The following is a 71816-nucleotide window of genomic DNA, read 5'->3' on the forward strand; positions in this document are numbered from 1 at the left end:
GGTTAAAATTGATATTTTACTCTCTGAGTCGAACGCTCACTCCTGTTCAATATTTTTCCAGGCCACAGGAGGATATTTTTGAGGTTAACCTGCTTTTCTCCCTCGCAGGTCATTTATTTATGTTTGTGTAATTCTATAAACTCCTAGAATTTTCGCATGTGTTAGAAATGTTTATTTGATTTGGGTCTGTAAACTAAATTATTATTGTGGACCTGTAAAATTATTATATGCATGTTTGATGGACTGGATGAGGGAGCTAAGCTCCCATTTATCATTATGATGATATGAGTATGTGGAGGGTGAGCTGAGCTCCCCAATGGATTGTTTATTGTGTTTACAGGTCGGGTGAGTCAAAAACTCCCCGTTGGTAGGTCCATTTTATGGCCGGACTCTGTCCGGTTGGTTTCTTGAAATTGGGCCCAAATGGGCCTTAGAGTTGGGTAAATGAATAGTTAAGGCTTACTACGGGCCTCGGGGGCTTTAGGCTGGCCCAGGTCCTAGTGCCGGTCCGGCCCATAGGTTGGGTCGTGACAAATGTGGTATCAGAGCTTAGGCTCCAGATTCTTAGGGAATGTTTGTCTAAAGTATTGGGAAGAGTCTAATAGGAGTCACATGCGGAAAAATAGGGTCCACATTCATCTTGCATTATCATCTTTGCTTCTAGTTTCTGCTCCATATATTATGTGTAAATATGAGTCTATAGAGCTGTGTAATGTGCAATTTTGAATTTTGTGGGCTAATGCTGCTGAATTTCAGGAAAATGCGTAGAAGCAGGAGAGCTGCCACTGCACTAGAAACAGATGTGCCTGACGAGGTGTCAGCACAGGATGAGGCGCCTGCCCCGAGGAGGCGGGGTAGGAGGCCTAGAGCTGCTCAAGTAGAAGAGCAGCTGCCCATAGTGCAGGAACAGTCTTTCATGGCACAGGGTCCCATGGACCCCATGGCAGCTACTCTAGCTGGATTGCAGAAAACCATCGACATGATGGCGCAGTATATGGTCCACCCTCCACAGCAGCAGCAGTCCACCGCACCAAGAGGGGAACCTTACAAACAGATAATCAATTTTAAGAAGTTGGTGCCTGGTACTTATGATGTGTCAGACGATGCATATCGGTTTTTGGATTCCTGCAGACAGGCAGGAACAGAATTGCAGTTGACTGATAGAAGACTTATAGAGTGTATGCAGCATGTCATGGGGCCTATGCCTAGACAATGGATGAATGACTACATATTACCTCGGATGGAGGGTTTGTCATAGACTCAGTTTGTGGAACTGTTCATCAATCGGTTTGTGCCAGAAAGCTTTAGGGATCAAAAGCAGTGGGCCTTTGAGGCCTTAAGACGTAATGGCGTGTCCAGAGATGAATATGCTACTGACTTCGAATTGAGCAGATATGCCCCTACAAAGTAGCTAAACTATGAATTTGAAAAGATTCCTAAAGGGGCTTGATAGGAGGTATGCAAACCTGGCCATGATGTCTGATCAGTCTTTTGATGTGGTAGTTGATCGAGCCAGACAGATAGAGATTAGCTATGCGGTGGATGACAGCGGAAGAGCAAAGAAAAACAAAGCAGAGGGTTCTTCAGGTGTTCCCCACATGGGTACTTCGGATAGTGGGGGCCAGACTAATTACAGAGGAAGAAGCAGGAATAAGAGAAGTGGTTTCAGACACAAATCCCGAGGGTTCAGACCAGGGTACGGATCCAGCAGTGGTCATAGTTCGTATAGCAGCCTGGTCCGATCAGATCCTCCTTGGCACCTTGTGCACAAGTGTGGAAGAGGACATTCAGACCTTGTCCGATGGGTTCAGAGTATGTTTCTGTGTGGCCAACCAGGTCACTTTGCTAGGGAATGCCCTGCTTTTGTGAGCCACGATGGGGTCACAGTGGTTCTCATGCAAATGTTCCTCGCCGATTGTATCCGGTGCTTCCAACATGGCGGGCACAACAGGCCGAGGATAAGGGGGACGTGGATTTGGAGGCGATCGAGAGGTAGAAGTCGAGATCGTGGTTCTGCCACTCAGGGTAGGGGTCAAGCTCGGGTTTTCACCCTGACCCACCAGGATGCTCAGGCTTCAAATGCAGTTGTGGCAGGTATTCTTCTGGTATGTTCTTATGAGGCTCGTGTTTTGATAGATCCAGGTGCTACGCACTCATTTGTCTCCCCTGTGTTTGCCATGAGGTTGGGTAGAAACCCTACAACTTTAGAATGCCCTTTGTCGGTAGCTACCCCACTTAATGACAACATAGATGTAGATATGGTTTTTCCGGGTAGCCCAGTGGTAGTGGATGGAAAGATCCTCCCAGCAGACTTAGTTCCTCTACCAGTAATGGATTTTGATGTAATTTTGGGGATGGATTGGTTGGCAACCCATTATGCCACTTTAGACTGCAGGAACAAAAAGGTGTATTTCCACATACCTGGTGTAGAAGAGTTTAGCTTTGATGGTGACAGAAGCGTGGCTCCATATAACTTGGTGTCATCAATTAGTGCTAGAAAAATGTTAAGGCGTGGATGCCAAGGGTATTTGGCATTGGTGAGAGATACATCTGTAGAAGGTGTCAGCATGGAAAATGTTCCTGTTGTCAGAGAATTCATGGATGTCTTCCCTGAGGAGCTTCCAGCTATATGCCAAATTTTTGAAATGTGAATTTTGGCTAGAAAGCATCTCATTCTTGGGACACGTGGTTTCTAGTGATGGCATTCAAGTGGATCCCAAGAAAATTGAAGCTGTGACTGATTGGCTTAGGCCTACAACAGTCACTGAGGTGCGAAGTTTTCTAGGTCTAGCTGGCTATTATAGGCATTTTGTGCAAGATTTTTCCAGGATAGCGGCTCCCTTAACTAAGTTAACTAGGAAGAATGTTCCATTCATTTGGACAGATGACTGTGAGGAGAGTTTCCAAAAGCTTAAGGAGTGTCTAACCACTGCCCCTGTGTTGACACTACCTATGAGTGGTGAAGGATACACTGTATCGTGGACGCCTGCAGTTAGCCTAGGGTGTGTTTTGATGCAGAATGGAAAAGTAGTGGCTTATGCTTCAAGGCAGCTGAAGAGGCATGAGCAGAACTATCCCACCCATGATTTGGAAATGGCGGCTGTAGTCTTTGCACTGAAAATCTGGAGACACTACCTGTATGGTGAAGTGTGCGAGATATACACTGACCATAAGAGTTTGAAGTACATCTTCCAATAGTGGGACTTGAACTTGAGACAGAGGAGATGGATGGAGCTTCTGAAAGACTATGATTGCACTATCCAGTACCACCCTGGGAAGGCCAATGTAGTGGCAGATGCTTTGAGCAGGAAGTCTTCCGCGCTTGGCACATTTCAACAGAGAAGAGACCATTGATTCAGGAGGTACATGAGTTGATGGATCAAGGTTTAATCCTAGATCTTTCAGATGAGGGGGTATTGTTGGCTCATTTTTCAGTGAGGCTAGACTTGCGGGACAGAGTTAGAGTTTCCCAGCACAGAGACCAACAATTGATGAAGGTCATAGAAAGAGTACAGCAAGGTGAAGGTGGTGAGTTTGCATTTGCCAATGATGGCGCCCTAGTGCAAGGTTCTAGGATATGTGTGCCCGATGTGGACAACCTCAGGAATGAAATCATGCGAGAGGCACACTATACACATGCAGATGTCCACCTGTGTTCCACCAAGATGTACCATGATGTGAAAGATAGCTACTGGTGGAATGGTATGAAGAGAGACATAGCAGACTTTGTGTCCAAGTGCTTGACTTGTCAGAAGGTGAAGTTTGAACACCAGAAACCGTCAGGGAAGCTGCAAGAGCTCCCTATCTCAGAGTGGAAGTGGGAAATGATCACTATGGATTTTGTGACTGGGTTGCCTCATACCACGCGAGGATATTATTCGATATGGGTAATTGTAGACCGTTTAACCAAATCAGCTCACTTCTTGCCTGTGAAGACTACATATTCTCAGAGTACAAGATGCCCGACTCTACATTCGAGAAATAGTCGATTGCATGGAGTTCCTGCCCATAATATCCGACAGAGGGCCCCATTCACTTCTCGGTTTTGGAGAAAGTTGCAGGAGGCACTTGGCACACGATTGAACTTCAAGACGGCTTTCCACCCTCGCATGCACGGACAAATGAAAGGACAATCCAAACACTGGAAGATATGCTTCGCATGAGTGTTTTGGATTTTGGAGGTCAATGGGATGATCAGCTAGCTTTGGTGGAGTTTGCCTACAACAACAGTTACCATTCCAGCATAGGGATGGCACCCTATGAGGCACTATATGGAAGAAAGTGTAGGTCTCCTCTGTGTTGGACAGAAATGGGGGAAGTGAAGGTGCATGATGTAGACCTAGTGCAGTACACTTCAGAGGTAGTTCCTTTAATTAGGTAACGACTGAAAACAGCTTTCAGTAGGCAGAAGAGTTATGCAGACCCCAGACGGAGGGATGTGGAGTTTGCAGTAGGCAACTATGTATTCCTGAAGGTTTCTCCAATGAAGGGAGTCATGAGATTTGGAAAGAAGGGCAAGTTGGCACCTCGGTATATCGGACCTTTTGAGGTTACGGACAGAGTTGGAGCAGTTGCCTACCGGTTGGAGCTACCACCCAACCTTTCTCACGTTCATCCCGTATTTCACATCTCTATGCTCAGGAAATACATTCCAGATCCTTCTCATGTACTACAGCCGGATGTAATAGAGCTAAAAGAGAACTTGACATTTGAGGAGCAACCTGTAGCCATAGTGGACTACCAAGTGAGACAGCTAAGATCCAAACAGATCCCTATGGTTAAGGTTTTGTGGAGGAGCCAGTCAGTGGAAGAGTGCACCTGGGAGTCAGAATGGGACATGCGTAGCAAGTACCCTTATTTGTTCAATGTATAATCATGTGCTTTTATTCTGCCTTGTGTAAAATTCGAGGACGAATTTTCTGTAAGGGGGGAAGAATGTAACACCCCAAGATTTTAAATTTTATTATTTATGAGTATTTTTGGTATTTTAATTTTATTTAAATTTTAAGAAATTATTTGAGATTTTTTGGATTTTTAAAAAATCGGGTTCGATTTTTCGAAAATATAAACTTTGATGATTTTTAAAAATTAATTTAAAGACCACGTGGCAAAACTAAAAATATATTTGGAGTCTACGTATTTTTCTGAGTTTTCTGGAATTTTTTCGAAATTTTTGGACCTCGTTTTCAGTCCCGAGGCAGAGTAAAAATTCAAAATTTTGTATCCTGAATCGGACTGGCCGAATCGAACCGGATCGGATCGGACCGGTCGAATCGGACCGGCCTTTTCTTTTTTCTTCCTTCTTCCTCCCGCGCGCGTCGACCTCTCTCCCTTCTCTCTCTCTTTTCTCTCTCCTCCCTCCTCCCCTTGCCACGCCGCCACCTCCCCTGCCTCCCCACCTCGCCGGCGCCCCACCTTGGCCCTCCCCCACGGCCGGCCGCCGCCTGGAACGCCAGAAAACGTCGTCCGAAGTTGAGCGATGCGCGCGCGCGGCTGTTGGTCTTCCCGGCCGAAATCCGACCGATCCGGCCACCAATCAAACCGGGTCTTATGTCTAAAATCATCTACTCGTCGAGAGCTTTCCATAGACACCAAGAACACCGAAATCCATCGAGCGGTTTGTCCGATTTTTGCCCGGGAAGTTTTTAGCCCATTTCGACTTTTGGGCTAGATTTCTCGCAAACCGTGAACCCCACGAGAAAACCGAGAGTACCAGAGCGCTCCACTCGTCGAGAGCTTCGCGGGGATATAAATTTCAAAATTTTTCGATACCGTTTTTCGATGGGTCCCACAGAACTTCGCAGTGTTTTTCCGATCATTAAATGAGCTTAGAAAATTCTGAAAATTTTATGTACTAACCCCCGTGTTGTGGGCTTCGTGTAGGTATCCTCAATTCGCGGAAATTCGACAGTTGATCAGGTCTGTGAATTTCCTACGAATGCACTGGAAAAGTCTCCGAATTGGACCGAGGTTTTGGCTACCCCCCCATTGTCAGACGTCCCGAGCGCGTCCCCGAAGTCGGAATAGGCAAAGGTAAACCCGAACCTTGTTTTTACGTAATTTTCTAGTGCTTAAATAGGATTAAAAATCCATAAAATATTCGTGGTAGCTTAGAAAATTATGATTCTTTTTGCAATCGCTTAGTAATATTGCTAAGGACCACGGGGCAAAGTTTTAGAATTTTTAGAGCTGATTTGGGCAGTTTTTGCAAAAATGGTCAATTATAAGGACTAAATTGAAATTTTACGTATTGTGATGGATGATTGATTTGATGGGCCCAGGAGGGGCTGTGTGATGGGATTGAGTTGTGGACATATGGATTGTGAATATAGAAGTGTGTTTTGAGCCCTTTTGCAGGTTGGGTAGGTCCTAGGTATAGGGGAGACTCTGCCGGATTTTCGGCACGACTTAGGACGTATTTGGTCTTTTCTTTGTTTGTATTGAGTCAAATTTATTAAATGATTGTAATAAAATTATCAGGTGAGCCGGGACAGCTTTCTTCCTCCGCCCAGCCGCCTCAGTGACCACCGTCAAGTCTGTGAGTAAAATATTAATTTTAATTGTAATTTCGATATTATTATATGTTCAAGCATGCCCATGCATCACTTATATGCATATATCTATGTAGATAAATTCTAGGCACGATTTATGTTGCATTCATAACTGTGAAAGTGCCATGGATGTTGTTGTGGTAATTTGGAGCAGTGTGCGTGCGTTGGCGTGCGTGTGATGTGGTGTGGATTATGGATAGGACGGGTAGACACGGCTTGAGATCTTCGCTGGGACCCGGTCCTTCGGGGTAGACACGGCTTGAGTTCTTCGCTGGGACCTCGATTTGGTTATTAAGTGGAAGTCCGAGCTGAGTTCTTCGCTGGCACCAGGTTGGATTTAAGAGAGCTGTATAGGGGATCAGCTCCCATATATTATGATTGATGTTACAGAGTGCGTGAGTGCTCTAAATTACCTTTTTGCTGTTATTATGTGAAAATATTGTTGCTGTTGCATTTCACTCCGCAGGTTGCATTAGTTCTAGATAGTTATAGAGATTATGGTTAAAATTGATATTTTACTCTCTGAGTCGAACGCTCACTCCTATTCAATATTTTTCCAGGCTACAGGAGGATATTTTTGAGGTTAACCTGTTTTTCTCCCTCGCAGGTCATTTATTTATGTTTGTGTAATTCTATAAACTCCTAGAATTTCCGCATGTGTTAGAAATGTTTATTTGATTTGGGTCTGTAAACTAAATTATTATTGTGGACCTGTAAAATTATTATATGCATGTTTGATGGACTGGATGAGGGAGCTGAGCTCCCATTTATCATTATGATGATATGAGTATGTGGAGGGTGAGCTGAGCTCCCAAATGGATTGTTTATTGTGTTTACAGGTCGGGTGAGTCAAAAACTCCCCGTTGGTAGGTCCATTTTATGGCCGGACTCTGTCCGGTTGATTTCTTGAAATTGGGCCCAAATGGGCCTTAGAGTTGGGTAAATGAATAGTTAAGGCTTACTACGGGCCTCGAGGGCTTTAGGCTAGCCCAGGTCCTAGTGCCGGTCCGGCCCATAAGTTGGGTCGTGACAATGACAATGGGTAGAGTACCTACGAAAATGACCTTATCTAAACCCAAACTCGATTAATATTCTTAAAATCGAAACTCGTCCTAAATCCGATTAAAATTTATTCTCAATTACCAAAATTCATTCCAAATCTAATTATTATTAATCGATAAATACTCGAAATCATTTAATTTTATATTTTTTAATTAATAATTTACATAAAAAATAATTTTTATTAATAATTTACATTTTAAAAATTTAATAATTTCATAAAATATTTTAATTTTATTTTATATAAAATAAAATATATAAATATTTATAAATATTATTATAAAATACATATATTTTATATTTAATTTTATATTTATATAAATAAATCTATATAATAAATATTCAATATCTAAAATTTAAATTTAATTTAAATTTATTATGAATATTAAATTTTAAATTTAAATTTAATTATATATTATTTAAATTTATACTATTAAAATTCGATAGAAACGTATACCTATAAAAAGTCGATATGATGTTATGCTATCGACGAGGATTTTTATATTAGACATATAATAATTGATGTACGGTCTCATACGATTGGTTGTTCCCTCTCAAGTCCCCTCTCAAGTCGCACGAAGGAGCTTAGCTTTGCTTAGGCAGGATGCCGTCATCACTTAACGTCACGTGTGACAATTTTTTTTTTTTTTTGTGGATGAATAGTAATTAGAAAATAACCCCATCTTAATTATTCTCTTTGAACATCATCCGCTTGTTTGCCTTGTCTACATCTCCCTCTCCTAAAGTGGGAGTGGACATAAAATCCTAATCACCCACACACCTTCTCATTACATTTTGACGGATGAGAAAAATATTTCTTAAAAAAAAAATAAATTTATGTTGATTTTTCATATTATTAATATAATTATTCAAAACACATTATATTAAAATAATAATATCTAAAGACAATGTCCATAAATTAATATTACAAAATTTTCCTTTTATTGACTTTTTTTCTTTATAATATAATAATTCAATAATTTCATCTCGTTAGTTTACACTAATTACTTTGACAAAAAAAAATTACACTAATTACATTTTTTTTAAACATCAAATTTAAATCATTATATTGAAATTGTCCCATAGTTTTAAATTTTAATTAAAATCAATAAAAATTAAAAAAATAATAATAAAATTATGCTAATATTCTAATTTAATATTTTAAGTCATGTTTAAAAAAATGAAAGAAAATGAGTGGTAATGAAGCATATATGTAACAGTAATCAATGAAGTCAAATATTTAAGTGTAAATTAAAATAAGAAGTAAAATGTATTATAGAAGTAAGGCAATTTTCACAAAGTCAGGATCAACTATAATTAATTAATAGGAATCTATTAATCTAATAATTATTATATTGAAATGAACATATAAAAATTTTAGAGTCAACATTCAGATGGTTCGATTCAAAATCGAATTGAATTGACCAAATTGAAATAATTAGATTATCAAAAATCATAGATCAAACTTAATTTAACTAAAATTATAAGAAAATCGAATTGAACAGTACAAGTTCAGTTCAATTCAAATATAAATGAAAAGAAATCAAATATAAATTAAAGCATTCAACCACAGTGAAACAAAAATAAATTAGAAAAAAAATAAAACACAAACAGCACAAGCAGCATAAAACTGCAAAAAAATTGAGGGAATAAAGAATGGAAGAAATCCTCAATTATTTAGTTACTTAGAAATGATGAATTCTTAAAATCTATTCTCATTTACTTAACAATCGCCAAATACACAAATCAAAGCAGAAAATAATGAGATTAGGGCATGCAAATGGCAACTTCAAATTCACAAATCAAAATAATTGAGCAAGTGCTAAACAAATAAAGATCTAGCATTTAATGTTGATGTTAGCCGAAGAGAAGGAGAATATGAGAAAGCAGACCTGAGTTTTCAACTTTCAAGGCAGACATTAATGTTCCACATTAGTTTAGAATAAAGATTTTATACTAAATATAAGACTGAGATAAATCTCCTCATCTCGAGCTAGTTTATTTGGGGTGGAATTAAATCTTGTCAATTTTATCAATATGATATCAAAGTCTACTCTATTTTTATATGTGTTATCCTACATTGATGTGGAGGGATAAAAAAGTAGGTGCAATGCAAGGAGATTGAAAAAGTGTGTAGAAAGTCTGACAATACTGAATATCTAACTCAAAAGCCCAAAATAGTATTAAAGCCTTGATTGCGAGAGAGAATGAAGGGCGTGTGAAAGGTCATACATTGCTTAAATATTTAATCGTACTAAATTTATATATCTTTTGAGTACTTTCAATTCATGAACTAAGTCTCAAGGCAGAAATGAGATAAAAAAAAAACAAAAAGAAATGAGCTGGTATGAAATACAATAAGAATGAATAAAAGAACTAAGAGTAAAATATTTATATTAGAATTAAATGAACATTAAATTATGTTATGTTATTTAATTTAATTCAATTTAATTTAATTATTTTTTATTTTTAAAATTAAATTAAATAAATTAAAACATTTAAAATCTAATATCGAATTACATTGATTTTCTAGAAAATCTAAAATAAAATTTTGAGTTAAATTAGTTCCATCGGATTTTTTAATTTAATCGATTTTTGCTTTCCCCTACAAAAATCCAAGTGGAATAGCTGCGTGGAGTAATGGGAGCCGTAAGGATTGTTGTACGGGAACGAGACAAGCCTTTCTGTAATTTGTAGGACACATCTCACATCTCAACCCAAACTTCATCTTTCGCCCTTCAAACTGTAGGTCACTCGTGGATTCATTATTCAATTGGATGTGAACCTTTTTTTTGTTTTTTTTTTTAAACGACCTTTTCGGGTGTTGATGTGAAATTTTTACATTAAATTTTGGAAAATTTATAATTTATTCTAAATTTTATTTTATATTATATTTTAATTTTTAAATTTTAAAAATTAATTATTTTATTTAAATTTTATATTATATTATATTTTAATATCTAAATTTTATATTATTTAATCTCTTTAATATTAATATATAAAATAATTCACTTGATATAATTTTAATTTATAATAATTTTATTTATTAATAGAAATATTAAATTATTATATATATTATAATTAATTTCTTAAAATTTAAAGATTAAAATATAATATATGATAAAATTTTAGAGACCAAATTATAAATTTTTCGTCAAATTTTTTTTTTTGCCCTACAAATTTTCAAGGAAAATTATTTAGTTTATTTTGGTGCATAAATTTATTATTTATATTTTAAATTATAATTTATAAGTATACATTATATTATTTTTATGAATATCAAAAATGTTATATTATTTTCTAATTTTTGAAAAAGCAATTTTTTAATATTTTATATATTTACTTTATTTTTAATTTATTATTCTCACTTTTAGGCTTGATGAGAGATTAAAATATCAATAATGTTAAACATTTATCAAATAATGTTTATAATTATAAAAATTTTTAATTTAAAAATAAAAGAGTTTATCATTAACAATCAAAATTGGTAAAAAAATAGATAAAAAAAAATACTAATATGAAGATTAAATTATTAATTATCGTTATAATATTGAAATAAAATAGTTTTTAAAAAAATTTTAATATAATTTTATGTTAAAAAGGTATAGCATGCGCGGCCGGAAAAAGTCAATTTGTCATCAAGAAATTTGAAAATGGCAAAATAATTTGGAATTTCGGAATTATAATAATAATAATAATAATAATAATAACATAAAAAGAAAGCCAAAAGAAGAGGCTAATCGTTAATCATACCAACAATTTCTTGAGCTTCCCAATCATTATCTCATATCTGAGATTTCAATTAATTTTGATCCATCCATCCTCAGCTCCTCGCTACCCCGTAGACTCACAGTCAGCAAACAGCAGGAAGAAAATGAAAATCTGGAAATAGACAAAGAAACAGCAGCAGCAACAAGTGAATCAGAGGCAAAGAAACAGCCACTACTCTCTGCCTTCTCTGCGTCTGCTTTTTCTCTGTCTTAGCTCCTTTCTACACGAACAACCGCTGAGCAGCTTAATCAACTGCCTGAGCAAATAAGAATAATTGAACCACTTTTCTCTGTAAAACAAGTTTAAGACGAGGAAAAGAATTATGGGCATTTTACCCGACGACGTGGTGATCATCAGGCAATCCGAGAAAGAAAGAGACCTCAGCGTCATCACCGTCAATTGCCCTGATAAGACTGGCCTTGGTTGTGATTTGTGTCGCATCATACTCTTCTTTGGCCTTAATATCGTTAAAGGAGGTAAGTTTAACATGGGGATGGATTTTTCTTCTAGCTGCTCTGTTTTGGTCTCTCGAACAGTACAGGAAATTAAAGAAATTGAGAGATTTATCAACTTTGTTGTTCCTAATTTTTGTTAGGCTTTCTGCCTTTTTTCACACTTTCACTTCCCAAATTTGTGAGGAATTGGTGGGTTTGTTGAAACAAAGGATGGGTATATGTACTTATGTTTCTTAAATATCATTTATGTATAAAGCTGTGGGATTGATGTCTCGCTTTGATTTTTTTTTTTTTTGGATTTTTGATATTGTGAAGATTTATCTACGGATGGCAAATGGTGTTACATAGTGTTTTGGGTTGCTGGAAATTCATCAACTAGATGGGGCCTTTTGAAGAAGAGATTATTAGGGGTATGCCCTTCTTGCTCTTCAGCTTCTGGGATTTTTTATTATTGTCCAGAACTACAGCAGCCTCCAAGGCCTCCTGATGTCTTTCTCTTGAAGTTATGCTGTCATGACCGAAGAGGGCTTTTACACAGTAATAATTCTCCCTGGAATCTTTGTCTTCGTTTTCAATTTATGTCTATTGAATCTTCCGTGTTTGTTGATTCGTCTTTCTGGATGCGCTTTCATGATTTTTTTGGGTTTCTGTTCATATGTGTACTTGTATTGCTGGCCTACTGGGTGATCTCGGGGTGGGTTCTGGGTTGTTGTATATGTTTTTTATTGCTTCTAATCCATAATTCGGCTCTGCATGACAATTGAGAGATCATGGGGGGAAAAAGAGAGATAAAATTGGAGCCTAATCTTATCACAGTCACTCATGGCCACAGTTTTTCTTGAGATTCCACGTTTTCTACATTTGTTTCTGTGAATTTGATAATCATATGGAGGGAATGACATAAAGTTGACTGATTCTCTCATTTCCCTTTTTGATGTGGATGTTTGAGTGGAGAATCAAATTTAGCACTTGAATATTTCATTAACTTTGAGTGACTGAGTTCTGGAGGGTTTATTTTGGCAGATGTGACTGAGGTGCTATGTGAGCTTGAACTCACAATAAAAAAAGTGAAGGTATCCACAACACCAGATGGGAGGGTGATAGACCTATTCTTCCTTACAGACGCCAGGTTTTGCATTCATTTTGTCTTCTCAGACATTTTACAATTTGTTTCACTGATTTTATTACTGTTTTAACTTTTAATGATATGTGGTACACTTTTTATGCTCATTAAGTGCCATTGACATGTTACTTTGAAGTGATTGTTAACATTCTAAATTCAAACAACATTAAGTTCAATTTTATAGTGCATTGAAAGGATTCTGGTTTTAACCTTTACTTTTATTTATAAAGCAGTATATGGTGCCTATTTCTAACTCAGATTGTCCAATCGGAGTAGTTGCATCCTGTAATAATGGGAATCCCTGAATTTATAGATGGAATTGCATCTTCTCTTGGAATCCACATTTGCTGACAACTTTTTAGGTCCTGTGAAATGTGAATTTACAGATGGATGTAAAGGCTTTCAAGTGATATTTTGTAGCCCCTTTTTGCATTTAGAAAACTTGTGCTTGGGATTATCTTTTCATCCAAAAGTAATGTTCCTTTAATGACTTGCCTTTGTCAGGGAGCTTCTGCATACAAATAAGAGAAAGGAGGATACATATAATCGCTTAAAAGCTGTTATGGGAGATGCCATGATAAGCTGTGACATAGAAATGGTTGGCCCTGAAATTACTGCATGTTCGCAGGAATCATCACTTCTTCCAACTAAAATCACAGATGACATGCTTCACTTGGAAATTCCTGATGAACTCCAAAATTTGCAGACTTGCTCTAGTGTTTCTGTTACAATGGACAATTCACTGAGTCCTGCTCATACACTTGTTCAAATTGCATGCCAAGATCATAAAGGTCTTCTTTACGACATACTGAGAACCCTCAAGGATTACAATATAAAGGTATATACATTAATAGCATAGGATTTTGCTGAATAACATTTCCACGTCATGTTCTCTAGTCTGGAAAGTCAAATATCTCATTCTTTTTATGGAGGAGATTGCTTCTATCATTATTCTCATGTTTTGAATGAAGTTAAGAACTTACTTTCTGCAAAGAAAACTAAGGGAAGCAATATTGAACTATGTTTCTTTATGCAATATTGAACTATGTTATGGCTTGTGTGATCAGACTTCATATGGGCGATTCACGATAAAACAGAGAAGAAACTGTGAGATTGACTTGTTTATTGTTCAAGCTGATGGGAAGAAGATAGTTGACCCTAACAAACAGAGAGCATTGTCTTGTCATCTGGAGATGGAATTACTGCGTCCTCTCAGAGTAGCTGTTGTTAGCCGTGGTCCTGACACAGAGCTACTAGTGGCAAATCCTGTTGAGTTATCTGGCAAAGGCAGGCCTCTTGTATTCCACGATATCACACTTGCTCTTAAGATGCTTAAGAGTTGCATTTTCTCGGTACTTATATTTTTACTGAATAAGCTTAGATAAATTTTTGGCTTGCTCGCTATTTTTGCTTTTCCTTTGCATCAAAGGACATTATAGTTTATCAAAACAAGATTATGTTGCTGCAATTATGAGGTTGACAATGCATTACTGGCTGAGATAATGTGAATATGTGCAATTATTATTCTTCTTCCTTCCAACAACAATTATGATTTATATTGTTTGTTTTTCCAGGCTGAGATTAGGAGGAACATGATTGGAGATCGTGAATTTGAAGTCTACAGAGTCTTACTTGACGAAGGGGAAAGTTTGCCCATCCCAAGAAGCAAAATTGAGGGAGCAGTTTGGAATATGCTAATGGGTTGGGACTGAGATACTTTTAGATATCATTCTTTTTATATTGCCATGGCCTCCTTTGCAGATTACTTCTCCCTCTCAAAATGCGTATGAGATGTAAATTATGGATTATATCTCCTTGAAAGGCAGAGCTGTTCCACTTCCACATCTATGCTTGTGACCCCTGTGAGGCTGACTTGTACCACAATGATGAGAAGTTGGTAGCAGGAGGTAAAAAAGAGTGTAGAGTTACATGGAGCCTTGTAATACATGTTTAGCATACATGAAATCTTTCTGGTAATGGATGCCTGTGAGGGCTCAGGTGATATCCTATCATGTAATCCGTTAATTCCTTTCTTCTTTCTTGTAAATAAGATCAGTATGTAGAGCATGCAATGTAAAGTGACGAGGGCTTTTGTAGTTCAAAGCTACCAGCTGTGCCAATAGAGGAACTGTACAAAACATCTGCATATTAAGCAAATAACGTAAAAATTTCATTGCATAGTCTTGTGTATTGTGTTTCTTATATATTTTCCGTTTTATTCAGCTGATCATTGATGAACATATGGTGAGCTCTTCTGGCAAAGTACCTTCATTTTCAACGCGTGTGTATATACAGTACCATCTTTTCTACCCTAGCCAAATAATAATGATCTATAGGAGATGTATCAATATATACCCTGATGTGCTTCTACTGAATACTTGTGTCTTAAAGTTGCCCAAAGGTAAACCATGGAAATGATAATTTTTCAGGGCATTTCAGTGTCAACCATGAAGGCTTCTGTTGGGTAAGATGCATCCTGTGGAGGTTGGTCCAGGATCGTTTCTGCTTTGTTTTGTGGAGACCCTCTTCCATGGTTGTCTTTTTAGTGCTATTATGCGAGTTTGTCCCCTACCTTGTTTCCTAGTCTGGACCTCGTTATCGAACATATATCAAAAACGTCTATAATCGAAATATCCATGATGTCCATATCATTTACAACAAGATTAATTCCTTTGGGATTTGTACTTATTTTTCCTTAATGACTGTTATTTTTAATAATATCTTTTTTAATAATTAAGTTTGAATTTTCTCCCTGAGAGGATCTTTATCTCTGCACTTAGTCAAAGTCCGTATATTTTTGATAGTTTAAATATCTTGCATTTTTGTTGGGTGTTGTCCATATCTTGTTTGATGGTTTAAAATATCTTGCATTTTTAGATTACTACGCCAATTGTCGCTTTCAGTATGAAGATATTCCCTCCCTGCTTGATTTTTATCTCCATCGCATACATAGGTCAAAATATATCATCGTCATCTTTGCTGATGATGGACAGAGCCCCTACGGTACACAATGCTCCAGGGAAACCCTACCCTGTGAGGAAGAAAAGGCAGAAGAGTCAACTGCAAACTCGCTTATATCCACACATAACATCAGGCCTGCCACTTTGAACGGTTTAAGTACTTTAGCCCTTGGTCTTATGTTTTATATTGAGCCGAAGAAGCTTCTTTCAATTATGGGCCGGAAAACTCCCCAAACCCAAAACACCGTCCCAACTCCCAAGCCCAACATTAGTAAACTCAACTATTTGGACCAAATCTAAGATCTCATCCAAACACTCAGAGCCTGTTTGATATTACTGTTGAAATTACTGTTGAGAAAATCATTTTTTTAAATATACTAGTTAGAGAGTGTTAAAAAATAATTAAAAATTAAATTTGATCAGTTTTAGTCATAAGAATACTAAAATAACAAAATAACTTTTTCCAAACTATTTTTCTCAACAACATCTAAATGATACTTTTATTCAGAAAAGTAGTTTCAAGTACTGAAACTCAATGCGAAATAGGGCTCCAGTAAAAATATGAGAAAAGACTATTCAACAACTCCTGCTTCTGGTGAAAAGAAATAGAAAGGATGAAGCTGCAAGCGACCCTTGCAAAAAAATTTGCACATAAGAGAATTTTGCCAAAAAGGTGAAGGTAGCCAGCCTAAAATGGCCCCATTGAGATAAATGAGACTTTTGTCTTGGAATTGTCAAGGTGTGGGGAACCCCCTAACAATTCATAACTTGAAGGGATTGTGCAGAACCCATTCTCCAAAAATGGGTTTCCTGTATGAAACAAAAAATAATTCTAATGTGGTTAAGAAGAAGTTATCAGTTGTGGGTACTCTAATATGTTTCTGGTTAACCCTAGAGGTATTGCAGGGGGCTTAATTTTTGCTTGGAAAGACTTTTGTAATGTTGCAATCATCAAGTCTGACAACTTTTATATCCATGCAAGGTTTTCGAATCAAACCTATGGGACTTGCTTTTATGCTACTTGAGTGCAGATGAGGAAGTCAGAGTTAATCAATTTGACCACTTGCTCAGCTACAAATCCATTTGTAAATTTGAATTGCTTATAGCAGGAGACTTTAATACCATCCTACATCCAAGGGAGAAACAAGGGGGCGAAAGGTGGACTGTTAGACAATCTATGGCTTTCCATACTTTTTTGAGTGCTTGGGGTTTGATTGACATGGGTTTCCAGGGGCCACTTTTCACCTGGAACAACAAACAGAGTGGTAGCCACCATATCAAAGAAAGGTTAGATAAGAGTTTAGCCATAGCCTCTCTCCTGTTCAATTATCCAAGTGCTAGAGTTTTTCATCTAGAGGATTTAGGGTCTGATCATAGACCCCTCTCAATTGACATGGAACCCAATTTTATTCATGCTAAGAGACAATTCATCTTTGATGACTGTTGGGCAAAAATTCTAGAAGTCTCCAACATCATATCAGCAACTTGGGAATCACAAACTGATAGAGAAGGTAGCAGTTTGGGAATCAAAAACTGATGGAGAAGTTATGTTGAGAATTTTCTCTGAACTAAAACATTATCGGCATGCTTTGTTTAATTAGAGTAGGGAACATAACTATAACTCCAGAACTTGTATCACTCAATTGCAATTTGAACTTGAGACAGCGAAGAATTCTTCTTTATGGGATGCTAAGCATATTCGAAGAATAGAATTTGATTTGATCTCTGAAATTAATGCCAAAGAGCAATATTGGGCCCAAAAGTCTAGACAGAATTGGCTTCAATTAGGGGACAAAAAAACCTCTTTCTTCCATGCCAAAGTTATTCAAAGGAGGAAGAGGAAGTTCATATATGGGATTAGAAACAATCAGGGGCAATGGAAATACTCTTATATAGAGATTCAAGCTATTACTATGGAGTATGTCACTAGTATCTATACCACTAGCTACCTGTCCAACTTTGATGATTTTACTTCAGATTTCCCTAAGAGAATCTCGAAAGAGATGAATCAAGAGCTTATTCAGCCAGTATCTCATGAAGAAATTTTAAGAGCCTTAGGCTCTATTCATCTTATAAAGGCCCCTAGTGATGATGGTTTGATTGTTCGATTCTTTCAGAAATACTGGAGTATTATTGGTGAGGATATTAAACAGGTTCAATCTATCAAGGACCTGTGCCCATTAGTCTCTGCACAGTACTGTACAAAATCATTGCTAAAATCCTCACTCATTGGCTTTAAACTATTATGAATCATATTATCGGGGAAGAACAAAGTGCCTTCACTAAAGGTAGGCTCATCTCAGATAACATCTTGATTAACCATGAATTAATGCATAACTTGAAGTTGTGGAAAAAAGGAAAGAACTATGGTATGGCACTTAAACTTGACATAAGTAAGGCTTATGAGTGCATAGAATGGGGTTATCTCCATCATATTATGGAGAACATGGGTTTTCAACACTAATGGATTCACTGGATCATGGAGTGTGTGTCCACAGTCTCTTACTCCATCCGTATTAATGGTTACAAATCTGACATGTTTACCCCACCTAGAGGGTTAAGACAAGGAGATCCTCTATCTCCCTACTTATTTTTGCTTTGTGCGGAGGGATTATCTTATAAGATTAAGCAGTCTTCTATCCAAGGGCTATCCATTTCTCGATATGGCCCATCTATTTCTCACTTGCTCTTTGCCGATGATACTGTCATCTATTCCAAAGCTACTACTCGAGAGGCTGAGTCCATCAAACAAATCCTCCAGCATTATGTGAGCAAGCAAACCATTAACTAAAGCAAATCAGCTTTGGCTTTCAGTCACAACACCCCAGTGGACGTAAGGAGGAGCATTGCTAGAGTTTTGAGCATTTCTAACTTAAATGGCCAAGATAAATTTCTAGGCTTACCTACAACTATCTCTCACTCTAAGAGACAAACCTTTGCTTGTATCACAGAATGTATTCAAATTAAAACGGCTGGGTGGAAAGAGCAACTTTTATCAAAGGGAGGTAAAGAGGTTTTAATCAAAGCAGTGGCTTCGACTTTACCTGTATACATTATGTCTTATTTCAAACTCCCTACCTTATTGTGCAAAGAAATTAATAGTCTCCTGGCTAAATTTTGGTGGGGCCAAAAGCACGAAGAGCAACGGATTCATTAGCTTTCATGGAAAAACAAGTGCATTCCAAAATCTAAAGGAGGGTTAGGTTTTCGCAAGTTTGAATGTTTCAACCAAGCTTTGCTAGCTAAGCAAGGATAGAGGATTGTTACTAACCCATCTTCCTTGTTTACTCGATTTTTTAAGGGAAAGTATTTTCCTTCTTCCTCCTTTTTTCAAGCAAAACAAGGGAGGAAACCCTCCTGGGAATGGCAGAGCATTATATGGGGGGAAACACTCCAATACTGGACTCGCTGGCAACTTAGGAATGGGGAAGCTCTTTTTTGTAAGGAAGATAAGTGGATTTCTAAATCTTTTCCCCGCACACCAACTGTTAAAGCATCGCATGATCCATTTGTTGTAAGGGTTTCTCAACTCATTAATGCTTCTTCTAAGAGCTAGGAAATGGATGTGTTTAAGAAGAAATTTTCATAAAGAAGAAGTGTGAAACATTACTTTTATGCCCCTTAGCCTGTTTCATGGGGAAGATCTGCTTGTATGGCATTATGATAGGAGAGGATCTTACTCAGTAAAATCAGGTTACTATATAGCTTGTCTCAGACCTCAGCTTCAAAGGAACTAGGCTCTCTCAAATGTTGGACCTAGTTCTACTCGAGGTACCTCAGCTTTTTGGAAGATATCCCTACCACAAAAAATATTGCTGTTTCTATGGACCATGCTTCAAGAACGTCTACCCACCAGTGAACTTCTTCATAAGAAAATTAATCATTTGCCTCCAAATTGCATCTTTTGTGGTGGGGTTGAGACAACAAAGCACCTTTTTTTAGAGTGTCTGAAGGTCATTGACATTTGGTTCCACTCTCCTTTTCGAATCTGTTCTTCATTAATCCAAGGCTCATCAATGATGGATTGCTAGACTTCTCTCCTAATGCCGCTAAAAGAGAATGATCAGCATAAACAATTTATTCCTTTGTTTTGTTTTCTTTTATGGCAAATATAGAAGAGTAGGAACTCAGGTATCTTCAAGAATCAGTTTGTCAATGCGTCAGAGGTCATATCAGTTGCCATGCACCAACAAGAGAAATTCTCATTATCACAGCCTCAATCTCTTTAGCAACCTGCATCGAACCAGCCCTTACATCAATTTTGGCAACCTCCACCTCTGCAAATGATTAAGATAAGTTTTGATGGTGCTACTTCAAAATGTCTCGATGCAGAAGCAACTGTAGCCATAGCAAGAAATCATCATGGAGAACCTTGTGATTGGTTGAGTACCAAATTTAATTTCATATCAGATCCTTTAACAGTAGAAGCATTAGCTTGTAGAAATGCTTTACTTTTAGCAAAGGAAAGAAAGTTTTAACAAATTCTGGTAGAAAGGGATCCCTTACAGTTATTCAGTGTCTCCACGAGTCTCTTCCTCCCCCTCCTCTTCCTGCCTTCAAAGATAAAAGTAATCATTGATGACATCTGTAATCTTGCTAATGGATTACAAAGAGTTAGTTTTGTCCATATCTATAGATTAGGCAATGATGTAGCTTATCATATAGCTACAAAAATTCTGCATGATCATTCTTTATATTGTAATCCCATGGCTCAAGCTGACTTTATTTGGGCGTGTTGTAATCATTTTCCTTCTTATCAATGAAATTTTATCTATTGACAAAAAAAAAAAGAAACGGGCAGAGCCCCGAGGGCCTCTCATAACTTTTCTTTGATAATTATAAAGTAAATTTTATTTTATTTTTAAATGAATTAATAAATTTTAATGTAATAGTGGAAAGAATAAAATAAAAATAAAAATAAAATACTTATAGAATGTATCATAATTCTTATATAATAGAAAAAATCTTCACATTATGAAATGAAATACAATGAAAATAATATATAAAAAAAATAAAAATAACCATAAAATGCCTTTCTTGTGTGTATGATAAAAACAAGTTGCAAATAAAGACCGCAATTACAAAATTGGCCTAAAGTAAGGTTGAATTAATTATTTCTTAATTTCTAAAAAAAAAAATTAAAGAGTGGACAGTGGATGCTAACTTCTGAATTAAACGACAATATTTTTTCCAGGTGTTTTTTTATTAGGCTATACTTTATTAATATATTTAATGGCAATTATTAATAAAGGAAAATTCATTTTATAAAAAATAAAATAGTAATAAAAAACTTTCAACAATTCATTTAATCATAATTATTAATAAACAATAATTTCTTAATAAGTTTAAAAAAATAAGTAAATTATAATAAAAACTCCCCCAAGTGTAAGCATTCTTAATTATCATTTAACACATAAAAAATAAAATAAAAAAATAAAAATCTAGATATTTTCACACTTTCTCTCTCATTTTAAGAATTTTGCCGAGTTTACTCTAATTGTATACGTAATCAATAATATTTTAAGAATTGACCTCAATTATAATTTTTTTTCGAAGGCCTTAATTATAAATTTAATCAATGATTTGAAATCTTTTGTATTATTAACCCTTTTTTTATTTATATAAATGCGGAATGGCTTACTTTTCAAAATAAATTTTAAAATTATTAATTATATACATATTATTTATTATTAATTAAAATTTAACTTGTAACAACTTGAAAAAAAATAATAATAATAATAATAATAAATTTTAAAATAATATTTTATTAATATTTTAATTTTATATAATAAATAATAATTTATAAATTTATTTTAATTAAATGTTTTTTTATCAATTAAAAAAATGAATTTAAAATTTTATTATTAAATATTATGGACACTTTTTTAAAATAAAATTAAAATTAAAGCTTTTATTTTAATAAATTAAATTTAATGACTAAAATAAAATAATCAATTAAGTTGCAGGCAGCCAATGCGATCTATCCGGTTTAGATTCCATAGACTCTTTTCCATTGTATTATACACTTCTGGCGATGGCCCATATGGGCTACGTGGAAGAGATCATCAGCTGATGAAAGGCTTCGGTGGGGCAGATAAAGATGTTCTTGGAATTGGACGCAACTCATAACCTTGGAGTATCAAGAAATGGAGGACACCTCAAAGAAAGGGTTAGAGGGGACTGGTCTGCAACTCCCAGTGAATCGCCATGGCAACCTGAAGAGTGCTTCCTCTGATCAAAAGCTCCTCGAATTTCTTCGTGATATTAGAGTTTCCAAGACACCTGTAACCATATGCTGCTTTCTTTTTTTCTTCTTCTTTCCTTAGGAGCTCGTTTTGTCCTTTCCTTTTCCTCTTTACCTGAGCTAGTTTTGTTGTTGATGCTTGCAGGCAGTTATCAACTATGGTGCCTCATGGTATAGTTCTTCCTTTCCAAACTCATGTTCTCATACATGATTTTCACTTGTTTTTTGGACTTGTAACGTGGGTTTCATATATGCGTACAAAGTGTTCGATGTATAGCTTGTTTGATAATTAGGAATGTTACTATGCATCCTTAGAATGTTTCCATGTGAAATCTCAGCTTGGAGGGGACTACCGATTTGGTTCAACACGAGAAGGGATTTAAGGATTGCAATTCTCAACGTCTATAACCTCCCCCACCGCCTCTTATCTCCCTCACCTAAGCTCTTAACAGGGTAGATGGCATTCTAGACTATATCGAGTTGCTTTCCAGCTAATAAAGCTAGGCTACTCGAACTCTGTTTCAAGAGTTCTTTATGACGAATCACTGCAATATTGACTTGAATTTTTTTCTCTACATTGCTTTAAGAACACTAGGCAGGTAAGTGGGCAAAGTGATTCCTATGACTTGTCAATCCTCTGCTTAAGGTGCATTTTGGGGTGAAGTTACGTCGGTTCATTTTATCAACAGTATCTTCCGGGTTAATCTTTGTAATTGATCGTCTTCTTGTTCCTGTCATTTTCAGGTGTGGGGTGTGCAGCCAAATCCTCCCTGCATTTTGCCAGCTAAGTAACAACTTCCCCAAGCAGTCCTTCATATATGCAGATATTGATGAATGCCCAGAAACAACACAGCATATTCGTTACACCCCTACATTTCATTTTTATCGTGATGGGGAAAGGGTTGATGAAATGTTTGGTGCTGGAGAAGAGCGACTGCATGATCGATTGTGGCTGCACTCCTGAAATCTTGTCCTAGGGTTTCTTATTTATTAACATGTAGATGCAGGGACTATCTGGTGGGAGAATGTACTCTGCAATTGTCAAATTGTGTGAAATACAGCACTGCTTTGTGCATTCCAGTTATGATTATCTGATTGTCAGATATTCCTGCTTCTTGATAGTAGTATGTATTGAAGGTATTAATCTTTGTGCAGAGAAATAAATTGTAGTTGCAAAATTGATCCGATCAAACAAATGGCATGATAGAATTCTCATTGACTAAAACCAACCAGAGTGGTTAACTTTTTCAAGGTTGAACCAAAAAATTGTAAAAGAAATATAGAGAAAAGACAGTGAACAATGTGGTTCCTAACTGAACAACTAGCTCGACTTGAAGCACACATCCAGAACGACACCTCACTTTGGGCATTGAAATTTTCATTGCAATATCAGATGCATGCGCTGAAGCTTCTTTATTCTTCCCCACCCAGCTGAATGTTGGCTGCGATAACAACCACCACCAAGATATATAAAGCTTAACCCAGAACTCTCAGGCCTTGGGTTTGAGGAGCTTGACAGTCTCCCAAGTGAAATCTGGGTCATCACGGCCAAAATGACCATAAGCAGCAGTTTTCTGGTACCTGAAGTTGCCTCCTTTCTTCAGGTCAAGATTGATGGCAATCATTCCAGGCCTGAAGTCAAAATTCTCCTTAATCAATGCCAAAATATCTTTGTCTGGAATCTTCCCAGTCTTGTAAGTGTCCACAAAGACTGACAATGGTTCTGGCACACCAATAGCATAAGAAACCTGCACAATACAGCGCCTGGCAAGCCCTGAGGCCACGACACTCTTTGCTGCCTGTCTAACAATATATGCACCACTTCTGTCCACTTTAGTGGGATCCTTCCCTGAGAAGGCACCTCCACCATGAGCTCCCCATCCACCATATGTGTCGATAATAATCTTTCGACCAGTAAGTCCTGCATCTCCATGGGGCCCTCCAATGACAAACCGACCTGAAGGGTTAAGGTGGAAGATAGTCTTGTCATCAAGATATTGAGCTGGGATTACGGGCTTAATCACATGCTCTTTCAAGTCTGCTGCAATCTGCTCATTGGTGACAGTCTCATCGTGTTGTGTTGAAATCAGAACAGTGTGAACCCTAACAGGAATCATGGCTCCACTTTCATTTTTATACTCCACAGTAACTTGGGTCTTACCATCAGGCCTCAACCACGGACATGTCTTGTTCTTTCTAACCTCAGTGAGCTTGGCACCAAGCTTGGTGGCCAGCACATGTGTTAGTGGCATAAGCTCAGGTGTTTCATCAGTGGCATAACCGAACATGTGGCCTTGATCACCAGCTCCAATTTCCTCTGGTTTCTTGGTGAGATGGCCATGAACTCCTTGGGCAATATCAGGGCTTTGTTGCTCAATGTTGACAAGGACCTTGCAGTTATCAGCATCAAGACCAACGTCAGCTGATGTAAACCCAATGCCTCTGCAAGTATCTCTAACGATTTTCTCGTAGTTTACTTTAGCCTTGGTCGTGATCTCACCGAAGACCATGACCATATTAGTCTTTGTACACGTCTCACAGGCAACCTTGCTCTCTGGGTCTTGTTCTAGGCAGGCATCAAGAATGGCATCTGAGACTTGGTCACATAGCTTATCAGGGTGTCCCTCGTTGACAGACTCAGAAGTGAAAAGGAAGGTCTCCATATCTCAACTGTACCGCATCAATTACCAAGAAACAATTAAAACTTATCAGCCTATTAAGTAAAACATAACAAAAAATACAAGAACATAGAAATCATAATTCCGATTGGAAATTCTGTAAAACCAGATTTGATTCGTTTTGAAAATAGTAATGAAATATAAATTTTAGAATAAGATTTCGTTTTCTTATTTGACATACAAGAAATCTAAGATCGAATATAAATGAAAATCTTTAAATCGGACCAAGAAACATGCAATTCTAATTGATTTGCTCTCCAAAACAATCCAATAATCTCATAAAAGTACCAATTAAACTAACCCCAGTTCATGAAAGATCATGATTAGTCTTAAACAAAATCTAAACAGAGAATTTATATTAAGATTATAACTAGAATTCTAACACATCTGCAATGTAAACAAAGATGAGAAATGCATACCTATGAGTAAAAAGAGAGAGCTTTAACAGAGGAAATGGAAGAGAAGGAGAAAGGATAGACAAGTGAGAGTGATATATAGTTGAAGAGAGACGCGGTGGTGTCCTATGACTCGCTCTCTCTCTCTCTCCCTTGTTTGCTTCCCCGCCCATTTCGCTTCGATATTTATAAGCTCCCGGGATTCTAATCTTGGGAAGTTTTGCTCAACCCTTCAATGTGTGGGACCCCGTGCTTTATGATATGCATGAACGGTTAAGGTAAGATGAGTAGTTTGGTATTGTTTGTGGCTGATACAAGTCTCTTCAACAGCCTATCTTTCTGTGGTTGGTGGGTGGGTCGGTAGGTGGGCCCATCACACCAACTTCTTAGGTGGATCCAGTAGCAGCTCCACTACCTTGATCGGATCTTACCATCTTTGGCACAGGAACCACATGGCGAAGCACTAGCAGTCATCCTCCTTTTAATTATATTTTTTTTCCTTTTGAGGCTATAGAATATTTAATGTTAACATTTACAATAAAATAGTAATATTTTATGCGTAACAGCACGAGGACTGCATAAATATAACCTCATTCTCGATTGCAAGAGATGGAAAGAGGCAAGAGCTCCTCCTCCTAGGAGCAGAAAATGCACTAGGGAAAGACTCAGGGAGTGGGATTGTAAAGAAGGGCGTAGAGTTAATTGGAAATGAAGAGGAAGGAACACGAAGAGGAGAAGAGTTTTTTATTAGAAATGTAGTTAATGAAGCGTTAACCATAGCCATTTCTTGTCTAACAGAGAACAGCGACTGGATAGTGAGTTACTGTGCTGTAAGCATCGAGCATAAGAGAGAAAATTGCGGAGATAAAGAGAATAGAAGAAGTAGGCAACGGGTAAGAAAGGCCAGTCTTTGGACACGCCTCTCTGCATTAATTTGAACGTTTCCACTTGGTCTCAACACGCTCTACTACGGAACCAAACCAACCGGACCAGTGTCCACCCTACTCCTACAGAACAGGAGTTACACTTACTGGAAACTTCTAAGTTAAATCAAGTTTTTTTTTTTTTCATGAAATTAAGCCTTATTTACCCAAAATTCAATGATATTGAAAACTGTCTCGATAAGTTAAAGACTTCAGTTGCAGTTGCAGAGATTAACAAATATTACAGGATAAGAGCTATGCAGGATTCTTCCATCAACTTTGCATACAAAAGCTTGATGCTCTATTGAATAAACATGTAGCAGAAGATTTATGAATGTAAAGATCAATAAAGATTCCAAATCTCTGCCAAAACGATTCTTACTAATTCAAAATTTACATAATCAATTTCAGATGCACATGACCAACTCTTCTGATTAAATTTCACTGCTTCTCAGAAACTCACCTAGTATCCAGTAACTATACCTAATTCAAACGTTTTAGCACTAGTAACACCAGCATAGTACGTAGCATGGTACATTGACATTACTCTCTCCATAGCAAGCCTTGGGCTTCTACCTGCGGCTAGCCAAGTTTTTGTCAATGGATGCACGGCTACCCTGATGAATACAAAATTTTATACGCTGCACAGAACGCAAAGACTCTTATTTGAAAGGTACACAGTTGCAGCATTAATCCAGAATCCACAAAATCTTGCTTGCTTAAATTTTTCTGTCGTCTGTACAATATCCAATTTATCAGTGTTCTGCACTGCAAAAAAGAAGCCAGGAGAAATAAGCACATGATACTTGCGCAATAGGAGCTAAAAATTCCTAAATCGATAGAAATTTTAATAGCTGGTACACAAGTGATACAACTTTTATAAATGACTGGAAAATACAAAGAATAACTGAGACACATCTTATCAGTGAACAGATAGATGGCGTGCATCATCTTATTGGTTCTGAGCCTTCAGAAATAGTGATGCACAGATCCTAATAAGATTCAGTTACAATCTGTTACCTCAACCTAGAGCATGAAAGGCTCACCATTCTCAAATTGATTTTGAAGGGGCTCTGAGAAGTAAATACTTCATTTACCTTAAGTTTAGACAGAGAACTAGAATGTCTTCCATGAATGAAGGCCCAAAAACCTTTCATCCAACAACTTGGAGAATATTGTTACAAATTCCACCCTTGGTAACTGTCTCTATCTGAGGATCAATCTTCCAATGGCCATCGACAATGAATTTTATCTGCAGTAGTAATACATCAAATTTAGAGAATAATAGTTACAGAAGGTGAAACATGTCGAACAGTAGATTGTAGATATAGCTTAGATGATGCTATTGCATCTCATTGACAGAATATGACAACAGCAGAACAAATAATTTGGGTACTCTTGTTTCCTTGTCAAACAAAAAAAACTTTAATGTTTGTCAACAACCGTCGCAGGATATTACAATACTCATTTGATACATGGCATGCTTGGGACCAAGTAAATGAACCTGTGAATTTGCAATAATCTTCTGCTGTAATAAATTTTTGCCGTAGTATTCCCAGTTGCAGAACATAAATGCTGTCCTTTAGAAAATATTAAAATAGAAACAAATATAAAAGAAAAAAATCATGCTCAGAAATGTCGATCTTGATTGTGCTACACATCTCTCTCCCCATCATAAACAAAGTGCCATAAAAACTACATGAAAGGATTAAATAAAATATCTTGGGAGCAATAATAGATGATTTCATGGTTAAGAATCCTAATAATTATCAGAGAAAGAATTTCACATACTTGGATGCATCACTGAGTGTCAGTTTTGACAATAGGATCAATTTTATAAGAAATATCAACTCCAAGTAATTATGGTATGAATTATAGGCTCCACAGCTCTTAGAACCTAAAGTGGACTTGCTCCATCTGATTCATGGAGATGCCACTTGCTTTTCTGAACTCTGCCCATTCAGCAGTACTAAGCCAGCAACCAAGCAGTGTATGCAATTATGTAAAAGCTAAATGATTTCATGAACTCCCAACAGATCAGTAGCTAGCATACCCATATCTAAAATACTAATTATTTTCAGATGTAAACTATAACAAATGAGCAGTAGCATAACTATTCGGCTGCAGATGTTCACACCTCATATACACCTGGATAAAGCCACAGCATTGTTGACCAAAATCTGGATTTCCTGGAAAACATTTGACCAGTGGGTTTATTATTCCTCACCAATTCTAGAAAAAATTATAGGAACGGAGAAGAAAAAAAAAGAGGTGGAGATTCATAGCATGATAGAGTGAGAAAAGACAACACAGCAAAAAAAGAACTTGGAAAGGTTCACATTTCTTGGCAAATTCAGAAATCAAAATGATATAATTGCTCTAACATCAGCACAAGATGCATTAATGACTATTGTATAACAGAATTCTACAACAGAATCACTTTGTTCTGCAGCATGCCTGAAAGAAACTTACAAAGCAACCTCATGGCATTTTTCTTGCCTAAACCAGGTCAAATACCTACATATATCGACCAAACAAATGATTTTGCAAAATTTCAAATTTTATTTCATAACTTGTTTTATTCTAATACATTTTTTGTGATTTTGATTCAAAACAATTGGCTCAGTCTACTAGACCCACTTTAGGCAAAAATTTTCCAACAATGGTTTTGTACCTATCGACCCACCTCTAGCATCCAGTTTCCACATAGCTGATGTTACATGAGGACCATAACAAAAACCTTTTCCAGAAACATTTTGCTCCAAAACAAGAAAAGGAAAAGCCATTCTGTTCATATTTTGGTCCATTTATCTGCTACATCAGCATTCCCAAAATTTGATAAATTGCCACAAATGTTTTGCAATGACCATAATCTCGAAGCTAGCCATATTTTACATCAAAAGAAAACACAGGAAATCAAACAGAAACAGAATGAATTTGATAATTTGATGCAATTAACAGTGTTCCAAAGAATGGGAGTAAAGTTGAAATTCCTTAACAGAGATAATTAGCTACCTCAAAATGATGAAAAAAAAAGGAAATTATGTTTGAATATGCAGGCAATATTTATCAAATGATAGACTTAAACCTTGATCCTGTAGTATCTGAATTGCTAGAAGATGGCTGAGGATCCATTTTAATCGGGTGATGCCAACCACTGAAGCTACCTGCCACCTCCACAATTTCACCATCCCCAGTGTATTGGATTTTAACCTGATAAAATGTGACACCCAGTCAGCAGCCATAAATTAGTAGTAATCCCAGAAGAAAGTTGAGAAACCAAATCAATGATATAAAGGGTGATAAGGATGTACATCCTCGTCAATTTTGTTGCGTCTAATATTGGTCTGACTTTTTCTCTAAGCCTTTGAATTTTGAGACCAAAGTTCTTCAACTTTGTCGGAACTTATTGCACACACAAAGAACAATCCTCCAAGTTTTTAAACTTCTATGTTCACATCATATTGGTACATCATTCACTTAAGTAAACAATGCTCATTTCAAATGGTAAATTCCTTGCCTAAAATATACACATTTCACTTTATGCTACTCATGACAGCAGAACTCTATCAAAATAGCATAGTTTGAGTCAGGCCTTGCCATATTCAGAAATTATCCTATGCACTTCCAAGTCTTCAATGGTGATATTACTTGATTAATTTGATATAGACCAAACAAAGATTCATAAGCAATACCTCCACCAATCCAGAAAGGCTTTCTTCAGCAGCAAGTAGTTCAACATCTTTTTCAGAGATAAGTTTTTGAGCTTTGCTAATCTCTCTTTCAGCCTTAGTTTGTAAATCAGATAAAGCAAGCTGCGGGCAGCAATCAAACGCAAAATAATTTAAGTGTTAAAGAAAAGAACATTACATTTGCAGGAGTAAAAATGCTAAAATGTAGTACATGAAAATGGAGTTATCAATATCTGCAAATATCACCAAACTTTGAATTTCATCTATCATGGTAAGAAATTTTAATATGTAAAACTGGAACATGTTAAAAAAAGGTAAGGAAATGCTTTTATGATTGGAGTTTTTCATTCGGTGTTTATTAAAAACTGCTGTGCATCTAAGGCTTGTCATCCAAAACCAAAAAAAAACAACAAAATAATTGAATAAGGGAAACACTGCTAAGTTCTCATGCATATCCAACATCGTAGACAATAATTGCCCACCATCAACTTCTTCCATCTAAATTAAAGCATTACACTCAGAACAATGTCAAGGACATGAATAAAATGTTCAATGAGCTAAAAGCTCAACCGTTCAAATGTTAGTACAATAACAAAAAAAAAAGAACCATTGAAATGTTACCTTTCTATTCTAATGCTTCATCTTCATCCAATAGAAAAGCCATTGGATATGCCATGAATTATTTATCTAATGCTTAACTTCACCTTCACATTTAATGCTTTGAGTGATGTAGTCAAACTCAAGTTATGCAATCTAGCTACTTATATGCAGTGGACAACAAAAAAAAAACAACTTGAATGCAGGACATCAGCCAGGCTGCGCTAGCTTATCTACCTTTTCCTTCTCAATCTGTTCCTTCAAACGGGATAGTTCCAACTCTTTTTGACGCTAAGCAACCAAAAGATTTAACAAATTAGCCAATAAAACAAAGTTCCATCATCACAGAACTAGAAGACATACAAGTTCAAAGAAAATGTATGTACCATTACCAGCATGAGTTTGAGATGATTAATCTCAATCTGATCCTCCCTCTTGTTGGTCTGTATCACAGAAATGTGAAAGCCAAAAAAACTAAAGTCAAAACAAGCAGTCCGTGAATAGGGGTGAGCATTATTCGATTCAAACTGAATAAACCGAACCGAACCGCCTTAATTCGGTAATTTGATTTGGTTCGGTTTTATATTAAAAAAAATTTCAGTTATTTCGGTTTAGTTCGGTTTTGAAGAGAAAATCAGTTAAATTGAACCGAACCGAATAGGTTTATTAATTTTTGAATTGATATATTTTTATGAAGAATTTATGAATTATATGTAATTTTATATATATAAATTGTTTAATTTCATTGATTAATGGTTATTAGGTTTAAACCAAGGTCAAAATCAAATCAAATAACTTGAAAATCAAGTCTAAATTTAAAAAATAATTAAAAATAAAAACTGATAGGTTTGAACCGAACCGAAATAGAGCGGTTCGATTCGATTTGATTTTTCATTATTTTGGTTCAATTCGGTTTCTAAAATATGTAATTCGGTTTTCATGATTTAATTCGGTTTGGTTCGGTTCGGTTTGGTTTGAACCGAATGCTCACCCTTATCCGTGAAATCTAATAATAGCAATAATAATATTATAACAACCTCAACATCATAATCCTTGTCAAGATCAGAACTGGCTGGGCCTTCATCTGACAAACTGTCATTCCTACAAATATTTAAAGAGTAAAATAAATATGCTTAGAAGGCAAAGGAACGAGAAGGAAAAAAGAAAACAAAAAAAAATTATGTACAAAGATAAGTAATAAAAAAATGTGAATATTTTAACAAAATTATCTTGGACCACTAAAAATAAGCACCACAAGTTTCTAAATTTTATTGTATTCTCAGTCTTCTTGTTGCTCAAACTGTGCTATAATCCTTTGATATGAAAAAAGAAAAGAACAATAAAATATGAATGTCTGTAAAGCTTCTCAATAAGCTGAAGGGTAACAATTCAGGTGTAACATTGGTGTTACAATTGGCAAACATAAGAAGTAGAAGCATGCCTTAAATATTGATACAAAAAATAAGTTGGAAAATGGTAGAAACAAAAAGCCACTACCACTGGATCACACTTCACGAATGGAATTCAACAATGCAAAAGTAATTTAAGCAACTCAGCATCAAGGCATAACATAAGAAATAAACCAAAACTACAGATCTGAGAACATGAGAAAGAGTAAAAAATAACAACCTAGCAGGGTGGTAAATCCTCACAGGAGGCAAGTTGTGCTTGGATGTTGGTATATTCCCATTCAATGCTAAAGCAGCATTGCTTCTGCTAACTGCATGTTCAGATTTCTCTTCTGAAGGTGTCTTTGATGGAATTTCAGTCTCATTCTCTGGTTCATTAACCCCCTCACTATATTTGGTGCTTTCATCCAATATGCCATAGAAAGTATCTGATCATCAAGCAGCTCCATATACTCAGCTTCAATTTCCAAAGGCACCAAATAATTAAAAATCAACAATATCAATCTACTTCAATTGGTGTTGCATATTGGTGTTATAACAGCCAAAAGTAAAAAATCAGAACTCAAAAGTTGTTAGATGTTTGCAGAAATATGATCGCATAACATTGTAAAGTTTCTAAGTGTTTTGAAAAAAAGATGTAGATGCCAGTCTACATGTCATTGTGGTTAGGAAAATCAACTAACAGGCATATCTATATAATCTAAGAGGGAAAAAATCAGACAAAAAAATTATCAGTCGGAACAACTTGCGGGAAAAACATCAGACATACCAAAAGACCAGACGACTTTAAGCCTCATGAGCAACTAGACAATTTCAAACTTACTGATCACAGGATAATTGGATAATTAACTTATAGTGACAATGAACATGCAGTTCCTTTCCAAACAAACATTGCATTCTCTCTTCAAACCAAAGGCGACAGTAACTACTTAAGTGAACATAGCAAGATAATTTATCAATAAACTTACCTTCAATGACATCCAAATCTCCGCTCTGAATAAACTTTGCCACCTTATCCTCCAAAGACATGGCTGCAGGATCTCCAGGCATGCTACTATGATCACCAAAGTTGAGACTTGAAACAGGGCTATCAGCTGGACGTTTCAAGTTTAAAACTCCAGTTGGCAACACAATGTCTTCAGCCATTCTGTTGACCTTCTCCTGCTGACCTTTTGAATTGTCTAAGCCCTTTTCTCCCAGGGAAGAATTAACTGAACTTTCCATAGGCACAAAGGTATTGATATCGGAGTTGGGATCAAGATACCCATTCAAACTACCATGCGAGTTATCCATGATCAAAACTTCAGTTGACAAGGAATTATCTTCAACCACGCTTAAGGCCTCTTGATCCTGCTGTTCTACATTACCAAAGGGTGTTGCGGAGGATCTTTGTTGAACTACATTTTGAACCTCCCCAAGCTGTTGTTCAATATTAGATAAGGGTGTTGAAGAATTTATGTCTTTGACCATGCTTTTATCCTCATCATTTTGCCATTCTATATCCAATGACACTCTGACCAATGATTCTGTATGCTTGGAACTGTGATCACTAGAGTTGCATTCTGGGTTACTGCCTGCACTGTCTGAATGGTAATAGATGATGGGGACTTCAGTTGGCAACGAACTATCTTCAATAATATCCTCGACCTTTTCGTCCTGGCCTTCTAAATTACATGAGGCTATCAACAGGAATGAACTTAAAATAACGATCTAAGCATAGATAAAAGAAATATATATTGACCTGTTAGTATGTCTGTGTGATCACTGATTGTGTCCTGTTCTTTGGGTAAGGTTTTCTCTATATTGGATCCATCAATTTCCTCTTCCATGGAGTTTGAAAGCAAATCTCTAATAACTTTATATCCTCTCCGCCTCACAATGTGCGCAAGATCAGTTCTATGAAACATTTGGAAAAATATAGAAAAGAAGAAATTAAAGAGACAGACTTTTAGAACTATTGCTTGAAGAGAACTGCAAATACACGTGTATCCATTATCATAATAAAAACAGAGTTAGCTACCAAATAATCAGAAATTAAGCCACAGAGACTCACCTTCCATGATCAGAAAGCTCCTTCATTGAGGGAACATGACCCTCTGGAAGTCCAACAGCTGATATAAATTCTCGGATATCATTGCAAAGCTCTATATTGCTCTTTACCTTTCTCCCGCCCCTAAACCCGCCAACCCAGTACAAAAGTATATAAACAAATAATTAAACTAACAAATGAAAGAAACCCACCAATCAGATAATTGAAAAATCAGTAACCCAAAATACAAACCTGGATTTCTTTGCCGAACAGACACAAAATCTGAAATTTTTTTGAGGCGGGTGGTAACGGGTATTCCAGCTTATCTTGCATCCTCCTTGAATCAAGAAGAACTTATGAGAAGAGAAAGAAAGGAAGCAAGGAGATTGAGAAAGCGTCGGCATGGGAAGAGGCTTGGACAAGTATTCATTGAGAAATTGAGAGCTTGATTTTGTATAGTGTAGAGAGAAGAGCCCAGTTTTCTCGAAAGATTATGTGAGGATTAGAATGCGATTATTGGCGGATTAAAAAGTTAATGAAAGCTTTGTGGAAATTAAAAACATTATCCCTTCTTTGGAGTTTTGATTGTGAAAGCTAGCTAGGATTCCACCGTCCAAATCCATACCCTATTTTCAAATCGCTTTTTTTTTTTTTAACACAAATCACCTGATTTTTTAAATCACTGAGTTGAATCTCAATTATTCAAAAAAAATATATAATATTTTTACTTAAAAAATTAATATCTAAAAATTAAAACCAAATAAAAACATTAAATATTTATATATATATATATATATGAGATAAAAATATATTAATAATTAATATCACAATTAAATAATAGATACAAATATTTTTTTAATATATAATTATATTATATACATATAAATATTTTTATATTTTAATAAAATTATTAAAATTTAAAAATTAATTTTTTAAGAGAAAGTTATTTTTTTAAAATATTTTAATTTTTATTTTAATTAAAAAATAGAGTCTAAAATATTCAAAAAATTTTTATTTATACACATGTAAATATCAAAAGAGTGAATATACACCTGTGAAGATTATTTTTAAATTTTTAAATTTTTGGCTTTTATCAAAATTGTAATGTATATATTCTTTTTAATCTTATAATAAAAAAATCTAAAATAAAAAATTATCTATGAAAAATACATAATTTTCTAATTTTGAAACATAATTTCAATTTTAAAATAAAAAATATAATATAATATTAAATTTAAAATATTATATTGTAGGGTTTTTTTTTGTCGAGATATTATGGGTTTTTTCTGGTTTATAGACTTGTAGGTATTAACATAATTCGTCATCCATGGTAATCAAATAGTAAACCCGTTTTACACGTGGCAACAGCATAAGTCTCAAAAATATGTATTAAAACTGTGAAGTGTGAACTCGTATTGCAATTAAATTTTTTATTAAATTTTAAATTACAATTTAGTAAATATAGTTTAAATTTGTATAAGTTTATTTAATTTATTAATTATTTTAGTTAATAATTATAATTTATTTTTAAATACATTTTAATAATTTATGATTGACTAAAATATTATTAAATTAATTTAATTAAATATTTTATTTATTAAACTAATATTTAATTAATTTAAAAGTTATATATATATGCAAAGTAAGTAAAATTTTCCTTCATTTAGCTTACAGCAAATGTTGTAACAGGACATTTATCATATAAAAATTAACTTTTTAATAGTTAATAGTTATTATCTTTTTATGCTTAGTATTTTTTTTTTTTTTCAATTATATTTATTATTAACATTGTTATCTTATATTCAAAATTTAAAAGATAAATTACCTTTTAATCTTTAATTCATGTCAAAATCAACACTTTTATTTTAAAATTTTCAAAAATTAATGTTTTAATCCCTAAATTTTGATTTCATAAAGTAACAAATCCTTATGCCTATGTATTTTTTTAAATCAACAATAAAAATAATAATAATTTAAGATTACATTTGATATGACGTAATTAAAATTATAATGTAATCGCGATTACATTATATATTTTATTACGGTATTTGATATTACAAAAAAATTTAACATAATAAATTAAAAATTATATAACGTAATTAATTATACTTAAATTAACATAATAGTCATTACATATAAAAAATAAATATAATTATTATTATTTATTTTTATTTTTATTTTTTTTATTTATTATCAATACTATCACCATTAGCACTACTCGATTATTATTACTACTATTACTCATATTCTATCACCACCACCACCATCATCTTGTTACCACCATCGCTATGACAATCACTTAATTACTTTTATCATCACTTAATTGCTATTACCTCTATTATCACCATCACCTGACTGTCATCTCACTTTGCCATCATTACTATCATCTAACTATTCTGTTGTCACCACTACTTAGTTACAGTTACCTCTCAATTATCAAACGTTATAACTATTATCATTTATTATTAATATTATAAATAAATTAAATATCACAACAAAAACTGATATTTTTATTTTATAATTAAATAAAAAAATATAATAATTACATTATATTGTATTATAATTTTAATTACATTCTATAATTAATTATGTTATGTTACATTACAACCTAACAAAAGGTAACATAAATTCCTCGATTCTCTCGTCATCCTCCTGCAACATCACCACCACCATCACAATCGTCATCAAATTTCCATTGCCCAATTCGTCACCATCACCATCACCATCACCATCATCTTCCACTCCTCTTCTTCCTTCCTCTCATTCTGGAAGTCCGCGTCCACGTCTCCTTTCCAATTCTCAATCTAATTACGAGGTAGCAAAAACCAATGGAGCATTTGCCAAACAAAATTTTTTCGATGATTATAACTAATTGGTTCAAATATATATATATATATAATTTAACTTATTTAAAAAATTATGATAAATTTCAAGATTTTTTTTTTATGATTATCACTAATTGGTTTCAAATAATGATTTAACAATACATTAAATGAATTCCAAAGCATTATTTCTTTCTAATTTTTTATCATTTTGTAACTTAAACGTATATAATTATGCGAATGAAATTGAAAAAAAAAATTCTATTTATATTATTTTAAAAAAATTAAAAATAAAATAAAAATTTTTATGAATTGAAGAAGTCAATACTGAAACAACTGTAATAAGCCCAAAAGAAATGAAATGGGCATCAGCTTATGGCCCACCATAGGATGAAGGGAAATCATATGGGCTCATCCAATCTGCGATACCCAATAATCCATTCAATGGAAAATTCTGACCTAAGCTCAATGTTTGAAGAAAATTTAGAATATAATCTGTGTACTGTCAGCAATAGTTGTATCGTAATGATGAATTTTATCATAATCTACGCTCAAAATTTATTTATTATATATAAAATAATTTCTCTTGCTCCCAAATAATTTAGTCAATAAGAGCCAACTCAAAAACTTTTGTTTTCTTCAAATGTTATTTTATTTTAATTTTCAATTAATATGATCCATTTCGATTTAGTCGCTAAATTTTAATAGACATAATTAAATTAATACATTTAAAAAAAATTAAAAAAAATCAATTTTAATTTTAAATAAGTAATAATTTATATAAAAAATAATAATTTTCAAATTTAAAATCATCTCAAATATAATAATCTACCATTTAAATTCATTTTGAAATTAAATAATTAAATTAAACATTTGAAATTATCCAATATGTTGTCATCCTATCGGTGACCTTACTGTCACAAAAGGTGAGAATTCGGATGTGGGGTGCAGTGCACCTCTACACCGTGCACTCGCATGATAGTGAACTGTGGAGACTTCTTAGTCAAAGTCTTCTCTTTAACTTGATCGATTGATTGAAAAGGAATGCATCGACAACCCGTTGGCTCTATCTTTCATTATGCATCATCCTCTATAGGATTTTTCTATTTTTACCATTCTCAAGTATGAATTAATTATATACACAAGTTTAATTAATCAATAAGGAAGTTCTTATTTTAAAAAAATTTATTTTTATATTAATTAAGATTTAATTATATTTAAAACTATTTTAAATATTTCAATTAATATAAAGTAATATACCCTTAAAATTATTTAAAATTTTAATTTTAAGATACAAAAATTAATTTAAAAATTATATCTAACATAAATAAAAAAAATTATAACCACTCATTAATTTTATGTATTAATATTATTTGTTTATCATGTAAAATATTTGTGAAAAAATACGAAGAAGAAGACAAACTCGTGGAAATGACAAGAAAGCCACTAGTCACACCCCCATTTGATGTTTGTGTAGGCATGGACGCATGCAACAATGGTGCACCTTGCAAACGCTGGGTGGACTTGATTGATGATTGGTCATCATCACCACGAAAGTTAGTGGGACCCACTTAGTATCATTGTAATGAGATCTCAGCCATCTTGTTTCATTGACTCTCTCCCACTTTCAACTTCCGTATTGTCAGAATTTTCTCAATCATCATGATGATCACAACAGTGTTACTGTCCTCATGGACTCATCGACGGAATCGGACCAATTTAGTTTGAAATGAGTAAAATTAAATTAATTAAAATCGAATTTAATTTGGATTAATATAATTTTAAATTGATTTTTGATTAAATTCAAATTTTTTAATATCATATTGAAATTGGTAAATTTCATACTAAATTCAAATTTAATTATTAAATTTTGATAGATAATTCATTTTTTAGTTGCAGAGTCATCAATGGGCTCGGCTGAAGTATGAAATATATGCCGAAGGAAAAGAAAGAAAGAGAGCAGATAAATTATTCTATATTATTTTCTATTTCAGCTTAACATTACATGCATTTTATTCTAACAGATTTGTTGTAAAATTAGTTTTTCAGATCCTATAAATTAGGCAGGGTAGAATAGAGAATTTTATTAATTCTAGATTATTCTTTGTACATTGTATATAAACCTGTTATTCATTCAATATAATCAACCTTTTTCAGCTCACTCTACAATTTTATAGCCATGTTTTTTTCATGGTATCAGAGCACAACCTGTACTGCTGATATATTGTTCTTCTCTAAAATACAATACAATTCAGCAAGTTTTCCATGGCTGAAACACCAACTGCAGAAAATACTACTGATAGTAGTACTGCTATCAGAAATACTACTGGAATGCAGATCAATAATGGTGGAAATGATATCTTCCATTTGCACAACTCTAACCATCCGAGCATGATACTTGTAAGTTCACCTCTCACAGCAAGAAATTACTTGTCATGGAGTAGATCCATGGTACTGGCTTTGAGAGCTAAAGATAAGTTGGGTTTTGTAGATGGGAGCTATGAAGTTCCTGCTACAGATGCTACAACTTTGGATAAATGGAAGAAAGTAGACAGCATGGTCACCTCATGGATACTCAACTCACTCTCAAAAGAATTGGTGGATGTCTTCACCTATGCAACTTCTTCTAAAAACCTGTGGGAAGAGATTAAAGAGAGATTTGGAGAAAGTAATGGACGTCTCCTATACCAGCTTAAAAGAGAGATAAGCACTCTAACTCAAGATAATGCATATGTTTTAGTGTATTTCACTAAACTTAAAAAATTATGGGATGAATTGGCTTGTCTTAAGCCTTTGCCATTATGTGAATGTGGTGCAGCTAAACAAATGGAAGAAATAAATAGTGAAGATAAACTTATGCAATTTTTAATGGGATTAAATGAGACTTACGACCATGTCAGAAATCAGATCCTTCTAATGGATCCCTTGCCAAGTGTAAACAAGGCCTATTCCATGATATTTAGAGTGGAAAAGCAGAGGGAAATTCATGTTGATGCAACTGAGAATTTTAATACAGCAATGGCAGTCAAGGGGCAATTTCAGAAGGATAAATTTAAAGGCAAGAAAAAGGAGTTTGGGAAGAAAGAAACCAGAACATGTGATCATTGCAATGCTAGTGGTCATACTAGAGACACATGCTTCAAGCTACATAGGTATCCAGAATGGTTTACTGAATTAAAACAGAAAAAGGGCAAGGCTAAGCAAAACACAGTAGCTAATGTGTATGAGGAGATACCTAAATGCAAAGGCAAGGCAGATCACAAGAATGAAGTATCAGGAGTTGATTGGGCGAGCATAGTCCAGCTTGAAATTGCCAAATACATGCAAAATCAGAATCCTATAACAAATGAGGCAAGCTGTGTTAATTTCACAGGCTTTGCAGGTAAGAATCCAACTTACTACTCTACTAGCAGACATGGTAAGAATAGTGGTATATGGATAGTAGATTCAGGAGCATCAACTCATATGTGTCATGATTTTTCCCTTTTCCAAAAACCTATGAAATTAAATAATCATTGTTTTGTTACCTTGCCTGATGGAAACACCAAACTAGTCAAATACAACGGAAACATCATGATAAACCCATACCTGTATCTCCACAATGCACTATACACACCAAGTTTCAAATATAATTTACTGTCAGTTAGTGCACTTACTAAAACCTCACATATTTCAATCCAATTTTTCTCTGACCATTGCCTCCTATAGGACCCAGTGACTGAGGCAGTACTAGTAAGAGGAGAATTGCAAGGAGGGTTATATGTAATAAGAGCAAACAAAAGTAATCATGAGATCTTTAAGGGTAACCGTAATTCTACTCCTAAATTCAGTCATGTTCTGCTAAAACTTCAAGCAAATGAAGTCATACAATCTTCTATTTCTCCCAATTCTTATGAATCATAGCATTACAGACTTGGACACATTTCAGATACTAAGTTATCTCATATCACAGTCATCACACCAGAAATTAAAAACCATAAAATGTGTGAGGTATGCCCACTTGCTAAACAACAAAGACTTAGTTTTTAAAAGAGTAAAATTGCTACAAAAGAACCTTTTAATTTAATTCACATTGATTTATGGGGACCTTACCAAGAATACTCAATTTCACATTCAAAATATGTTCTCACTATTGTTGATGATTTTTCAAGAGTCACATTGACATATGTACTGCCTGACAAAACCAGGGTTTACAATACCTTATTGGAATTTTTAAATATGGTTCAAAATCAATTTCAAAAACAAGTCAAGCAATAAGGTCGGATAATGGCACTGAATTTATCAATCAGCAACTTACAATAATTTTCAAAGCAAAAGGGATTTTACATCAAAGAACTTGCCCATACACTCCACAACAAAATGGAGTTGTGGAGAGGAAACACAAGCATTTATTACAAGTGGCAAGGGCTTTAATGTTTGCATCCAAAGTGCCAAAATATTTTTGGGGGGAAAGCATTTTAACTACCACATACCTCATAAATAGAATGCCTAGCAAAGTTTTAAATTGGAAAACCCCTTATGAGATTTTGTTTGACAAAAAACCTGATTACAATTACCTCAAAATTTTTGGTTGCCTATGTTATGCCACTAACATTAGACCACAAAAATACAAGTTTGAAGAAAGAGATTTCAAATGCATCTTCATAGGTTATGCATCAGGTTTTAAAGCATACAAACTATATCATTTGCAAAATAAAAGAATCATAATCTCTAGAGATGTGATTTTTTATGAAAACTATTTTCCATGTGCAAGTGAGCATACCAAACACAAAAGTGTCATTCCTTTAGCCATACCTAAAACAAAACCAGTTCACCCACATTTTGAACCCACCTTGTTAAATGAATCTAATGATAATTCAAAAACCATTGACACACTGCAGAAATAGATTCACCTCCTCCATCCTCCTCAAACCACATTCAGCCATTAAACAGTCCTGCACCAGTCAGAAGAAGCACAAGGATGACAACAAAACCTTTATGGTTAAATGATTTTATAACTCAAGTCAGTGCCAACAGTTCTAATGCAATCACACTTGCAAGTACTACCACAGAATCTTCAGGTATCTTTTTCTCACTTTTCATATCACATTTTCCCTCCATACCTCAATATAATCATGATTACATACAATTTATGGCAAATGTATCTACTATTCATGAACCACAAAATTACCATCAAGCTAGTGAGGACAGTAATTGGTCTCTTGCTATGAAAATTGAACTGGAGGCTTTAGAGAAGAACAACACATGGGTTCTCACTACCCTTCCCAAGGGCAAAAAGGCTATAGCTTCAAAATGGGTGTACAGAATTAAATACAAACCAGATGGTACTGTGGACAAGTACAAGGCAAGGTTAGTTGCCAAGGGGAACAATCAATTGGTTGGAATTGACTATCATGACAATTTCTCACCTGTAGCTAAATTAGTTACTGTGAGATTGTTTTTAGCTATAGCTACTACATTCATTTGGCCCATTCATCAATTAGATATCAACAATGCATATTTACATGGTTATTTGGATGAAGATGTATATATGCAGCCACCAGAGGGTTATACAAAGCAGCTCAGGGACAAGTATGCAAATTAGTAAGAAGCTTTTATGGTCTTAAGCAGGCAAGAAGACAATGGAACAAAGAATTAATAGGGAAGCTACAAGCATTTGGATTCCATCAGTCAGCATTTGACCATTGCTTATTTACTAAAGGATCTGGTATCAATTTTATTTCACTAATTGTTTATGTAGATTATTTACTAATTGCAAGTGCAGACAAGACTCAGATTATGAAAGTTAAGAAATTCCTAGATGACCAATTCACAATCAAAGACCTAGTCTATGCCAAGTACTTTTTAGGTCTTGAAATAGCCAGGTTAAAAAAGGGCATGTTCCTGAGCCAACGCAAATACATCTTAGATATAATCCAAGACATGGGATTACAAAATGCTAAAACAAGCCCCTATTCTATGCCAAAAGGATTGAAGCTAGATAATGAAAACGGAGAATTGATGATAGACCCAAATAAATACAGAAGGCTTATAGGGAGATTGTTATACCTAGGACTTATAAGGCCGGATCTTTCATATGCTACTTAGAAGCTGAGCCAGTTTATGCAAACTCCTCGCAAACCACACTGGGACGCAGCCATCCATGTCCTCAAATACTTGAAAGGATGCCCCTTCAAAAGCTTATTCTTCCCTCAAGAAAATGATTTGAAGCTTTGAGCCTTCTGGATGCAGATTGGGCGTCTTGTCCTATGAGCAGAAAATCTATTACAGGATTTTTGTATTTTCTTGGGTCCTTCGTTAATCTCCAGGAAAGCCAAAAACCAGACCACAATAAGCAGATCCTCAGCTGAAGTTGAGTATAGAAGCATGGCAACTACTGTTTGTGAACTAAAATGGCTCAGTTACCTCATTGAAGATTTCAGCTTGAAACTCCATCTCCCCATCGCACTCCACTGCAATAACAGAGCAGCAGAGCATATCGCGGCTAACCTAGTCTTCCATGAGAGGACCAAGCACCTAGAGATCGATTGCCATGTGGTCCGCGATTAGCTAAACAAGGGCTTCATCACCACCGTGCATGTATCGTCGAGACACCAGCTCGCCGATCTCTTCACGAAACCCTTAACTTCTGTCTTATTCAATGGACATCTCTTCAAGATGGGACTCCATGATATGCATGAGTCTCCATCTTGAGGAGGGGCCTGATAGATAGTCCATTTTTTAGTTGCAGAGTCATCAATGGGCTGGGCTGAAGTATGGGACATGGGCTGAAGGAAAAGAAAGAAAGAGAGCAGATATATTATTCTAGATTGTTTCCCATTCCAACTCAACATTACATGCATTTTGTTCCAACAGATTTGTTGTAAAATTAGTTTTTTAGATCCTATAAACTAGGTAGGGTAAAATAGAGAATTTTATTAATTCTATGTTATTCTTTGTACATTTTATATAAACCTGTTATTCATTCAATACAATCAACCTTTTTCAGCTCACTCTACAATTTTATAGCCAAGTTTTTTTCAAATTTAATTAAAATCAAATTGAGTAAACATGAATTGATGTTGAAAGACTTTTGAATTTAATCTCTCTATTCTCCTAAAATCCAAATCATCAACTATAATTTAATTAAAATCAATCTTAATATCTCTGCTAAATATCTATTTTATTTAATAATAGCAAATATAACACACTAATTAAATATTTATTTTTATAATAAAAATAAAAAATTTTAAGTTTTGATAATATTGATTTAATATTAAAATTTTAAATAGTTTATTATTTTAATATTCTTTTATGATTAAAATATATTAAATTTATTTTTAAAATAATTTTAATACTTTTTAATTAATATATTTAAAAATATATATTTTTAATAATAATTTCAACAATAATACAAAAATTACTTTATTTTTTTTAATAAGCAAAAATTTTATTATAATAATATAAACCAGAAAAAACTCTGGGGGAGGGGGAAGAACAAAAGGCTCAAACCAAGACCAAATAATAGAAAACCCGAAAAGAACCAAAACCAGAGAAAAATCAGATCCCACAAGAACAAAACCACAGCAGCAAGGCAACAAATTACGTCCCAGCTAACCTAGCAAGAGAATTTGTCTCATGCGTAGTTTCGTTTCCAAGAACATAGGATACACATTAGCTAATTAACCTATAATGCCAACTTGTACTGGAGTAGAAAACCATAAATTATCACTATATCTAATTTCCTTTGTTTACATTTAGTTAATTACGAAATCTTTCTTTTTTTTTTTTTTTAATTAAAGGAAGAGACAATTGTCGGTGACCAATATTAAGAATATTATTGAACACTTAAAAGCCCAAAATAGAAAAGATTTTTTTTTAACATGCAAATATTGTATGCTATTACCAAGACCTATTGGGCAAAATTATATGAGATGGATTACAAAAACCAAGATCCAAAACTAGCTCCACAGAACCCAAAAACCTAGTAAGAGACCTCGCCCATAGCCAGCAAAACCACCGATGTTCCCGCTACCAATAGGAAGATCAAACCATCGTCGCCACCAAAGCAGCGCCGCTGGTGATTGGAAATCCACATGCAACCACACCCCTTAAACACTATAGTTAGCAGTTTCTCCTATAAAAACCACGCATTGGCACAACAATCGCCAACCACCCTTTCAACATATAGAACCTGACTGAAGCTCGAGCAGCAATAAAAAGAAGACAAACACAACAAAGGCAAAACAGCACAAAGCCATTATCACGACCCAATCCCACGGGCCGGACGAGTACTAGGACTTTGGTCAGTATAAAGCTCCCTAGGCCCGTTGTAAGCCTCACTGTTCCTGAATCCATAACCAGGACAAAAAACTGAGGTGTGAATAAAATAAAATAGAATATTACAATTTATTTTCGAGTCAACCCAACCCTGGAAAAATAGGGTGAACATGAGTGAGCGTTCTGCTCATATAGAAAGATATTGATTTTAAGTATAATTTCTATAACTATCCAGTACTAATGCATCACTAAGGATGAAATACAATACAAATCATCATATTCAGCCGAGTTCAAACAACACTCACACAAAGAATAAGTTGGAGTACTCACGCACTCATATATCACATCAAATATATATATAGGGGAGCTGATCCCCTATACAACTTTCTTAATTCAATGCCTGCTAACGAGATCAACTCGAGCTGGACTTTTACTTAATAATTCAAATGTGGGGGTCAGCGAGATCAATTCAAATCCGTACTCACCCCAACTTTCACAAAAATGACCGAGTCCTAAGTGAGACTAGCTCAAGTCGATTTGCCCATCCTACCCATATCCATTACACCACATCACACGCATGTCGACACGCTCACACAGCTTTAAATTATCCTAAGACGACATCCACATCCATTTTTACAAATAAGAAAATGCAATATAACGCATGCCTAGTATTTAGCTATATACATATATTTATATGTGATGCATGAGCATGCCTTGAATATATATAATAATATTGAAATTATAAATAAAATTAATATCTACTCACAGATTGATCGACTGGACTGCAGCTGGTCCGGCTGAAAGGAGAAAATGGCCGGCACTGACCACCTAAATATACACACTGACCTCTATTAAAAGACTAACAAAATTAAATAATTGATTTAAATAATAAAATCAAAATAATTCTCAAGATCTCACCAAAATTTCGACAGAGTTTTTCCCGTACCTAGCACCTATCCAACTTGCAAAGTAGTTCAAATCACACTTCTAAAATTACAAGTCCCAAATTCATATCTCATTAACATCACATGACCCCTCTTGGGCCTTCCAAATCAAACCAAACTCGCTCAATCAGATAATTCAATTATAAGATTTAAAACTAATATTTTCCAAAAATCATCTAAACTGACTTTAAAAATTCTATAAACTCGTCCCGTGGTCCTTAACAAGGTTATAAGCCTATTGCAATAAGAATTATAATTTTCTAATCGCCCATGAATATTTTATGAATTTTTATTCTAAACTCGATATCAAATAAATAAGAAAACTTAGAGTTCGGGTTTATCTATGGCGATTCCAATGCTTGGAATGCGTCTAGGGCATTTGAAAACACTAGGATAGACTGCAATATTGACTACGTTTTGGGATGGGATGGGCCGCCGAACTAACCGAAAACTCGGTTTCGGACTCCAGTGAGCTACCATTGATCCGATCGCACCTAAAACAAGCTCAAAAATTGTTAATAATTATCATAAAATTATTTTTAATTTTTAGGAATTGAAAAAGTCCAAAAATCTCACCAAGCGATCTGAACCGTCTGATAATCACCTTTTTCAAATCGTGTCCAATTAGAGTGGGACTAGTCCCATCTTGAAGGTTTTGTCGCCTTGAGTCCATCGGTAGTTTCAGATTTCCTATCTGACAGTCGGATCACCAAAAAAAGTGGCCAGAAAGATAAAAAAAAAACTATCCATTTTCTCTCCTCTCAATATGTGTGAATTCGGTGACCATAGGAGTTGCCACTAGTTGAAAACTCTTCCTCGGGCCGAGAGGTGTTGATCTGGATAGATGGGGTCACCGATCACTGGCCGGAACAGCCAGCTTTTGGCCGATCAACTTCCCTCTCTCTATTCTCTCTCTCTTTCCTTTCTCTCTCTCTCCCACTCTCTCTCTGCCGCCTGTCATCGTTCATGGCTCCTCCGGCACTGGTGTTGGTCGTCAGGAGTCTCGCCGGCGGTTGGTCGAAGCTCATGGCTGGAATTCATGGAGGAAAAGGAAAGAAGAAGGGTGAAGATGAGAGAGAATTGCGCCGGGGGGGGGGGGGGAGTGTGGACACCATATTTTGGTCAATCTTCAAATTCCATAATTCGAATAAGTGTAATTATGTCGATCCCCCTAGTAGGCGTTTGACCAATCTCAACCAGTTATCTAACCTCAGGTCATTTTCTTTGAGCTAGTAACCTCCTTGATAAATAATAAACTTAAAAGTGCGTTCAAACCAAGTGTTTCCCGATCCCCTCGACCCATTTTGATTAATTTTTGGACCATTTGATTTTGTATTTTATTTTTCGATCTCCTCACGTCCGAGATTCTAAATTTCGGGACGTCTTATGATTAGTTACCTCTCTTGAATGGTACAAGTGTTTAATAAAGTTAATGTTTTAACTGATCTTTAATAAGTGGTCCTGAACTCATCAAATTCAAGCTAATACCTGTTCTCAAATCATTTTATGTGTGCATTGATGTTGACTAATCCGCAAGTATACGGGTCGTCTCAAGTAATAAAATGATGAATCAAGTATCGTTCCCATGAGGATTTGCTATTTGATTACCAAACTATGAATGAAGCGACTATTTGGGCTAATGATTAATGAATAAATGGTAAATGTAAATGAGCAAGGTAAATTGATTAATCCAATTGAAATGGGTAAGGAGCAAACAAATTAATTCTAATTCTAGTTCGCAATTAAACTAAATTAACAATGGGTAATTCAAATGAAAGTCTAATTATGGTAAAAGTGATTCCAGAGTTGGGGTTTATGCATAAATTAATTGGGATTTGTCTTGGGCATTCCAATTTTTAGGGAAAAATAGAGTTTGAAGGAAATTGATTCTAAATTCCTTTGATATCTTTTTCAAGCAAACCAAAGTTTGTTCTAAAATAACCAAACCTACTTTCGTATGTTATTTGATTACTTTAAAACCCATTAAGTTTTGTAACCAATAATTAATTCCTCTTAAAATCCTAGTTTATTTCTAAATCTAGGTGATTTTAAGTTCCAATCCTTGATTATCTATCAATGACTTTCACCTTTCGGTCCTTCAATCAAAGATTAACACAATACCCAATGGGTACCAACATTAGGCAAGTAAATCAAGCACACAAGGAAGGAATCAAAACTCATATTTATGTAAAATAAGGAAATACCCAGTACAAATCTACAAATCAATCTAAAACATATTTCCCAACTCTGAAATCTAAAGAGATTACTCACTCATAATGGTATTTACAAGAGATATTGATGGAAGAGTAAAGAAAAACATGATAAAAGGACTAAAATAGAAAAACCCAGGTAGAAGAACCAAAATCTCTGGTTTCTGGAGCTCCAAAACTGATGCAGCAGCTCCTCCCCAAGAGAGAATGGCATCTCCTCTCTCTCTCTATTAAATTTTCTTTCCTTTTTGTCTTTCCTCCCCTCCCTCTTGTGGAAAAAATAAGGAAATGATCAATTTATATCATCCCAAAAGGTTGCCCTAAAAGTAAATAAGAGTCAAGGAGTGGATAGGAAATGAGGTGTAAAATTATCCAAGTCAGCAGCACTATTCACGTTCTGGGCAGTCTGCTTAGGGTTCGGCTTAACCCTAAGCAGCTTCTTAGCAAATTTCAGCCTCTAGTTGCACTGTCTGCTTAAGGTTAAGCAGACCTTCAGCAAATCTCGGCAGACTTAGAGTAAAATGGACTTTTCTGCTCCTGCTTGACTTGTGCTGCACCTTAAGCACTGCCGCTTTACCCTAAGCAGGATCTTAAGCAAAGCCTCAAGCAAATTTCGGCTGGTTTGCTCTTTCAAGGCTTGATTTCTTTAACTTTCCTCCATGCTTAAAGAACTCCAAATCTCTTCAAATCACTTCCTATTGCACTCATTGATCTTCGATTTGCCACAAAATCCCATAAAAAACAACAAAAATTACAAAAATCAAATATAAAGTATCTAAAGTTAACGAATAAGATAAAATAAAGCTAAAAACATAAAATACACTAAAATATGAGAACAAAATGGATGCAAAACTACCCTAAAATGCCTATATGAAATGAGTGTAACAAATTCCCCCAGACTCAAACCTTTGCTTGTCCTCAAGCAAATTAAAAACAATTAATGCAATTTGGGGTACCTTACCTTAAGCTTATGAAAATTACTTATCCAAACTCTCAAACTTACTTTTAGCCACCAACAAACCATATACCCACTTTCAAGATGCAAAGAATTCAATTTTTACCAAAGTTATCACCGCTTAGCCTTGGGTCAACTATCCATATCATCAAGCCCAAACCAATCAATTACAAGGAATAATCGTGCCTAAATAGACTATAGGGTAATCCATAAACTAAAGTGTCTCAAATAATGATGAAAGTAAATGAATGGATTAATGATATCCCAATCCCATAGGCAATTCTCCTATTCCAATCTCCACTAATGTAGCAAAACACCATCAAAAGATCAAAAGGACTTTCAAGGGTTTTAGTGGGGCTAAGGGGTGATAATGTGGCTAACAAGAAAGGGATAAAGGTAACAAAATATGAGAATAATCAAATTATTAAAAGATCAAGACACACAAAAATTTTTTTTTTTTTGAATCATTTGGGAGAAGGAACTTTACAACTATTCACCAATGCTAGCATATAATTTTGAAGCTTTTAGAGGGACTACATAAATAATATTGAATTTGAATTACAATTGTCCCTTTCAATTCACCCCCAAACTCATTTCTTTGTGTACTTGGGTGGTGAATTACTTTACATACCATAATTGAATTTGCTGGCTTTTTTTTTGTCTTTTTTTTTTTAAGTGTATCTATCACTCAAAGAATTATTCTCATGGAGGGTAGGTAAGTGTTTGGGTTTATGGCTAGGCATTGATGTGGGTTCCAAAGGAATAAGAGGGATAAATGTAGGCTCAAATTGGTTCCAAAGCGAAATTTTTTTAAGTGAGGTTGGCTAAGGCTAAGATATAGGTTTAAAATTCAAAGAATGCCTACATCATTTCTTTTTCAAGTGTATGCTATGATTTCGCCTTGAAAGGTTTAGGAAGATTGTTCTAGGATTGGTGAGACATCAATTAGCTACTTCTTACCTTAGAGTTTTCTCTAAGCACCAAAAGTCAATGCAATTGATTGAGTGGCCCTTGGCTAAGAAGATATAAACCAAAGCAAGAATCTAATAACTTTACACCTATCTAGAACTTTCAATCCATCAAACCCTTCTAAAAGTAAGCTTAATTGCTCTTCAAAGCAATTCTCAACCTCTAAGGATAAGGTAAAAAAATTTATTTTTATGATATGCATGATCCTAAAATGAATGCATAAATCGAATTAAAACTAAGTGTAATCTATATGAAAAACTATATGCAAATGTATGTATATGGGTATAGACATGTGTGAGGTTTATATATAAGTGTATGAATTATCTATATATGGATGAATGAAATGTAATAAATGAATGAATGAAAATTTTAAAAATTTTGCCCTCACCCCCAAACTCAAATGAAACATTATCCTCAATGTTTAAAATGAATGCAAAGATGGGCAAAATTGTGTGAATTGCTCAATTAATGAAATTTATACAATTGAGGATTAAATCAATATAAGCTCAAGAATTCCAAAATTAGCTCAAAATGATATTAATAATGAAGCTTTTTAGAGAGAAAAATGTGAAAAAGAATTCCAAATGTATGAATTTACACTGCTTAAGATGTTGCTTAACCTGGTGCGTAGGGTAAAGCGAAAGCATAAGCATTGGCAACATACCATAAGCATAAATGGTAAAAGGGTAAGCTGTTACCTCCAAATGATGTGAAACAGATGCGGCTCAAGGAAAATTTGTGCAACTCATCAATGTCAACAAAATTAGGATTGAAGAAAAAGATAAAGTGCAAAAAGAAATAAAATCTAACAGTTAAATCTAAAATTAAACCAAAAAGCATTCATAGAGTAACTATGTCCATAGTAGAAAATAAAATAAAGTGAACTAAAGGAAAGAAGTGCAAGTATAATCACAAAAACTAATTACCAAAGTATTACAACTAGTACTAAAGTTTGAAAATTAAAATAAACAGATTACAAAATAAACCTAAAACAGAAATTAAAACTGTTTCTACTGATCAAGCTCTGCTGTCAAGGCTTTGCACGCACTGTGGTCTTGGGTTTTGCAGTAGGTTCATTGTCATCCGAAGCTTCAGAAGCAGTTTCCAAATTTTCTGTGAGGTCTTTCATTTCTTGAAACATGTCTTGGCCCCAATGATATAAATTGTTGTAAGATTGGGCCAGTTTGTTGTAAAGTTCCAACATTTGGAGTTGATGCTGCTTCTGTTTCTTTTTAAGAGATAAAAATCTCTTTTTAAGTTTCTTTTCTAGCTTCTTCTTTTGGTTAACCTGCTGCTGACCTATGGTGTCAATTTTGACTTCTAAGCTTTTCAAGGTGGCAAGGATTTCTGTGGTGTCAGGTGAGGGAACAGATGGCTGGACAGTTAAACTTGCTATTTTGGATTCCAAGGATCTTAAGAGGGACAAAATGTCTGCTAAAAATTATGGTGTAGTGGTTGGTTGGGGTTCTGCTGGTGCAAAGGTAGTGGGGTCTGCTGTACCAGTGGCTTCAGGATGCTGCTGTAACAGAGTATAAGTGTGGCCTACTTTCTCACAAACATCCATGTGCAGCAACATTGTGCTGTCTATATATGATTCACTAGAAACTGGCAGCAGCTTATATAGACTAGCATCAAAGCTAAATGAGTTTGCTATAGCAGTTATATACCCCCCAAAAACTATACTCCCTTTAGTATGCTTCGTGACAATTTGGTGCCAATGAGTAGCTATGAAATGGGCTATGCTTACTTGTTTTCTCTCTTTCATGCACCACAAGAAAAATAAGTCTCCAGCACCCACAATACTGTTACTGTGTCCCCTTCCTAAAACAGTGTAAGAAATGAACCTATGGAGGTATTTCAACACATGATCGACTATCCTAGATGCTTTTGCAGTCCTCTGTCTATAATAACCCCTAAAAGGTGCAATATCTTTCCAAAATTGAACAGGGTCATAAACAGTTTGCTGCCACTCAATATTTTTATACCTCGAATCCTGAAAACCAAAAATTGCATTCATAGCATCCATGTCTAACTCCCTATCAATTCCAGCACATCAAAAATATATTACATCTTTATGCTCAGGCACTGTTGGTTTGAAATTCAGCCTTAAGGAACTCAAAAATTCCAGGGTCAAATCCTTGTACACTGGTTCCCTAATCTTAGCAAAATTAGTCCAGCTGATAGCATCCAAATAGGCAAAAACAGAGTCATAAATGCCTAATTCTTTCAAAATCTGCTCATCCATATACTTGTTTGCCAAAATAGGTTTAGAAACTAATTTCTCATAGGCATTTTTCATATCCATGTCCTTAAAAGCCCTAGGTAATGGAGAAATTACCTCCTCTAGGTCATTAGCAGATGACGCAGGTGCTGCTGGAGAGTGTAAAGGTGACTGAGATATAGGTGTTTGGACTGCTGGTGCTGGAGTTTGCGAGGAGGACCTAGTCCTTTTGTTGACTGGTTCAGAGGAAGGTTGGGGTGGAGAATTTAGGTCGAAAGGAACAGAGGGTACTCGTTTCCGTTTTCCGACAGGGGTTTTCTTGGGTCTACCTGCAGCTTTTTGATTTTTGCCTTTGGTTTTAGTTTGAGTAGGTGCAGGCTCAGGCATTGTTTCTGGGGAATGAGGGTCGAGAATTGGTGTTTCAGTTTGCGGTTCAGTTTGCGGCGAGAGGGGAGTTGGCGGAATGAGGGTTGGTGTTTGGTCTGGGGGTAGTGGTGGCGACTGAGGTGGTGGCGATTGCGGCAATGGCGGCATTTGCAGCGGGGGCGACTGAGGTAACGGCGGACTGGGACTGGGGTTAGGGTTTATGGGTATGGAGGATGGGGTACCCATTTTCGATTGGACAGAGTATCGAGATTTCCGAGGTTTGGGTTTGTGGGTAGACCACATTTTAGTTCTCACCATTTATTGAAAAGAAAGAAACCTTTCAGCTTCCCATAAGAATTTGCCGGAAAAAATGGCGTGGGAAGGGAGTCGGCAAGGTTTATCGGGAGTTTGAGCGAGGCTTTTGTAAAAATGGCGGAAATTTTTGGGTTTTTTAAAATGTGGGGCAGACATGTGGTAATATGGGTCATGCTTGGGGTTAAGCATAAGGTTCAGCAGAATTTGCTTAAGACTCTGCTTGACAAGCAACATCATCAGCAAGTTTCGGCAGGTTTTGGGAAAAATTTTAGTTTTACTTACCAAAAGCAGTCCAAATGCTATGGAATGCTGTCATGACCCTCAGCAATTACCATATACACACAAACACCATAAAATTTAGGGATTTAAGCTCATCATCTCGTAGAACTCATCAAACATTATATATTTCCATTTAGCTCATGCAAACATTTTTCAATTTAGGCACCAATTGTGACTAACCTTTTGCACACTTAATGAAATGATCTCCTTTCTGAACTTATACCAAAAGTACATTTTCAGCAGCATTTGAGACAAGTTTCAAACATTCAAGAATTGCAGAAAGGACATAGAAATTTACCTTTTTAGCAGTATGAACAGTAGCATGAACAGTAGCAAAAATCTGCAGACTGCAAAAAACTAACAGCAATTCAAACAAAAACATGTAAATTCCTATCAGACTACAAAATTATATATACACTAAAAGGTAAAACTTAACAAACACTATTTTTGCACCTCAATAAAGCTCACATCAGTCCTAAATATCAAAATTGATCCTCATTCAAGTTGCATTTCACAGAATTTACACAAGACACAAAATCAAACATGTGCTATCAAGTAGATTGCAATATCAGCAATTTAGCACAAGTTTAAAGGTGTTACTATTCACAGGTACTGGATATAGTGCATAATTTTGCTTATACTTGCTCTCTTTCAATTCTTTCTTTTTGCTACAAGTGTTAATTTGCTCAATCTTCATGAATGACCTACAAAAGATAAACAAATGTCACTTTTGAGTTTAATGAGGGTAAAAACTGAAAATGAAATGAAATGGAAAATTAACAAACTATAAAAGGATACGCTTGGGTTGCCTCCCAAGAAGCGCTTGTTTAAGGTCTTAAGCTTGACCTTCCACTCCAAATCAACTAAGTATCCCTGATTGGAGAACCAAGCCATGAAACCTCTACAACCTTTTGTGTGGGTTCTCCAACAATATAATGCTTTAATCTCTGCCCATTAACTTTGAAAGTCCCTGAGGTTTCATTTCCTATCTCAACAGCTCCATAGGGATATACCCTTATAACAGTGTAGGGCCCTGACCATCTTGACTTTAATTTTCCGAGAAATAACCTTAACCTAGAGTTGTATAGAAGAACAACATCCCCTTCCTGAAATTCTTTCCTCCTAATATGCTTATCATGCCATCTCTTAGTGCTTTCCTTGTAAAGCTTGGCATTTTCATAAGCATCCAATCTAAGTTCCTCAAGTTCATTTAGTTGCAGCATTCTTTTTTCTCCTGCAGTTTTTAAGTCAAAATTCAGTGTCCTTATGGCCCAATATGCTCTATGCTCTAACTCCAAAGGTAAATGACAAGCTTTCCCATAAACCAATCTAAATGGGGTAGTGCCAATAGGAGTTTTAAAAGCTGTTCTATAGGTCCAAAGAGCATCATCTAACTTTAGTGACCAATCTTTCCTCGAACTATTCACTGTTTTCTCAAGAATTCTTTTCAACTCTCTGTTTGAGATCTCCACTTGACCACTAGTTTGTGGATGGTAGGGTGTCGCAACCTTATGCTTTACTCCATATTTTTGCAATAATCTTTCAAATTGATGGTTGCAAAAATGAGAACCTCCATCACTTATAATGGCACGTGGAGTTCCAAATCTTGTGAAAATGAACTTTTTAAGGAATTTAATCACAACTCTAACATCATTAGTTGGAGATGGTATAGCTTCAACCCATTTGCTCACATAATCTACTCCAACTAAAATGTATTTGTGTCCAAAGGATGATGGAAAAGGTCCCATGAAATCAATGTCCCACACATCAAATAGCTCCACTTCCAATATATTTTGGAGGGGCATTTTATCTCTCTTCGAGATATTACCCATCCTTTGACACCTATCACATGCATTTACAAACTTCCTCACATCCTTAAACATGTGTGGCCAGAAGAACCCTGATTGAAGAACTTTTTTTGCAGTCTTTGTCACACTCATATGACCCCCATAAAGTGAAGAATGGCAATCTTTAATAACATTCCCTATCTCCTCATCAGCTAAACATCTTCTAATATGCCCATCTCCACATCTCTTGAACAAAAATGGCTCTTCCCAATCATAATCCTTCACATCAAAAAGAAATTTCTTCTTTTGCTGCCATGTTAGGTCAGGTGGAAGGATTCCACACACTAGATAGTTCACGAAATCTGCATACCAAGGGATTTTTGCATTCATGATTACTAACAGTTGTTCATCAGGGAAATAATCATCTATTGGGGGTTCTTTTCCCAAATTTTCTCCTTGTTCTTGCCTCAATCTAGATAGATGATCTGCTACCACATTTTCTACCCCTTTCTTGTCTTTAATTTCCAAGTCAAACTCTTGAAGGAGTAGCACCCACCTTATCAATCTAGGTTTAGCCTCTTTTTTCTGAAGGAGATACTTGATAGCTGCATGATCCGTGTACACTATTACCTTTGACCCCACAAGATAGGACCTGAATTTGTCTACTGCAAATACCACTGCCAAAAACTCTTTCTCTGTAGTAGAGTAATTTATTTGAGCATCATCTAAGGTCCTACTTGCATAGTATATTGCATACACCTTCTTATCTTTCCTTTGTCCCAAAACAGCCCCAATGGCATAATCACTAGCATCGCACATTAACTCAAAAGGTAGTGACCAATCGGGTGGCTGCATAATAGGAGCAGATATCAAAGCTTCCTTTATCCTGCAAAAAGCATTCATACAATTAGTATCAAAATGGAATTCCACATCTTTACTCAATAAATTGGTAAGAGGTTTATAAATCTTAGAGAAATCCTTGATGAATCTCCTGTAAAATCCGGCATGCCCCAAGAAACTCCTTACTCCCTTCACAGATGTTGGGGGTGGCATTTTCTCAATAATTTCTACCTTTGCTTTATCCACCTCAATACCCCTGTTTGACACAAGATGTCCCAAAACAATTCCTTCTTGTACCATAAAATGGCACTTTTCCCAATTCAAAACTAAATTGAACCCTTCACATCTCTGCAAAACCTTAGACAAGTTAGATAAGCATTCATCAAAAGATTTACCATATACAGAAAAATCATCCATGAACACTTCCATAATATCTTCAATCATGTCAGAAAATATGGACATCATACATCTTTGAAATGTAGCAGGGGCATTACATAGTCCAAATGGCATCCTTCGATATACAAAGGTACCATAAGGACATGTGAAGGTAGTTTTATCCTGATCATCTGGGTGAATAGGGATCTGAAAGAACCCTGAATAGCCATCTAAATAGCAAAAATAAGAATGATGAGCTAGTCTCTCAAGCATTTGGTCTATAAATGGTAATGGAAAATGGTCCTTTCTAGTTGCATTATTCAATTTCCTATAGTCTATACACATTCTCCATCCGATTCTGATCCTTGTAGGTATTAGTTCATCATTTTCATTTTTCACTACTGTGATGCCCCCTTTCTTAGGTACAACATGAACTGGACTTACCCAATTGCTGTCAGAAACAGGGTAAATGATACCTGCATCAAGCAATTTCAAGATCTCCTTTTTCACAACCTCTTTCATATTCGAATTCAATCTCCTTTGTGATTCTCGAGAGGCTTTATGATTATTTTCCAACAAAATTCTATGCATGCACACAGAAGGATGTATTCCTTTAATATCATCAATGGTATAACCAATTATCCTTCTATGATTTCTAAGAACTCTTAACAATTTTTCAACCTCACAATCAATCAATTTAGCACTAACAATTACAGAATATGTAGAATTTTGACCTAGAAAAGCATACCTGAGATTTGTTGGAAGAGGTTTCAATTCTACCTTAGGTGCTTCACTTTTTTCAAGCTTTGATGATGAAGTTGTATCTTGCTTCAAGTCCCCAATCTTTTTAATATCAGCCATAGGCAATGGTGGATTTCCTTCCAAAATTGTAGCATATTTTGCAGCTTCTTCAATCTCGTCCCCTTTTTTGATGTTATGAACCAAACAAGCTTCTAAGGGATCTTTAGGATGTTGCTTTTTAAACACTTCTCTGACCTCTTCATCTATCACATCAATTCTCAAGCATGAATTTGAATCATTTTTCTTTTTCATTGCTTGAAACAAATTAAATTCAACTTTCTCTTCCCCAACTTCTAATGTAAGCCTTCCATTTTTTACATCAATCACAGCTCCAGCAGTAGCAAGGAAAGGTCTACCAAGAATAATAGGAATGTGTACATCCTCCTCCATCTCCAATACCACAAAATCCACTGGTATGAAAAATTTTTCAACTTTCAGAGGAACATTCTCAATTACCCCAATTGGAAATTTAATAGACCTATCTGCTAACTGTAGTGATATGGTAGTAGGCTTCATTTCTCCAATCTTCACTTTCTCATAGATAGACAATGGCATCAGACTAACACTGGCTCCAAGATCACATAAAGCCTTATCTATACTGATATCCCCAATGTGACATGGTATGGAGAAACTTCCAGGATCTTTCAGTTTGGGTGGAAGCTTATTTTGCAAGATAGCACTGCTTTCTTCCGTGAGAGCTACAGTCTCAAATTCCTCCAATTTCTTCTTATTAGATAAAATCTCCTTCAAAAATTTAGCATATGAAGGCATTTGTGCTAAAGCATTAGTGAAAGGAATAGTCACATGCAAAGACTTCAATACCTCCAAGAACTTCCCAAATTGTTTATCCAATTTCGCTTTCTGGAACCTTTGTGGGAATGGTAAAGGTGGCATGTAGGCTTTAGGTGCAACATATTTTGGTTCTTCTTCTTTGCTCTCCTTCTCCTTACTTCCTTTTTCTTCCACTGAATTTTCTTTCTCAGCTCCAATTCTAACTTCAGCTTCAGTTTGTTTTTCTCCTCTGTTTTTCTCCTCTTCAATTTTCTCTTCAATCTTTTTATCTCCATTCTCCAATATTTTTCCACTCCTCAATGTAATAGCCTTGCAATGCTCCCTTGAATTATCTGGCTAGCTAGGGAGCTTCCCAAATGCTTTGTTACTTGAAGAGCTAGCTTGTTGAGCTATTTGATTCTCTAACATCTTGTTGTGTGTTGCCATTTGATCCACTTTAGATGCTAATTGAGAAATCATTTCTTGTTGACTTTGATGGCTCACAAGTAGAGTTTCAATCATAGCTTCCAACCTAGCTGTCTTGTCTGGTTGTGCTTGTTGTGCTAGAGGTGGAGCATGTGCATTTTGAGGTTTAGAAATTCCAGGAGGAGGACCTCTATTCTGCTGAAAATTCTGATGTTGTTGATATCCAGAAGGTTGCTGAAAATTCTGATTTTGCTCTTGTCTACCTCCCCAAGAGAAATTGGGGTGGTTTCTCCATGCTGGATCATAAGTTGCAGAAAATGAGTTACCACCTGGTCTTTGATTGTAGTTCCCCACATAATCCACTTGCTCACTTGAAAAATCTTGATTAAGTGCAGAAAAATCTGCTGCACAATTGACATTTGCAGCTCCAACTTCTACTGAATTACTAGGACCTCCGGCTGAAGAATCTACTTTCATGCTTAGCTTGTCCATCTTCCTTGTCAAAGCATCAAACTTAGCATTAATCATATTCATGGCATCAAGCTCAAACATACCAGCTGGTTTCTTGATTTCATTCCTCTCACAACTCTATTGGTAGTTGTTATAAGTAATTTTATCAAGAGTAGAAAAAGCTTCATCTTCAGATTTCTCCATAAGATCACCTCCAGAAGATGCATCAATTGTACTTCTAATAGCAGGTGAAACTCCATTGTAAAAGTGTTGAACAAGCATCCACTTAGGAATCCCATGATGTGGACATCTCCTTTGCAAATCCTTGTACCTCTCCCATGCTTCATACAAGCTCTCGTCATCTCTAGGTTTGAAAGAAGTTAGCTCATTTCTTAGCTTAGCTGTCTTACTTGGTGGAAAATATTGAGCTAAAAATGCTTGAGAAAGTTCATCCCATGTTGTGATAGAACCCGGTGGCAAAGAATGTAACCACTCTCTAGCTCGGTCCTTCAGAGAAAAAGGAAATAATCTGAGTCGAATTGCATCATCAGAAACTCCATTTATCTTCAACATATCACTGATCTTAAGAAAGTGTGCTAGATGCACATGTGGACTTTCACTTGGATTTCCTCCAAATTGTGATTGTTGTACCATTTGACAGAGTGCAGGCTTCAGTTCAAAATTATTAGCTTCTACTCTTGGTCTTGTGATACTTGGCATGAAATCTCCAATGTTAGGATAGGCATGATCCTTCACAGAGCGGTTGTTATTGTTGTTGTTGTTGTCGGCCATTTCTTCTTGTAATTCCTCTTGCTCTTGTGCTCTTTCTTGTTGTTGTTGAGCTTTAATTTTAGCTTTTCTCCTCTTAGATTCTACTCTTAAAGCTTTTGCTGTCTTTTCTATTTCTGGGTTAAAGAATAGATTGATTTCTTCACTTTTTGTCCTTCTCATAAAATAAAGTACCTGAAAAACAAAATAAACAAATTCTCAAAGTAAAATGGTAAAAAGAAAATAAAATAAAATGCCTAAATTAACCAAACAAACAATTGTTCAATATCAAACAAAAATCAAATCCCCGGCAACGGCGCCAAAAACTTGATGTTGACAAATCCGCAAGTATACGGGTCGTCTCAAGTAATAAAGTGATGAATCAAGTATCGTTCCCACGAGGATTTGCTGTTTGATTACCAAACTATAAATGAAGCGATTATTTGGGCTAATGATTAATGAATAAATGGTAAATGTAAATGAGCAAGGTAAATTGATTAATCTAATTGAAATGGGTAAGGAGCAAACAAATTAATTCTAATTCTAGTTCGCAATTAAACTAAATTAACAATGGGTAATTCAAATGAAAGTCTAATTATGGTAAAAAGTGATTCCAGAGTTGGGGTTTATGCATAAATTAATTGGGATTTGTCTTGGGCATTCCAATTTTTAGAGAAAAATAGAGTTTGAAGGAAATTGATTCTAAATTCCTTTGATATCTTTTTCAAGCAAACCAAAGTGTGTTCTAAAATAACCAAACCTACTTTCCTATGTTATTTGATTACTTTAAAACCCATTAAGTTTTGTAACCAATAATTAATTCTTTTTAAAATCCTAGTTTATTTCTAAATCTAGGTGATTTTAAGTTCCAATCCTTGATTATCTATCAATGACTTTCACCTTTCGATCCTTCAATCAAAGATTAACACAATACCCAATGGGTACCAACATTAGGCAAGTAAATCAAGCACACAAGGAAGGAATCAAAACTCATATTTATGTAAAATAAGGAAATACCCAGTATAAATCCACAAATCAATCTAAAACATATTTCCCAACTCTGAAATCTAAAGAGATTACTCACTCATAATGGTATTTACAAGAGATATTGATGGAAGAGTAAAGAAAAACATGATAAAAGGACTAAAATAGAAAAACCCAGGTAGAAGAACCAAAATCTCTGGTTTCTGGAGCTCCAAAACTGGTGCAGCAGCTCCTCCCCAAGAGAGAATGGCGTCTCCTCTCTCTCTCTATTAAATTTTCTTTCCTTTTTGTCTTTCCTCCCTTCCCTCTTGTGGCAAAAATAAGGAAATGATCAATTTATATCGTCCCAAAAGGTTGCCCTAAAAGTAAATAAGAGTCAAGGAGTGGATAGAAAATGAGGTGTAAAATTATCCAAGTCAGCAGCACTATTCACGTTCTGGGCAGTCTGCTTAGGGTTCGGCTTAACCCTAAGCAGCTTCTTAGCAAATTTCAGCCTCTAGTTGCACTGTTTGCTTAAGGTTAAGCAGACCTTCAGCAAATCTCGGCAGACTTAGAGTAAAATGGACTTTTCTACACCTGCTTGACTTGTGCTGCACCTTAAGCACTGCCGCTTTACCCTAAGCAGGATCTTAAGCAAAGCCTCAAGCAAATTTCGGCTGGTTTGCTCTTTCAAGGCTTGATTTCTTTAACTTTCCTTCATGCTTAAAGAACTCCAAATCTCTTCAAATCACTTCCTATTGCACTCATTGATCTTTGATTTGCCACAAAATCCTATCAAAAACAACAAAAATTACAAAAATCAAATATAAAGTATCTAAAGTTAACGAATAAGATAAAATAAAGCTAAAAACATAAAATACACTAAAATATGAGGACAAAATGGATGCAAAACTACCCTAAAATGCCTATATGAAATGAGTGTAACATGCATCCGAGTTTTAATCAGTTCTCGATCACAAGCCTTTCCCATCTTGCATTCATGATTAAATCCCTTTAAACAGTTGTTTCACGATCAATAACAGATCTTAAGTTCTGTGTCTTAGCTTATTCAATCAAGTGGGAGTTGATTCAATACTCATTCGTACTTAATTTAATGTTTTTTTATCTTACCAAGATTTGATCACAAACAAAGAGAACTTTAAAATTCATTCCAAGAAATAAAATACACAAGTCATTCAGCAGGAGGATCTTCCCTAGCCTGCTCTTCAGTTACATCCTCAACATTTACTCCCTCCTCTCTCTCTTGTTTACCCTCGCTCTTAGCTTCAGCACCCAGAGCAAGTTCCTCGAGCCAGGCGAAGTCCTCGTCGGGATAACATTTGACAAGCTCGGTAAGGAGATCACTATGAGCTTTTACATAAGCCCCAGCTTCTTTCATCAGAGCCTCCTCATCCTTTACTTGAATCTCTTCAGAGAACTTGACCTGGACATCGTCAAGTGCCTTTTTTAGTCGAGCTGCCTTCTCTTCAGAAGACTTCGTTTATTCTTACAGCTCAACAATCCGAGCATTCGAGGTAGAGAGTTGGTTCTGCATTGATGCCATGTCTTGAGACATCCTTAACATCTCCCTCTTCATAAGATAAACCTTCTCTCTGATCGTGTGCTGAGTTGCCATTGCTTCCAAGCTCAAGCTCATCGAAAGGTTGAGAAGATCATCAATATTTTCAGGACCCATTCTGGTTCAATCCTCAGGGAAATAGATCGTGGCGCTCACTACTTTTGCCAAATTGAGATTTCCCCGCACCGATTTGTTCTTCTCCAATGATTGGAGTAGTATTCTTGCGGTTTGTAAAAGAGGTCGTTCAGACGAAGCTCCATACCCTGAGGATCCGCCATTTAAAGCTAAAGTGATCAGAGGTTGGGGAGGAGTTTTAGATCGAGCGGGAGGCTCCACGGTAAGGATTTGCCCCTCTGGGATAGGTTGATCTTGGATTAGAACTTTCGAGCTCGTCTCTTCAGTCCCGGCTCTCTTCTGAGCTTCATATCTCTTTATTTCTAATACCTTCCTACTGAGCTCTTGATTTCGTTTCTGAGCTTCCCTCGCTGCCTCATTTCCAGCCATACCTGCATAGAAAAATGAGATTAGTAAGATCGCTAGGGACTAAGAGATTAAAGATTCAGGTTTTTTCCCGTCCCGGGACCCAGATCAGAGAGTTACAGCTGGATGTTCTCATGAGCAATCATGCTCATCAACCACGACTTGAGTTCGGCCATGATCATATCCAGGCATGAATATTTATAAGAGTTCGCCTAGCTCTTGAGCTCCTTGACCATGGCGCTCTCAACATCAGTCAGTACAACTCTTCTCTCCGGCTTCTTGGCCAAATAATTCCAACTTCGAGGAATCCCCTTGAAATCACGGGGGTCTTTGCTTCAAAGTACGAAGAACTGATCTTTCCAATTTTTGAGCAAAGATGGGAGATCGGTGAATAACCCACAGCGTGATTTTGCCTGAAAAAATTAGAACTCGTTGTCCTTCCATCAAATAAGCCTGTGTAGTTCGGTGAAGACCTTTGCCGTGGGTTTGAGTCCTTTAGCTCGGCATAATCATCTAAAAGCCATCAGGGTTCACCACGAGTTTGGATGTACCTGGGCGATGCAAACCCGGGTGTACTTTAAGACTTCCTTGTAAAGTGACTCCAGAGGAAACCGCAGCCCAGCCTTCAATTGCTCCTCATTTACCACAATCATATCAACCTTGTCAAAGTAATGATCGACGTGAAAGTCTCCATGACATCGAATGAGTTTGAAGGAGTTGGGTGGAAGATTGAACTCTTGGCTTGTTAACTGGAGATCGGACATCCCCAGAACTGAGGTTAGCTCATCTACCATGGGAGGCTCTCTCCTAATGATCGAGCCTTGTTGCCGGTTTGGCCCTGTAGGCTGACTAGTGGTCGAAACAATAGCTCTAACGGCTTCGGGTCGCCTGCTCAGTTCAGCCTCATCACCTTCATCAAAAGACCAAGAAACGTGAATGGAAAGCGGGCTTACAACTCTCTTATCGTCAGTGCCACTCATTTTCAAATAACGGAGAAAAAATGACCGGAAAAAGATTAAAACTACTACTTGATGATGAATTGGTGCCGAAGAAATCAAGAACTTGAGAAAAGCCTTCAAGGAGATTTGAGGTGAGTAGAGAATCAGAAAACAACATAAGAATGTAAATGGCTAACCCCCCCTTATTTATACTTGTCCGAGCATTAAATGCTCACGAGGCCCTAAGTGATATATCCATTAGTGAGATTTGATCATTTCCATGATGCAACAAAGGAAAATTCCATAAGCATAGCAAGGAGATCGGACAAGTAAGATCGGCTAACGAGAATCGACCATATATCCGATAGAACAAGGTTTTGAGTCAAAGGAATCGGTAGGATGGGGATTCGATGAGGGATCAGATTAGACACAGTTATCAGAGATCGAAAAAATAATCAATGCAATAATAAAAAGAAGAATAAATTGAATCAATTTTGAATAAATAAGACTTCATTTCATTTCTAAAGGATCAGATTACATCATTTGGGCGATCTCTCAAGATCAGTAATTACAAATGTCCCTACACTACATTCTACCTATCTTGCTTTCATAGTTCGGATCACCCCCAATCTCAAGAAGTTATTTAAGAGATATGTGGAGATCGGAAGGATAGCTCTCGTCAACTATGGTAAAGATTACAAAAAGTTCGGTGTCATCGCCGATGTCATCAACCAGAATCGAGCCTCAATTGGGACCCCTGACATAGTTAGGAGACAAACGAACTTCAAAAGGTGGTCACTGACATCAATATTGAAATTAGTGGTCCCCTTGTCCGAGATCAGTCCACAGATCATACCGGTAAATCGATTGGAGACCATCACGATAGTCATTTTGGACCTTGATAGGTAAATTAGTTCGATTCTCTCACCGTTATCGGATAACGCTCTCATAATTCTCTGATCGCTGGAGTAGTCCATTTTCAAGCGATGGGCAAAAAAAGCGATCGAAAAAAGATTGAAGCGGTCGTCATTATGAGAATTCTTGCTGAAAAAGTTAGAATCAGAGAAGTAGCACATGGGAAATTAGCCAAAGAGAGAAGAGTGTCAGTGTGAAAATGACAGGCTCCCCTCCCGCATATATATAGGGCCTTGATATTTAATGCCTACAGAACTCAAAGCTGCTCATTGGTAATTGAAGAATTTATTGCTTTGACCAATACAGGCCAGATACAGAGGAAAGATGGAAAAGAATCGGGGAATAGGAAGAGATCGGGAAGCAAGAAAAGACGGGATGCAGAAAAGTGGATAGAGATCGGAATAACAAGCCTCATATCAGTCAATCACAATGAGAGGTCAGGCAGACCGAGGAATGACTTATAGAGATCAGAGGGCTCGGGGAGTCGAATCGCTTTTAATCATAACCCTTAATTCATAAGAATAATTCCCCTACCGTCAGATTCGAGTCAGTTAAAGCATTTTGGGTACGATTTAGCCCTCACCACCAATTTCATTTGTAAGGATGCACTCTTCGCCGTTAGATTTCAAATGGTTAAAGCAACCCAGTACATCTCAACTTACACCATTGATCATAATTGTAAGGATGGATTTGAGGCCCTCAGATCAAAAGTAAATAACAGATTCGGCACTTTTTGTTCTCAGCCATTGGGTCTATTTTGTAAGGCAAGACCTCTGATCGTTGGATTAAAGAATGAAAGGACAAAGATTCTGAACCAAATCCCAACCCTCAATATTGATTCTCTTTAATTCTAAGACATCGGATCACGTCCTTTTAAATCTAAGTCCTCCATCTCTTCCTGCTGGAATCCTAACTCTCTATTTTGAGTACCCATTCCCTATGAATACCTGCATGCAATATTGTAAAGAGGGTGGTAATTATCAAAAAAAGATCTCTAAAATTAAATACTATGGTATTTGATCCAAAAGGCTCTTAAAGTTTTTAGAGACTCTAGAAATGAGTTTTCTGAAGTATCTCATTTGAAGAGCTACAAGTCCTATGATCCATATTTTCAATACTCGTGCATTACCCTGGAAATTCAATCTCAGTTCGTCATCAAGTTTTCACCTTCATCACTTTTAGCAGCTCAAGTTCTTTCGTCGTCTCGGTCTTAATCTCTCCAGATTCGTGGGATGTTGGTATTGGCTCCTCCATTGCTTCAGTACTCCATAGGTAAGCGTTCCAACTTTACCACTTGAGCATGATTAGCTAGTGTTCATGACATAAGAATCTTTGAGTTACTATGTCACGTAGTGCTTTCAGAATAGGACAGCGCCAAATTTAATTCATTTTACTAATGTTATTTATGACTTTATACCGTGACATCCGCAAACTTTGTTTTTTTTTATCATTGTCACCTTTTACCTTTTTGTATTGTAAATATGAGTTTGAATGGTACAAAGGCTACTGATCCTATAAATATCATAAGGAATGCAGATGGAAACAATGACATGGAATTTTTCTTTTTGATTCTAACAAATGGGGAAAATAATGGGGAGAATAGGATTGATATAAAAAGATTAAGACAAGCGGAGAAGTCAAAAATTGAAACTAGGCTGAACAAGCAAGTCATGAGATCGAAACTCAAAACAAGCTCAGATGATGAGCTGTAAGATCGGAAATTAGGATGAGCTTGAACAATAGATAGGTGATTAGAAACCTGAGATGACCTTAGACTGTTAGACGCGAAATTCGAAGCCAAAGAGTTCGAACAGAGCGTTAGGAGGTTAGAATCAAGAAAGATCAAACAACCAAGAGATCGAGAATTACGTGGAAGATTAGCAAAGAGTTCGGCTCAACATCCACACATTCCCTTTCATATTTTCCATATCACAGAGGTCAGGAAAGAGTCCTTTCCTGGAACTGCCTGTGTCTTCGACAATTTTCCCTAATGTTAAATTAAAAGATCGAGAAAAAGTCTTTTCCTGAATCCCTAGTTTAAAATTCCAATATAAAATGGGAGAGATCGGGAGAGAGTCCTTTCCTGGAAACTCTCACTATTTTTATGCCTTTTTACAAAAAGCTCATTACGGGAAATCGGGAGACTCCTTTCCCTGAAATTCCCAATGTTAAATTTATTTTTACGGATATCTTACTAACTCTTATTTTTTACAGAACTTATCAAATACATTTCAATGTTCAGTTCACGGGAGAGTCCTTCCAAGAACCCCAAATTTTTAAGACCCGATGGAGAGTCCTTCTAGAGGTCTCCTCATTACCAAGGAATAATCTCTTCCCCCCATATTAACTTAATCAAATTAAATATTATTATTTAAAAAAAGAAGAAATTAGATAATTTTGCATGAAATAATATGGATAAAGATTTCATATGTAATTATGCCGATGATGAGACCTTCCTCCATTAACTAAGAGTCCTCATTAAGGAAGGGAGCTCTCTAGGTTTCAATTAACGCATCCCTTTTGAATTGGTGTCGTAATTAAGAGGGATAAAAATCTATACTTATATCAGTTCTTGTAAATCCATTACACACATCACACCCTCAGTTATTCGGAACGTCAATGATAAGGTACATAATGTGTGAGCCGAGAGTCCTCCTTACTCATTATGAATCTTTAGGAATCAAATAACACCGCTTCAGAATTAGAGTCCTAATTCGAAGAGGGAGGAACTTAATAAATACATAACAAATGAAACAAACACAACATCAATTCACTGTAGGGTCACCCCATATACTTGTGTTCCTGGGAAATCCAATATGGTGAAATATTAAACGTTCATTTCACCAATAATAGGGACCAACATCATAATTCTAACCCCAAAAATTATCTATCTTAGATTATAAAGAGCATATCGTTAAATGAGGTGCTTAACACCTTCCTCATCCGTATATAGACCCCGAACCTAGAATCTTTGTCTCAGAAGTGGTTTTCATAAATCTTATTTTTACAAATAGTTTTCTTTAATTTCCTTCAAAATTAAAGTGACGACTCCTCACTTTCTTCGCTTCGGTGAGAATAATCCTGCGACCGCAAAACCCTTGCGACAGTGAGAAGGGAGAAAGTTCCCGTTTGGTTCTTTCTCTCTCTTTTTTTTTTCTCTACTGGACGTCCCATCAGTGTACTCTTTTTCTTTTTTTTGAAAATTACATTTAGGTCTTTCAACTTTCAAAATTTTCCAACTAAGTCCAAATTTCTCTTCAACTATGTCCAAATCTTATTTATCACATTTAAAAAAAAAATTGACTAAAACCTTATTCATAATAATAATAATAATAATAATAATAATAATAATAATAATAATATGTTTAAATAAATTCTTGGAAATATTTATAATTAAATCAATATCATTAATTTAAATTTTTAAGCAATAGTAATTTTATTAAAATAACATCTAATTAAAATATCTTATTAAAAATAATATTTTGAATTTAAGAAAATAAAATTTAAGAAAAATGGGGGTATTACAGCCATTATGACCTTCGAAGCATCCGAGATAACTCCCATCGTAGCAGGATCCAGGCCATCTGATCAAGCCAAATCACATACGAATGGGTGAGTGAAGCGGAGTGTAGCAAATGGTATTATGTTGCATTAGGGCAGAAACATTATTGTATTTTGAATCCCTAAGATGCTAGCTTATAGTATAAACAGTAACCCTAATATGATGTATTATCATAGTCAAAGAATGGAGCCCGAAATTTTAATTAGGAGGTTCAATTAAAATATATAATTCATAAAAATGATATATATACAATAATGGGCCAAAAATTCAATTTATGGGATATATATATATATATAATTAAAAAATTATAGTGAATGTTTAACATTAGAAATTATTGAATTTATAATATATTGATGGCCTAAAATTAAAAATTCATAAAAATAATATATATACAATAACGGAGCCAAAAATTCAATTAATGGGATATAAATATATATCAACTGTAAGTAAAAAATTATAATGAATGTTTAACATTAGAAATTATTGAATTTACAATTTATTGATGGCCTAAAATTAAAAAACCTATCTAATTATCTAGAATTTAATTTTTTAAAGTAATTATGAAAAAATAAATATAATTAAAATTATAGATTAAATAAAATAAATGACATGATTTTAATTTATGAGATTATGAGAAGAAAGCCATTAAAATTTCAAATTGATAAAAAAGGATAAGAAAAATGTGTTGCTAGACTTCCATTGAATAATTTTATTCAATGATTTAAATTTCAAAGAAAAAAAATTAGTGATTGTATTAAAATGAATTTGATGGAAAAAAGAAAAAGATACAATGATGTTTCGATTTTTTTTTTTAAAGGATTTGCATTTCAATGCTATATTATTCTTTCAAAAGGTAGTGAAAAAATTTAGATTTTTCTTTATAAAATTACTAATAAAACCCTAAAAATTTTTAAAATATTAGGGCCCAATGCCCCATTAAATTTGATGGAAAATTATAAAAAAAATATTAATTTTTTAGAAACGATCACTATATCTCAACTCAACTAAGCCTTTATCCCCAAAATTTGGGATCGACTATATGGATTCGCTTTCTCCACTATAAACGATTTTGGGTTAAATCCTCAGAAATTTGTAATGCTTCTAGGTCATATTGTACTACTCTCCTCCAAGTCAATTTAGGTCTATCCCTTTTTTTCTTTCTATCCTCTAACCTAATGTGCTCTACTTGTCTAACTGGAGCATCTGTATGTCTACGCTTCACATGACCAAACCACCTTAATCTCCCTTCTCTCAACTTATCCTCAATTGGTACCACTCCTACCTTTTCTCTAATACTCTCATTACGGACTTTATCTAGTCTAGTATGGTCACTTATCCACCTTAACATTTTCATCTCTGCAACTCTTATCTTAGACGCATATGACTCCTTCAATGCCCAACACTCACTAACATATAACATAGCCGGTCGTATGGCTGTATGGTAAAATTTTTCTTTCAACTTACTGAAAATCTTGCGATCAAATAAAACTCCCATGGCATGTCTCCACTTCAACCATCCAGCTTTAATCCTATGACTAACATCCTCCTCACATCCCCCACCTACTTGAAGGACTGAGCTGAGATATTTAAAGTGATTACTTTGGGACAGTACCACTCCATCCAAACTAACTCCTTCCCTATCACCAATTTGGCTTTCACTGAACTTGCAATGCATGTATTCTATCTTCGTTCTACTTAACTTAAAACCCTTTGACTCTAGAGTACTTCTCTAAAGCTCTAGTTTTCTATTGACTCCTTCTCGCGTCTCATCTATCAGAACAATATCATCCGCAAACATCATGCACCAATGAATACTCTCTTGTATATGTTTCATCAATTCATCTAGAACTAATGTAAAAAGGTAAGGGCTTATAGCTGATCCTTGGTGTAATCTAATTGAGATCGAAAAATCTCTTGTATCTCCTCCCACTGTGTGCACAATAGTAGTTACTCCTTCATACATATCTTTCAATACTTGTATGTACCTAATAGATACCCTCTTTTGTTCTAACACACTCTATAGGACATCTCTTGGAACACTATCATAAGCCTTCTCCAAATCAATAAAAATCATGTGTAGATCTTTCTTCACATCTCTATATTTCTCCATCAAACTTTTAACGAGAAAGATCGCTTCCATAGTTGAACGACCAGGCATGAAGCCAAATTGATTGAGAGAGATAGAAGTATCATGACGTAGTCGATGCTCCACAACTCTCTCCCATAACTTCATAGTATGGCTCATGAGTTTAATTCCCCTATAATTCGAGCAACTCTGTATGTCTCCCTTATTTTTAAAAATAGGTACTAAAATAATCCTCCTCCATTCATCAGGCATTTTCTTTGAGTTTATAATCTTATTAAATAATTTAGTTAACCATGTCACTCTTATATCTCCCAAACACTTTCACACTTTAATTGGTATTCCATCGGGTCCACAGGCTTTACCTACTTTCATTCTCTTAAGTGCTTCCTTTACTTCTAAAGATCTAATCCTTCTAGTATAATTCACATTCTTTTCTATCGTTCTATAGTCTATATTCACGCTATTACCATTTTGACTATTATTAAAGAGATCATTGAAATAATTTCTTCATCTTTCTTTAATGTCTTCATCTTTCACTAATACTTTTTCTTCTTTATCCTTAATGCACCTAACTTGATTGAGATCTTGACATTTCCTTTCTCTTCTCCTTGCTAATCTATAAATATCTTTCTCCCCTCTTTATTTTCAAGTTTCTCATATAACTTTTCAAAGGCTTGTGCTCTTACTTGACTAACTGCCTTTTTTGCCTCTTTCTTTGCTATCTTGTACTGTTCATATGCCTCATTATTATCACATTTAGATAATTTCATATACCATTCCCTTTTTCTCTTCATTGCCTTTTGTACTTCCTCATTCCACCACCATCTCTCTTTTGAGGGTGGTCTATGTCCTTTAGATTCTCCAAGTACTTTTCTAGCTACTTCTCTAATCTTTGATGCCATCTGTATCCATATATCATTGGTCTCCATATTCAGCTTCCAAGCTTCGGACTCGAGAAGCTCACTTTTGAACTTCACTTGCTTTACTCCTTTGAATTCCCACCACTTTGTTCGAGCTACACTATTTCTTCTGACCTTACTTGAATTGTTCCTAAACTTGACATTCAAAACTACTAACCGATGTTAACTTGTTAAAGCCTTTTCTGGAATGACCTTACAATCCTTGCATAGAAAGTCACTAAATGTGACTTTCTTTTTATAAAGTAGGTATTTGCTAGTATTAGGTCGTATGCCATAGCAAAATCCAGGATGCCTTTTCCCTCCTCATTTCGACTGCCAAAATCAAAACCTCCATGAACATTCTCATAACATTGCCTATCACTTCTTACATGTCCATTCAAATCTCCACCAATGAAAATATTCTCTTCATTCGGTATGCTTTGCATTAAATCATCCATATCTTCTCACAACCTTTGTTTACTCTCACTATCTAGTCCTATTTGTGAGGGCACAAGTACTAACTACATTTATTATTTTTCCTTCTAGTACTAGCTTTACTAGTATAATTCTATCTCCTACTCTTTTCACAGCTATTACAGCGTTTTTCAATGTCCTGTCTATGATTATGCCCACTCCGTTCTTATTTCTCTCCTTTCCAGTAAACCACAGTTTGTACCCTGAATTACCCACTTCCTTGCTTTTCTCTCCTACCCATTTAGTCTCCTGAATGCAAGCAATATTCACCCTTCTCCTTTCTAAGGTATCCACAAGCTCCATTAATTTTCCTGTAAGTGATCCAACATTCCACGTACCAACCCTGATCCTCCTCCTATCCTGTTCCTTCCTAATTGGTCTCATTTTATGATATCTTCTATTGTTTTCTATGTCTATCTTATGTTCTGTTCCACTATCTGTTCTACTATCTATCCTATGGACTAACTTCTTTACCC

General features: G+C 35.5%; 5 protein-coding genes and 1 non-coding gene across 10 annotated transcripts; 3 read left to right on the top strand and 3 right to left on the bottom strand.

The window, feature by feature from the left end:
- Positions 1-11343: 11343 nt before the first annotated feature.
- On the top strand, positions 11344-15137 carry LOC110663149 (ACT domain-containing protein ACR10). Its single transcript, XM_021822396.2, has 6 exons — positions 11344-11857; positions 12152-12373; positions 12860-12965; positions 13464-13797; positions 14027-14311; positions 14534-15137. The coding sequence occupies exons 1-6, from the start codon at positions 11704-11706 to the stop codon at positions 14669-14671; spliced, it is 1239 nt and encodes a 412-aa protein (XP_021678088.2). The 5' UTR covers positions 11344-11703; the 3' UTR covers positions 14672-15137.
- A 6808-nt stretch (positions 15138-21945) lies between these two features.
- On the top strand, positions 21946-23266 carry LOC110663151 (thioredoxin-like 3-3). 2 transcript variants are annotated; one of them, XM_058147481.1, is made up of 5 exons: positions 22083-22203; positions 22309-22334; positions 22502-22616; positions 22751-22762; positions 22908-23266. In XM_058147481.1, exons 2-5 carry the CDS (start codon positions 22322-22324, stop codon positions 23125-23127), a joined length of 360 nt encoding a protein of 119 aa, XP_058003464.1. In that variant the 5' UTR covers positions 22083-22203; positions 22309-22321; the 3' UTR covers positions 23128-23266. The 2 variants fall into 2 exon arrangements, with proteins under 2 accessions (XP_021678090.2, XP_058003464.1); XM_021822398.2 differs by lacking the exons at positions 22502-22616; positions 22751-22762 and having other exon boundaries at positions 21946-22203.
- Positions 23267-23345: 79 nt separating this feature from the next.
- On the bottom strand, positions 23346-25422 carry LOC110663150 (S-adenosylmethionine synthase 3). The gene is made up of 2 exons (XM_021822397.2): positions 25261-25422; positions 23346-24833 (listed from the first exon to the last, which is right to left on the bottom strand). Exon 2 carries the CDS (start codon positions 24824-24826, stop codon positions 23654-23656), a length of 1173 nt encoding a protein of 390 aa, XP_021678089.1. The 5' UTR covers positions 24827-24833; positions 25261-25422; the 3' UTR covers positions 23346-23653.
- Positions 25423-26437: 1015 nt separating this feature from the next.
- LOC110663153 (protein PTST homolog 3, chloroplastic) lies at positions 26438-34463 on the bottom strand. 4 transcript variants are annotated; one of them, XM_058147478.1, is made up of 13 exons: positions 34139-34463; positions 33911-34030; positions 33599-33753; positions 32826-33521; positions 32078-32285; positions 31486-31549; positions 30835-30891; positions 30686-30739; positions 29855-29974; positions 29248-29372; positions 28297-28348; positions 27257-27411; positions 26438-26922 (listed from the first exon to the last, which is right to left on the bottom strand). In XM_058147478.1, the coding sequence occupies exons 1-12, from the start codon at positions 34288-34290 to the stop codon at positions 27313-27315; spliced, it is 1902 nt and encodes a 633-aa protein (XP_058003461.1). In that variant the 5' UTR covers positions 34291-34463; the 3' UTR covers positions 26438-26922; positions 27257-27312. The 4 variants fall into 4 exon arrangements, with proteins under 4 accessions (XP_058003461.1, XP_058003462.1, XP_058003460.1 ...); XM_058147479.1 differs by having other exon boundaries at positions 26438-26927; positions 32826-33518; positions 34139-34462; XM_058147477.1 differs by having other exon boundaries at positions 26438-26927; positions 34139-34462.
- A 17023-nt stretch (positions 34464-51486) lies between these two features.
- LOC131180174 (vegetative cell wall protein gp1-like) lies at positions 51487-52878 on the bottom strand. The gene is made up of 3 exons (XM_058147803.1): positions 52384-52878; positions 51890-52038; positions 51487-51682 (listed from the first exon to the last, which is right to left on the bottom strand). The coding sequence occupies exons 1-3, from the start codon at positions 52876-52878 to the stop codon at positions 51487-51489; spliced, it is 840 nt and encodes a 279-aa protein (XP_058003786.1).
- A 6090-nt stretch (positions 52879-58968) lies between these two features.
- On the top strand, positions 58969-59075 carry LOC131180538 (small nucleolar RNA R71). Its single transcript, XR_009149305.1, has one exon. It is a non-coding gene; the product is annotated as a small nucleolar RNA R71 (small nucleolar RNA).
- Positions 59076-71816: the final 12741 nt, after the last annotated feature.

This window comes from Hevea brasiliensis, chromosome 5, assembly GCF_030052815.1.
Source record: "Hevea brasiliensis isolate MT/VB/25A 57/8 chromosome 5, ASM3005281v1, whole genome shotgun sequence".
Classification (NCBI taxonomy): Eukaryota; Viridiplantae; Streptophyta; class Magnoliopsida; order Malpighiales; family Euphorbiaceae; genus Hevea; species Hevea brasiliensis.

Bases quoted from the DNA above. Each gene is read 5' to 3' on its own strand.
- LOC110663149 (XM_021822396.2), top strand. From the start codon at position 11,704: ATGGGCATTTTACCCGACGACGTGGTGATCATCAGGCAATCCGAGAAA. The intron at 12,966-13,463 runs GTTTTGCATTCA...TGCCTTTGTCAG, and splicing joins TTCTTCCTTACAGACGCCAG to GGAGCTTCTGCATACAAATA. The intron at 13,798-14,026 runs GTATATACATTA...TTGTGTGATCAG, and splicing joins TCAAGGATTACAATATAAAG to ACTTCATATGGGCGATTCAC.
- LOC110663151 (XM_021822398.2), top strand. From the start codon at position 22,066: ATGGAGGACACCTCAAAGAAAGGGTTAGAGGGGACTGGTCTGCAACTC. The intron at 22,204-22,308 runs GTAACCATATGC...TGATGCTTGCAG, and splicing joins TTAGAGTTTCCAAGACACCT to GCAGTTATCAACTATGGTGC. The intron at 22,335-22,907 runs GTATAGTTCTTC...TGTCATTTTCAG, and splicing joins ATCAACTATGGTGCCTCATG to GTGTGGGGTGTGCAGCCAAA.
- LOC110663150 (XM_021822397.2), bottom strand. From the start codon at position 24,826: ATGGAGACCTTCCTTTTCACTTCTGAGTCTGTCAACGAGGGACACCCT.
- LOC110663153 (XM_058147478.1), bottom strand. From the start codon at position 34,290: ATGCCGACGCTTTCTCAATCTCCTTGCTTCCTTTCTTTCTCTTCTCAT. The intron at 33,754-33,910 runs GTGAGTCTCTGT...AATGTTTCATAG, and splicing joins GAGCTTTCTGATCATGGAAG to AACTGATCTTGCGCACATTG. The intron at 33,522-33,598 runs GTCAATATATAT...CATGTAATTTAG, and splicing joins TCACACAGACATACTAACAG to AAGGCCAGGACGAAAAGGTC.
- LOC131180174 (XM_058147803.1), bottom strand. From the start codon at position 52,878: ATGGGTACCCCATCCTCCATACCCATAAACCCTAACCCCAGTCCCAGT. The intron at 52,039-52,383 runs GTAATTTCTCCA...TTTGGTTTTCAG, and splicing joins CTGCTAATGACCTAGAGGAG to GATTCGAGGTATAAAAATAT. The intron at 51,683-51,889 runs GTTCATTTCTTA...AAACTCATTTAG, and splicing joins GTGTTGAAATACCTCCATAG to CTTTGATGCTAGTCTATATA.